At 42.4% G+C, this 72,089-nt stretch overlaps 1 long non-coding RNA gene across 2 annotated transcripts; it reads right to left on the bottom strand.

Moving 5' to 3' along the window:
* Nucleotides 1-39,876: 39,876 nt before the first annotated feature.
* Nucleotides 39,877-59,610, bottom strand: LOC107968046 (uncharacterized). 2 transcript variants are annotated; one of them, XR_001708922.4, is made up of 3 exons: nt 59,555-59,610; nt 57,455-58,344; nt 39,877-40,038 (listed from the first exon to the last, which is right to left on the bottom strand). It is a non-coding gene; the product is annotated as an uncharacterized LOC107968046 (long non-coding RNA). The 2 variants fall into 2 exon arrangements; XR_002939094.3 differs by lacking the exon at nt 39,877-40,038 and adding an exon at nt 43,866-44,025.
* Nucleotides 59,611-72,089: the final 12,479 nt, after the last annotated feature.

Below are 72,089 nucleotides of genomic sequence, written 5' to 3'. Positions count from 1 at the left end.
GAATGAAGGAGCTGCCGCAGGCTGCACAGCATGGAATGGAGTGGAGACAAAACAGAGGTGGATGGGGCCGGGCGCAGTGGCTCATGCCTGTAATCCCAGCACTTTGGGAGGCCGAGGCGGGCAGATCACGAGGTCAGAAGATCGAGACCATCCTGGCTAACACGGTGAAACCCTGTCTCTACTAAAAATACAAAAATTAGCTGGGCATGGCAGCCGGCGCCTGTAGTCCCAGCTACTCGGGAGGCTGAGGCAGGAGAACGGAGTGAACCCGGGAGGCGGAGCTTACAGTGAGTCAAGATTGCCGCCACTGCAGTCCAGCCTGGGCGACAGAGCGACACTCTGTCTCAAAAAAAAAAAAAAAAAAAAAAAAAAAAAAAAGATAGAGGTGGTTGGGGAGCCCGGGGCACTTGGAGAGTTCTCGCGTGGACGTGAAGTCACGGGATCTCAGACAGGGCCAAGGTAGGGAGGGAAATGGAATCCATGGAAAGGTTGTGAGTCACCATTCATGCAGCCCTCACCCTCTGCCCAGCCTTGGATGGGACCAACTCGGCCGGAACCGTTGTCTTTTATTGTCACAGTCCCCTAGCTTGTCATGGCTCTGGACAAGTGGACAGCTTTGTGTAAGGACACTTGCAAGTGTGTCATTCTAGTCCTTGCTCCTCTCTCTAGCAGAAGCAGCTAGCTAGCTACCTACAGTTCACAGAAAACAGAGCTGTTTATTCCTCCAAGTTCCCTGATTTCAACCAGTGTATTATATTACTAGCACAAATATAAAACAGGAGAAAAGTTATGAAAATCCTCCAGGCCAATGATCTGCATAGAACCTCATGGTCATTGTCCCCATTCAGTTTACCTTTTTATAAATCTTAGAAATGGCCCTTTCAGGGTAAAGCTCTAGGGATTTCTAACCAATATCGAAGATTACCTTAGCAATTATATGTTTATAGGAGAATATTTTCTATACAGATGGCTTTCTGAAATATACTTAAAATTATAAGAAAGTGGCCGTGTTAGAACACGACTTCTTTTTTTTTTCTTTCTTTCTTTTTTTTTTTTTTTTTTTGAGATGGAGTCTCACTCTGTCACCCAGGCTGGTGTACAGTGGCGCGATCTCGGCTCACTGCAAGCTCCGCCTCCCAGGTTCATGCCATTCTCCTGCCTCAGCCTCCCGAGTAGCTGGGACTACAGGCGCCCGCCACCACGCCCGGATAATTTTTTGTATTTTTAGTAGAGACGGGGTTTCACCATGTTAGCCAGTATGGTCTTGATCTCCTGACCTCGTGATCCACCCGCCTCGACCTCCCAGAGTGCTGGGATTACAGGCGTGAGCCACCGCGCCCGGCCAAATACGACTTTTTAAGTGCACTTATACCCAAAGCCACATGTTTTCTTTTCCTATCTATAAACTGATAAATCTACTGGCCTCCCTTTCATGACTGGATGTCCAAAGATGGGGCATGGAAAGGAAAAGAAAGAAACAGATTTGTATGTAGAAGAATTGGCCATTGCTAAGAAATCCTGAGTCAGAACTCCCTAAAGAACCAAAGAGGTAGGAAAGTCCTCTGTGAGCCACATCAGGTACAGTCAGAGACTCAGATGGTCTTTCCCTCCAGCCCTACCCCATCCTGGCCTAAGAGACCAAATGGAGGACTTCCTCTACCACCCCACTTTGGTCTTTTATTTATTTTTTATTATAGAGACAGAGTCTTCCTATTTTGCCCAGGCTGGAGGAGGGCAGTGGCTATACACAGATCCCTCTACTGATCTGCTGACCAGTGTGGGAGTTCTGACCTGTTCCCTTCCTGACCTGGGCTGGCTCACCCCTCCTTAGGCAATCTAGTGGTCTCCTGATTCCAGAAGGTCACTATCTTGATGTGGAACTTATCACAGACACCCCATCCATTGGCATAGCACCCTACAGCCCAGAACCACTGAGCCCAAGAAATCCTCCTGCCTCAGCCCCCTGAGTAGCTGGGACTACAGGCACACACCACCACACCTGGCTAATTTTTTATTTTTATTGTTTGTAGAGACAGGATCTCATTGTGTTACCTAGGCTTGTCTTGAACTCCTGGGCTCAAGCAATCCTCCTGCCTCAGCCTCCCAAAGCGTTGGGATTACAGACATGAGCCACCCTGCCCAGCCTGATTCTGTTTCTTGTTATAAAGATTGACCTCAGAATAAAATCTCCATCTCTGTCTTCTAAGTGAGTGTCTTGATTCATATCCCAATCGCCCCTTCAGTTTGTTAGTGTCTCTTGGCATTCTTAACCAGGACTTGACCCTGACTCCAATTAACCCAGTAATGGCAGTTCCAGCTCCTAATGCCAGCAGCATATCTCCTTGACACTACTGGAACAGTCTTCTCTCATGAAAAAAAGCACAGTGGAAAAAGAATCTAGAAGTAGTTGGGGGAAAGTATCTCTCCCTCCCCTCTGGGGAAACATGAGTTCTCCCACACAGCAGCGGAGAAGTCCATCTAGTGAGTAATGAGCGCCACCCTGTAAGGGGAATTGCGGGAGGCACCTGGGAAGGAAACTGCTCTGCATCCCAGGCAGGACTTCTCATGGACAAGGCAGATCTAAGCAAGATGGGCAAAACACAGCCACGTGAACAACAGGTCATTTAGCAACAAGATGGGAAGCTCTCTGTCAGCCACTTGACTCAAATATTTTGTAAAGAAACAATAGAACTTATTAGCAGTGGGACTGATATGGTTTGGCTTTGTCCCCACCCAAATCTCAACTTCAATTGTATCTTGCAGAATTCCCACGTGTTTTGGGAGGCACCTGGGGGGAGGTAATCGAATCATAAGGGCCGGTCTTTCCCACGCTATTCCAGTGATAGTGAATAAGTCTCACAAGATCTGATAAGTTTACCAGGGGTTTCTGCTTTTGCTTCTTCCTCACTTATGTCTTGCAGCTGCCATTAAGAAGTGCTTTTCACCCCACGCCATGATTCTCAGGCCTCCCCAGCCATGTGGAACTGTAAGTCCAATTAAATATCTTTTTCTTGGCCGGGCTTGGTAGCTCACACCTGTAATCCCAGCACTTTGGGAGGCCAAGGCGGGTGGATCACTAGGTCAGGAGATCGAGACCATCCTGGCTAACACGGTGAAACCCCGTCTCTACTAAAAAATAGAAAAAAATTAGCCGGGCATGGTGGTGGGTGCCTGTATTCCCAACTACTCAGGAGGCTGAGGCAGGAGAATGGCGTGAACCCAGGAGGCGGAGCTTGCAGTGAGCAGAGATGCGCCACTGCACTCCAGCCTGGGCCACAGAGCGAGCCTCCGTCTCAAAAAAAAAAAAAAAAAAAAAAAAAAATCTCTTTTTCTTCCCAGTCTCGGGTATGTCTTTATCAGCAGCGTGAAAATAGACTAATATAGGGACCCACCAAGGGAAGATTCTAGGTTCTACTAAAGAGAAATGGAAAGTAGAGCACCGTTTAACCAATCCTAGTCTTAGGGGATGCTAAATAGTTTTGCAAATGCAGCTACACAATGAGAAAGTTGATGATCAACTCATACTTCAATTCAGAAACCAGAGTCACCATGAAGAGATAAAACAAACCCAAATTCATTTTCCTGAAACCAATCAGCCATGAGACAGATTGGATATTCTCATTTAAAATTTAGAGTGCGTCTCTAGTTGCTTTTTTGGGCCAATGGGAAGAAAGTAATAGGTGGTTTTGTTAATTATTATGATCATTTTTATTCTTTCTAGAAAATATAGAAGTACCGGCCGGGCACAGTGGCTCACGCCTGTAATCCTAGAACTTTGGGAGGCCAAGGCAGGCGGATCACGAGGTCAGGAGATCAAGACCATCCTGGCCAACATGGTGAAACCCCATCTCTACTAAAAATAGAAAAATTAGCTGGGTGTGGTGGCATGAGCCTGTAGTCCCAGCTACTCGGGAGGCTGAAGCAGGAGAATCACTTGAACCCCGGTGGTGGAGGTTTCAGTGAGCTGAGATTGCACCACTGCAATCCAGCCTGGCAACAGAGCAAGACTCTGTCAAAAAAAAAAAAAAACCAGGAAAAGAAAATATAGAAGGACCAACAAGTTAAAATAACTCTCATTTTGAATCACAATAAAAATTCATTAAGTCAGACTCCACTGGTACAAAGTTATAATCATTAAAAAAAAAGTTATTCTTCTACTAATAAAGTAAGATTGCAGCGGAATGTTAACGCACCTCAGAGGGAGAAGGTAAAACATTCTTAAGTACTACCCCTGATAGGTAAGTACCAAGTTATTGATTATATACCTAATAAGCTGATCACTGATTTTTTGTCATTCAACAAACCATTCATCTTGAGATGGATTGGGCCAGGATTGTGGTGAGCATTCAACTGTCCCCCTATTTTTATTTCCTTTTAAAAAAGATCATGCAGCCATTATTTAAGGCACAGGATATCCCCCAGCAGGCAAGCACACATGGTGCCTGCCCTCAGGGGACTTGATTAATTGATAGATGATAGATAGATAGATAGGATATGCTAGATTGATTGATAGATGATGATAGATATGATTGATGATAGATAGGATAGATATGATAGACATATTTGACTATGAAAACAGTGTTTTTTAAATTCTATGATTTATAAAGATTAGGTATTATCAGTCTGGTTTTCAATACTCTGGCATCCAGGATTTTCCCTAATTTGGGCATAACCCTGTATTCAATTAATCTTATCTAACTCTGATAGTATTGTATATCTGATAGAAGAGACTTGAGACTCTGGGATGAAATTCTATGACTTTAAAGCTATGGTAGCTACATTCCAGGAAAATGAAACAACTTGTCCAAGGTCAAATAGCAAGTTGGTGGCAAAGCTGGAACAGAAACTCAGATCTCCTAATGAGGTGAAAAGTCTTCTTTCTGCATACTCTGCTTTGTCTGTCCTCTATTAGAAAATTACACTGTGAGAAAATACATAAGAATACAAATTGCAAAGAAAAATTGAGTATCCAGAATATATAAATATCTCCCATGAGCAAATAAGAAAAAGTCAAAAGAGAAAATGAACACAGGAAAAGGACATCAGCAGGAAATGCACAGAAGAGAAAATCTAAAATTCCCAAAAAATATATATAAAAAGAGGATCCACCCAACTGGTAATCAGGAAAGTAAAAAATAAGTTGAAATGCAATTTCTTAAGTCTAGAAATACCAAATGAGGGCCAGAACATGGAGTGGTAAGAACTCCACACTCTGTTTATAGGTTCATGGGAGAATTGATTGGTACCATCACATCCGGGAGCCATTTGGCAAGATAGATCTAATAAAGCTAAAGACACCATTGCCCAAGACCCAATAACTCTACCTCTAGTTATATACCCTAAAGAAGTTCCAAACACAGGTGCACATGGAGATATGGGTAAGAAAGTTCTTTGTAACACTTTAATAGGGAAAATGTTGGAAACAAATATACCTTGATATATTTGAAAATCAATTGGGAATAGATACATTCTGGCATATTTATACAGTGGCATAATAAAGAGCATTTAAAATGGATTGACGACATCTATGTATATTTACATGGCTAGGTCTCCAAAACATGATGAGAGAAAGTGATAGTGTGAAAACATAGAAACTGTACAGTAGCATACTGTGTTTGCAATTTTTTAAATACCCAAACCAATACTATATGTTATTTTAATTTTATACATAACTCTATAGTAGAGATGAAAGAAGAATGTGGTATTAGTTTTGTAGTGAAGGTATTAGAACACTGATGTAAATACTACATACCTACTTCAATATAAGGATTGCCTCTCGGTGGGAAGGATGAGAAACTAAATGGCTCAGTGTGGGATGGAGGACTGTGGCAAGACTTCAACTGTCCCTCTAATTTTATTTTCTTTAAAAGATATATGGCAAAACATTATATTTCTGCCTGTATGCTTCTACGTGCTTTAAAGATTTTATAATCAAATTTAATTGAAAAAACTATTCTTATTGTTTTGATTAATATAATTTATCTTATATTCATTAAAAACCTAGTATGCCACCCAGAATGTGAATCTAAGCAATATGAGGATGATTGTGGATGAAAAAATATTAGTTTTTTTTAAAGTTTGTAAGCATTTTTACAGAGTAACTTGTAAGATTCGAACTGCTTTGCTTCTTAGTGATTTTCAAGAGAGGATTTTTCTAGATTCATATTAGGTGTACCTAAAATCTCCCAAATTGTTATTTGATTCCTGTTAGATAGATAGATTAGATAAATAGATATTATAGATAGATAGATGGTAGATAGATAGAATAGATATGATAGATAGATGATAGATAGATATAGATAGATGATAGGATAGATTGATAGATGATGATAGATATGATTGATTAATTGATAGATTATAGATAGGATAGATTGATAGATTGTGATAGATATGATTGATAGATGATAGATGATTGATTGATAGATAGATAGATAGATAGATAGACAGAATAAACTATTCCATAAAGTTCTCTCTGACGTGGGGCTTTCTCTCCTAAAAACTTATAAGATTTTGGATTTCAGGGGTAAAGCGTGGGATATGAAAGAGATTGGAGGGAAAAGGAGAAAGCCAGGAATTTTCCCTAAGACTTTCTGTCTGATCAAGTTTTCCCTAAGTCTGCCTTTGTTCACAATTTCCTTTCAACGTCACCCTCAACATGCTGAATTATAATACCATAATCAAGTGGAGAGGGGGCCAGAATGACTTTTGAGGTTTTCTTTTCAAACCCTGAGACTTCAAATCTACACACTCAGCCATCCTTCTCAAACTCGGGATAGTCTGATTCAAAGGGGCTGCCAATGCAGGAATAATCACCATTACACAGAATACAGATGGAATCTTCTGCGGCTTGACTGGAATTGTCTTTGGCGGCTATTCATCAACAACTGATTAAACCTCCTGAATAAAGCTCATTTGTTCACAGGCATATACTGGACACTGCTGCTCCCAGGAGCTGACCCTCTAACAGGAGAGAGAACCAATGAGTGAACAGACCCAGGCCAAGCCCCGTGTCCCAGCTTGTATGCCTTGTTCTGGGCTCTCTCCCTTGTCCTCTCTCTGCCCCAGAAGTCTGACCTCTCTCACTTAGACAGCCACATTCGGCTCTCTCCAGCCCCAGAGTGCCCAAACCGCCACTGCTCTCTGGCCTGCTCTCACCTGAAGGCTGCTTTGGTCACAGACAATCAACCATCTCACCTTCAGAAAGCTGGCCCTGGATCCCCCGTGACCGTCTCTTTCCGTACCCTGCCTCTGTCCCCATATTCCTGCATTCAGCGTCCACCTTTCCTAACAGTCATGCCTCTGTTTTGCTCAGCTCTCCAACCCCAGGGCCCAACCTGCCAAGTCCTGTGCCCAGCACACGGCAAATGTTCCATTCACATCTCCTGAATGAAGTCTCTTACACTATCTCAAGGCAGGCTGTCCCAACTACAAACAAGTTGTCCAAATCAGCAAAGGAGATGGAAAGGCAAGATGGGTTCAGCTGAGAGGCCGTGGAAAAGGATTCATTAAGCTGTTTGTGATTGGACAGAGTTAAAACAGCTCTGAAGGTGGCTTGCTTGGAGAGAGAGACTCAGAGTCTTCTTCACTGGGAGAATACGTACAGCGACAAGAGCTCTGACATTTAGGACATGATGGCAGGACTCCTTCTTGGAAAATTCGATAGGCAAACAAGGTCAAGTCCTCTCCACCATTTTTCTCCCCTTCAGGGCGTAAAGGTCCTCTAAACTACGAGGTCAAAAAAGTTAGTCACAGTCTAATAGACCATGCGAGAAAGGCTGCCAAATAAACAAAAGATGTGATCACTTTCCAGGAACCACTCTTTTGGCTGCCTCCTGCTGTTGCTTATTGGAACCCGTATAAAGGCCCAGGTTTGAGTTAGGCTTTGAAAAGTAGTCTGAGTAGTGAAAAGAGCGCCTTCCGAATGATTTTCTTTTTTCATACAATTCAACAACACTGTCTACTCTGGAAAAAAAAATAGACAAGGTTAACCTTCAGAACCCAACTTACCCATCTACAAACATATTAAAACTCAAACTTTTTGAGGTTAATAAAAGATGATCATCCTGAAGCATCCTTTTCAGCACAGGGTGTAGGACGTATCATCATGGAACATGAAAGCAGCTGTTGGTGCCCCTCTAACCTCATCTTTTCCCCTGTTGCCAGACCAGTCCCAAGTGATTCTTAACATAGATGGAGATAATAATTTTGACTAGAAATTTTTCCTGAGTTTTTAAACCCCATCTATCAAATCCTATTTTGGTTAAAAAGGGGCTGTAATATTAACCAACGAATGTTCTAGCTTTCATCGTAGTGAGGAAGGACATTACTTGTTGCTTAAACAGCCACATACCAAGTGGGTGAATTCACCTCGACTCTTAGAGGCAACACTTGGAGAAATTTCCATCACTGAACACAGATCACACGTGGAATATTATTCCTGCCAGGCTCTAACAACACAGCATGGTCACCACCCGGGCACCAGAAGGACAACTGGATTAGCTTCCTCTGACAATTAGGGTGCTTGAAAAGTTCTGTGAACTTAGGATATCATCTGTGCACTAACAGAAATTGACTACAAAGTAACAAACTATCCTCGTAAGTACTTACCGCTAAGTGTCAAAATTTGCACAAAGTTGGGTCCTTTACTTAAATTCTTATTTTATTTACTTGTGTTATTTTACTTATTTTATTGTTACTTATTTTGTTACTATTTGTTCTTGTGCTACTTATTTTGTTGTTACTGCAAGGGACCTCATGTGGACTCATCTCCAATCATCTGGACTCAGCTCCATCACAAACAAGCTCTGATGAGTTTTGTGCTGCCACGTGGTACCTCGGGATTCAAAGCCAGGCATCCTGATGCTCTTCACGCTTTGACCAATGTCAGTGCTCATGTAATAAAGGACTTTGTTTTAATTAAAAAGAGGATTGGTCTTTTTAGTCGTTTAATTTATGCGTCCTCAGTTCCCATTCCAGTCATCAGCCTTGGAGAAGAGAGCAAGGCCATCTTTAGGAGATTTTGCAAATCTGATAAACTGTAAGTTGATCCAACTCAAGCACTTTCCAATCCTGGACAATGTTGCTCGACATCAGGTGGAGAAATGATGGTCACTGTGGATCTTGTTTAAATGATCGTTATCTCTCCAGCTTTAGTTTCCTTGCCTGTAAAATCAAGACAATAAGCCTTCTTAAAGAACTCCTTTAAGTGTTCTACAAAAGGACATCTTGAAAAGCACAATATCCTGACACACAGAAGATACTCAATACTTTACCCCTCACTCCCTTACCCCCTAGCTTCTCAAAAGAACTCTTGCCTAGGAGTCATGAAGAGTCCAGGAAATTCCCAACAAACCTCACAACCTAAATGCAAGTCAAATGAGTGTTTTTATACATAAAGCCACATTTGTCCTGACTCAACTATTGCCAAGTGCTGTGATCATTTCATCAAAGACCTTCCTTCGAGAAGAATTGCTTCACGAACAAGGCAAATTACAATGCCAAGAATATCAAATGCAGAATATTTTAAAATCCTGGCAATGTTTCCCACTCAAGACCTTTACACAGTTCAAAAGTTCTGCTCACATGTGCTGATTGTAAATCTCTCTTATCAATCCATTAGTACAGGTGATGATGAGTGAGCAATGTTAACAGGGAAGTCATATTATTTGAAGACTAGTAAAAGTTCATTTCCTCAATAAATTCTGTATTTGAGATTTGTAATAACTTGGTCTTATTTTCTCTAAATTATTCCAAATAAAAGTTTATATTAGATAGCTCAGGCTTCAAGTGAACCAAGAGACCAAAAGTCACTCTCTCACCTTAGAACAACAGCACTCCTGGTATCCTGTCTCTCACCAGATGTGGGCTAATGCTAACACGTCCCTCCATGCTCCACCTGAATGCAAATTTGTGTGTCACCTTCCCCAATCCTTGACCTACTTGTGCAACCTGATTATTGCCTTAAATTGTTTATTCGTGATGTGTTTTGCCATGCATTTTTCTCTTAGGCAAAACCCTCTGTGATTTATGGGAAGCTGAAATCATGTGTTTTTGGTTAGTTTATACTTTAAAGCACCAAAATGTTACTTTGTAGAGCTAATTCTATGTCCAAAGAGTTTTTCAAAGACTTTTTTCTTAGGACTAGAGTTCAACATTTTGCCCAGGGAAATCAATCCCCAGACCCAAAGGACTAAGTTTGGCTTAAGATCGTAAATATCTGAGTTTGCAGGAGGCATTCAATTCACAAACTCAATGTCACTTCCACCAGAAGAATCCCAGCAATCTGGTCAGTGTGCCTTGTGGGGAAGTCTGCCATGACCTTTGGGGTGGGCCACAAAAAACTTAAGTTCATTCCTTTGGGAAGTCTGGGTTTTAGAAGTCATTTTGCTCACAAGACCAATAATCCCAAGTTCATTTTTCCATTAAAATGCAGCATCTTTTGAGCATTTCCAGGCAATGTATGAAAAGATGCACTTGAAGAGATGCCTGCTCTGCTTTGAAATTTTAAACTGACTACAAAATGTTCTCACTTAAGAGTGTTCTTGGGAGATGTTGGTAAAAGGGTACAAAGTTTCAGTTGTGTAGGATGGATAAATTATTTTTTAAAAAAGAATGTTCTGAGATCCCTAACTCAAAATTGGAGTATCTTGAATCCAGGGACAATTTTTAGGCAAGATTTCCTCCTCAGAGCTGTCCAACAGTGTCTGCATGCCTGCATGGCCCTTGCTCTCTATGGCCTCCCTGTCTTGTTGAACTCTGGTTGTCACTCACTCCCCACCCTGACCCCACCTCCATCAACACAACCAACTCTCACTGAGTCTGACAAAGGTCATCACCAGGCACAGGGGACCACCCTGCACCAGGGAACCTAATTATTGGCGAACGTGGGCACTTCCTCCTTAATCCACACTGTGAATATTGTTTATACCTCCCACATAAACTAATAGCCTGTCACACATTTGGACGTGACTGATTTCTAAACACAGAGAGATTCATTTCACATACAGGCATACCTCAGAGATATTGTAAGTTCAGTTCCAGAGTACTGCAATACAGTGAATATCTCAACGAAGTCAGTCACATGCAGTTTTTGGTTTCCCAGTGCATATAAAAGTTACATTTACACTATACTATAGTAAACTAAGTATGTATACAATAGCATTACGTCTTTAAAAAACCAATGTACATACCTTAATTTAAAAATACTTTATTACTAAAAAAATGCTAACAGTTCTCTGAGCCTTCAGTGAGTCATAATCTTTTTGCTGGTAGAGGGCCTTGACTCAATGTTGACGGCTGCTGGCTGATCAGTGTGGTAGTAGCTAAAGGTTTGGGTGACTGTGGCGATTTGTTAAAATAAGACAGTGACATTTGATGCTTCATTTGACTCTTCCTTTCATCAAAGATTTCTCTGTAGCATGTGATGCTGTTTGACAGCATTTCACCCACAGTCGAACTTCTTTCAAAATTGGAGTCAATCCTCTCAAACCTTGTCACTGCTTTGTCACCTAAGTCCATGGAATATTCTAAATACTTTGTTGTCATTTCAACAATGTTCATTCAAAGTCTCTTCACCAGGAGTAGGTTCCATCTCAAGAAACCACTTTCTTTGCTCATCCATAGGAAGCATCTCCTCATTCAGTCAAGTTTGATCATGAGATTGCAGCAATCCAGTCACATCTTCAGGCTCCACGTCTAATTCTACTTCTCTTGCTTTCATCACCTCTGCAGTTATTCTTTCCACTAAAGTCTTGAACCCTTCAAAGTCATCCATGAGAGAATCAACTTCTTGCAAAGGCCTGTTAATGTTAGAATTTTGACCTCCTCTCATGAATCACAAGAGTTCTTAATGACATCTAGAATGGTAAATCCTTTCCAGAAAGTTTTTGATGTACTTTTCCCAGATCCATCAGAAGAATCACTATCTGTAGCAGCCATAGCCTTATGAAATATATTTCTTAAATAATAAGATGTGAAAGTCAAAATTACTCCTTAATTCATAGGTTTCCAGATGAATATTGTGTCAGCAGGCATAAACACAACATTAACCTCCTTGTACATCTTCATCAGAGCCCTTCGGAGACCAGGTGCATTGTCAATGAACCATAATATTTTTAAAGGAATATTCTTTTTTTCTGAGACATAGGTCTCAACACTGGGCTTAAAACCTTCAGTAAACCATGTTGTAAACAGATGTGCTGTCATCCAGGCTTTGTTGTTCCATTTCTAGAACACACAAAGTTGATTTAGCATAATTCTTCAGGGCCCTAGGATTTTCAAGGTCAGTGAACACTGGCTTCAACTTCATGTCACCAGTTTCATTAGCACTTAACAAGATAGTCAGCCTGTCCTTTGAAGTGAGCATTGACTTCTCCTCTCTAGCTATGAAAATCCTAGATGCATCTTCCTCCAAGAGAAGGCTGTTTCATCTACACTGAACATCCACTGTTTAGTGAAGCCACCTTCATCCATGATTTTAGCTAGATCTTCTAGAGAACTTGCTGTAGCTTCTATATCAGCACTCGCTACTTCACTTTGCACTTAGTTTATGGAGACAGCTTCTTTCCTTAAACCTCATAAATTCACCTCTGCTAGCTTCAGACTTTTCTTCTGCAGCTTCCTCACTGCTCTCAGCCTTCAAAGAATCGAAGAGAGAGAGCCTTGCTCTGGATTGGGTTTTGGCTTAAGGCTATGTTATTGGCTGGTTCAATCTTCTATCCAGGCCACTGAAACATTTTACATGTCAGCAATAAGCCTGTTTCACTTTCTTATCATTCACATGTTCACTGGAGTAGCACTTTTAATTTTCTTCAAGAACTCTTCATTTGCATCTGCAACTTGGCTGCCTGTTTGGCACAAGAGACCAAGCTTTGGACCTCTCTTGGCTTTCAACATGCCTTTGTCACTAAGCTTAATCATTCCTAGCTTTTCATTTATTTAAACGGAGAGATGTGTGACCCTTTCACTTGAACACTTAGGCCCATCGTAGGGTAATTAATTGGCCTCATTTCAATATTGTTGTGTCTCAGGTAATACGGAGGCCTGAGAAGAAAGAGAGAGATTGGGTAACAGCCTGCCAGTGGAGCAGTCAGAACACACATGTTGGTCAGTTAAATTCACTGTTGTATATGGGGTACAGTTTGTGGCACCCCAAAACAATTACAATAGTAACATCAAAGATCACTGATCACAGATCACCGTAACAGATGTAATAATGAAAAATTTCCAATATTGTAAGAATTACCAAAATGTGACACAGAGACACAAAATGAGCCCATGATGTTAGAAAAATGGCCCCGATATACCTGGGAGGCTGAGGCAGGAGAATGGCGTGAACTGGGGAGGCAGAGCTTGCAGTGAGCCGAGATAGCGCCACTGCACTCCAGCCTGGGTGACAGAGCAAGACTCCGTCTCAAAAAAAAAAAGAAAGAAAACGAAAAATGGCCCCAATAGGCCAGGCGCGGTGGCTCACGCCTGTAATCCCAGCACTTTGGGAGGCCAAGGGGGGCGGATCATGAGGTCAGGAGATCGAGACCATCCTGGCTAACATGGTGAAACCCCATCTCTACTAAACACAGACAAAAAAATTAGCCGGGTGTGGTGGCGGGCACCTGCAGTCCCAGTTACTCGGGAGGCTGAGGCAGGAGAATGGTGTTAAAAAAAAAAAAAAAAAAAAGAAGAGAAATGGCCCCGATAGACTTGCTCAACACAGAACTGCCACAAACCTTCCATTTGTAAAAAACAAAACAAAACAAAACAAAACAAACAAAAAAAAACTCAGTACCTATTAGGCGCAATATAAAGTGCAATGAAACAAGGTGTTCATGTACATAATTTGTGGCATATTATGAGATGCATCTTAGCATATTACATAAGAACTGAGTTGATTATCTCTTTTTCTTTCTTTTCTTTTCTTTTTTTATTTTTCTTTTTGAGACAGAGTCTCACTATGTCACCCAGGCTGGAGTGCAGTGGTGTGATCTTGGCTCACTGCAACCTCTGCCTCCCAGGTTCAAGCAATTCTCCTGCCTCAGCCTCCCAAGTAGCTGGGATTACAGGTGCGCACCATCACACCTGGCCAATTTTTTGTGTTTTTAGCAGAGACAGGGTTTCACCATGTTGGCCAGGATGGTCTCGAGCTTTTGACCTCAAGTGATCCACCTGCCTCGGCCTCCCAAAGTGCTGGGATTACAGATGTGACCCACTGCACCCCACCTGATTATCTCTTTTTCAAAAACAATTATCCAAAACAAAACTACTACTATTACTACATTACCTATTGATGGCAATTTTTATAAAGTCATTTGGGTTTTTTTTTTACAAACATATCAGAATTCATGGAGTAACCTTCAGAGAAGCAATAGGTAACACCAAAGGCAGCCCTAAAAAAGCAAAGACACAGGAAAGTTGCCTTGAATGAGGCAGGAGACTAAAGAGGAAACAAGGAACAGCCCCATCCAAGTATGTTCCACCAGCCCAGCAGTTAAAGGGCAGAGCCAGAGTTGGTTATGTGAAGAATCTAACAGGGTGTCAGCTTACCATTCAATAACACTTTTAGAACTGCACCAGGATACCGAGTTCAGCCAGCATTATCATCCAGATAGTTCAACTTATTTATACTCTGTCTTTTCATAACAGCAGCCATATCTAATTTTATATGGTAATAATTTCAGTGGAGAGAGTTGATGAAGGTCACCACGGTGACCACGCATTTTGGTCTCCATGGTGACACAGCTGATAAAGACCCTTAAATTTCATTTTCTTGGAAGTTCCAAAAGGTTTCTTCTCCTCAGACTAATTCATATTATGGGACTAAAACAATTTTAACTTGCTATTACTTTTTATTCTTATGAAAGCAAAAGAAAAAGATAGGAAAGATGAAAAGAAATAGGTAAAAAATCTTCAGAGCGGATACAATGTGGATTAGTTTTTTCTTGAGTGACAAACAAATAGTCCTTGATCATTAATAATAATGGTGTCCAATAATTATAAATATGAAACACCCACTCTTTTATATTTGTTGTCTTATGTAATCTGCATAATAGACATTATTTTTCATGTTTTATGATAAGAAAACTGAGACACTGAGTGATTAATTAGTTTGAGGCCACATAGCTAGTAAAGGGTGGAGCTGGGCTTCAGAGACAAGCCTATCTAACGCCACAACTCCTACCAGGCTTAGGAAGATATTTCGCTTATTAAATGGTATCAGCCAAGTCAATGCTCATCCAGCTTCATAAAAATTGGAAGGGTTTCAGGACGAAGTGAAGTAAGACCTGAATTTGTATTAGTCTTTTCTCCTCCCATTCCCTGGACAGGAACTCACAAAGGCCCCATCAGCCACACAATTACCAGGGAAATGTAAGCAAATGAGAGAAGGTTTAGAGAAAAAAAAAAGTGATTAAGAAAGTTGAAACCTCAAAAGTATGCACAGAAGGCCAAAAAGATAACTAGAAGGTGACATGACAGTAAAGTGTAAGCAGTAAAAGCCGAAAATTCTTAGCCTGTGCTGAAAGTCTCTCTCACCTTATAGACTAGTATATACCAGAGAAGCTGAAGACAAGTTTCTTAAAGTAAAATCCTATTTTTTCATTAACTTTTTTCAAACTTACGACTATTTTACAGCAAATTCCCTTCAATGTTCAGTGGAAAGGCTGATGACACTCAGTGTTCCCACATGGAAAGGGGGTTGACTCACCTGCGGGAGGAAACCCATGCAGGTTCTGCCTTCACCTGTCACAGAGCAGAGGGCCAGAGCCTAGGAGCAGGCTCCCTCCAGGAAATCCCTTTTCAATCCACAAAGCTCCGTGGGGCCCTCACTTGCATCATCACCTCTTAACCCAAGGCGACCCTTACAGTTCCAGTTGTTTTGTTCCCCTCTAATCCTCTCTCTGGTTGTGCGAGGAAGTCCCTTGGCCGGGCAGGGTGGCTCAGAGCTGTAATCCCAGCTCTTTGGGAGGCCGAGGCAGGCGGATCACGAGGTCAAGAGATTGAGACCATCCTGGCCAACATGGTGAAACCCCGTCTCTACTAAAAATACAAAAATTAGCTGGGCGTGGTGGCGCACGCCTGTAGTCCCAGCTACTCGGGAGGCTGAGGCAGGAGAATCGCTTGAACCTGGGAGGCAGAGGTTGCAGCCAGCCGAGGTTGTGCCGCTGCACTCCGGCCTGGCGACAGAATGAGATTCCATCCAAAAAAAAAAAAAAAAAGGGAAGTCCCTCATGGCGGTGAGCTACACCACAGCCCTTACTAATGGGAATAGTCACCTGTCATGACATATTCCACTCAAGAATTCCACTCTGGTAAACTAGAATATGTGTATTTGTGGAATTCTTATAAATTCCGCAAGGTCCATGTTTTACTACAATATATCCACTGCAAGGGAAGGACACCTGGAGAACATCTTCAAACCGTCACTCTGAAAAACCATTGAGTTATAAACAACCTTCAGACGAAAAGTAGATGCAACAAGAAAACAGCAATGGTTCTCACAATTCCCCTTGCTCCTCCCCTGAATTGTAAGCTCATTTCTGGTCTCCAAAACAGGGCCAAGAAAAAGTGAGCAATGGGTAAAAAGACAGTGCCATGGGTGTGCGGGCCCTCAAAGCATAACTGCCGAGGCAGGAGTGCGCAAGGCGTGGCTGGGTATACAGAGAAGCTGCCTGCAGAAGGAGTTCCCTGGTCAGCTTGGCCAGTGAACACACTGGTGATTAAGAGTCTTTAAAATTATCCTTCAATTATCTGTATAACCAAAACAAACGAAGAGCACGTTCCTGCTACATGATCGGTGTGGCTGTGTGTGTAGGCATTTGAAATATGATGTATCAGTTAGAGTTTGCGAGAGCAACAGAACAAATGGCAGATAGATTGATTGATTGATAGGTAAATAGATACATAGAGATTCAGTTTAAGGAATCGGTTCATGTGGTTATGCAATTGTGGGAGCTGGCAAGTCTGAAAACCATGGGGGAAACCAGCAGGCTGGAAACTCAGGCTGGAGTTGATGTTCCAGTCTTGAGGCAGAATTCATTCTCCTTCAGGAAACCTCAGTTTTTGCCCTCAAGACCTTCAACTGGGCTGGGCATAGTGGTTTACACCTGTAATCCCAACACTTTGGGAGGTTGAAGTGGGAGGATCACTTGAGACCAGGAGGATCACTGTCGAGACCAGCCTGGACAACACAGTAAGACCCCCATCTCTACTAAATAAACAAATAAAATTTTAAAACATTAGCCAGGTGTGGTGGTGCATGCCTGTAGTCCTAGCTACTCAGGAGGCTAAGGCCGGAGGACCACTTGACCCCAGCAGCTCAAGGCTGCCTCAAGCCATGATTACACTGCTACACTCCAGGCAACAGAGCAAGACCCTGTCTCTATAAAATAAAATAAATTAAAGACCAACTGACTGGATGAAGCCCACCTCCATTATTGAGGATAATCTTTACTTACCGTCAATGGTTGTAGATGTGAATCACATCTATGAAATACCTTCACAGCAACTTCTAGACTAGTCTCTGACCAAACAACTGGGTGCCATAGCCTAGCCAAGTGGGCACACAAAATTTAACCATCACATAAGGGAAGAACCATTTTGTTTAAAAAGGATGTGGCCTGAGGAAGTGGGATAGGGAGATCCCAAGGTGGGAGTGTGCCTGAGGTCAGCTTTTGCTGGAGAAGAGAGGAAAGGAAAAGAGACTTTCCAGCAAGTGCATGTGCTTCTTTAATAAAGAACACAAAGGTAGGAAGTCAATGGTGTAGAGCTATTCCTCAGTATCTAGATCAACAGCCATGTTTGGGGCATTTAATGGATATTTCTTTCCAATGGCCATGCAAAGCATTGTCAGCCTGAAGCATTGATTCATCTGCCATACCCCATTGCCTGTTTCACTTTAAGTCAAAAAGAAGATGACCTTCAAACCAAGCAACTATATCATAACCTTTGTACTTCCCATGGCAATGTTTGTTAAGAGGGACCTCTAGTTTCTCAGTCCCTTTAGTTTGTAATACGGGGAACACAACAGAGCACACTTGAGGAGCTGTTTTGTGTGACAGACGCCCAGGCTGAGATGCTTGGAAAGTGAGTGGGTGGTGGGCAGAATGGTGGGGAGATATGCAAATACATATATGCTTTAAAAAATATTGTGCTAGAAATTTCATTCAGTTTTGGCAAACTTAAATAGAAGCTACTGAAATATATATATATTCCTAAAAAGAATAGCTGCATTATAGCAAGAATGCCTTTATTATCCCAAATTAGTTGCAAAAATCCCTTTCAAGACTTGACAGGAAGTACAAAAGAGATTTCTCACAGCATCACAGAGAAGAAAACCCCAGGATAAGAATATTCACACAATACAATTTTGTTTCATAACCATTCATACAGGCTTTTAATCTAGCAATTACAGCAAAGAATAAGAAGAAAAAATGCTGCAGGAAACAAGAATGGAAGACTGGAGAGAATTCATACAAACATTGCAAAAAAAAAAAAAAAAGAAGAAGAATTCTAGTTAAAGTCCCTTAGGAATCCTAGGCAATCATGAGGTGGTGTCAATAGGGTGAAATTAACTTTAAGGGATACCCCATCCTACATGGTTCACTCATATTTTAGAGCACATTTTTGTCCTTGGCTTTCCAGGCAACACTAAAATAACCCAAACTGGATGTGTGAAGCAAGGTGTAGCTGCGGAGTGGGCCACTAAGATGAACAACGGAGACTCCTGGCCTTCAAATATCTTAGAATCTAGTAAACATTCATTTATATTTTTAATCTGAGCAGTCTTGTAGCTTTTATGGAATCTTCTTTCTTGCCCAGAAAACTAAGTGCTTAAGAAAAGAAAAAAGAAAAAAAAATAGGAAGAAATGTCTTTACTAGACCATTACTAATCCTGTTGCATTATAAAGACCAACCCCAAGACCAGGTGCGGTGGCTCATGCCTGTAATCTCAGCACTTTGGAAGGCCAAGGTGGGCAGATAACTTGAGGCCAAAAGTTTGAGACCAGCCAACAGGGTGAAACCCTGTCTCTACTAAAAATGCAAAAATTAACCAGGCGTGGTGGCACGTGCCGGTAGTCCCAGCTACTTTGGAGGCTGAGGCAGGAGAATCGCTTGAACACAGGAGGTGGAGTTTGCAGTGAGCTGAGATCGTGCCACTGCACTTCAGCCTGGGCAACAGAGTGACACTCCACCTCAAAATAAAAAAAAAAGAGAGAAACCAAACCCATCACTAAAGATTGTCCATTCCTACCTTAATGTGAGCCTATTCAATCCACCTCAAAGTCACAGTGTCAGACGTGTAGAAGACACTGTATCAGCCCATGAGGGTTAAATAAAAAGAAAGTTGAACACATGTTGACCTCAGAGAGCTTACATTCTAGTGGAGGAAACAGACATGCACATAAACAATGTAAATAGCAAAGCAAAAGAAAGTGGGAAAGAAACTCAAAAGAGAGCAATTCACGCAAAGTTGGGAGCTAGAGAAGCTCTTCTGGAAAATAAAAAATTTAAAAAATACCAGCAAACTAACCCTGACTGAGATCCTACTAGGTATGCAGACATCATGCTGCCTGGCATTGATGTCAGGACTTAAAAGATAAATTGAATTTCTTTCTTTTTTTTTTTTTTTTTGAGACGGAGTCTGGCTCTGTTGCCCAGGCTGGAGTGCAGTGGTGTGATCTCGGCTCACTGCAAGCTCCGCCTCCCGGGTTCACGCCATTCTCCTGCCTCAGCCTCCTGAGTAGCTGGGACTACAGGCGCCTGCCACCACGCCCAGCTAATTTTTTGTGCTTTTGGTAGAGACAGGGTTTCACCTTGTTAGCCAGGATGGTCTCGATCTCCTGACCTCGTGATCCGCCCGCCTCAGCCTCCCACAGTGCTGGGATTACAGGCGTGAGCTACCGCGCCCAGCCAAGAAATTGAATTTCAAAACAGAAGGTGTTCCAGGCAAAAAACCGAATCCATCAAAGATTGCACAGAGACAGAGAGCGAGGCAGGCAAGATGGTATGAGGCGATTCCAGGCTCTCAAGTCAAACAGACTCCAATGCAGCCCATGCTGTGAAGGGTTCTTCTATACCCTCTCAGAACCTTTGTTTCCTCAATTGTAAAATGCAGATTATACCTGACAAATGGTGATGATTCAATGAGGTGTTTGCAGATTGCTTTACACTTAGTGTTATATAAATGTTTGCTTATAAAGTTAATAAAAATGAATAAGCCATGCTACTATCTAACGAAATTTTTCTAACTAGGCAAATTAAACTCCTCTAACTTCATTTCATTTCTCCTGTTCATTATTCAATGGACCTATTTATTCTCCATTTGCAGTATTCAGACAACATGCTCATCGAAATGATTACAGTTCACAATTTTCCAAATTTCACAGCAATTTCCCTCAGCCTCACTGTAAGTCTAGTGTACTAATGTGCCAACGTATGCACTAAATGCTCAAAAATATTTGCTAAATATCCCTAGTTTGTGCTGGGCAATTAGAAAAAGAACATAATCAGAAGCTGCTAGCCACTTTGCTTTTTGTGGAAGTAAAAATCTCTCCACAAAAATTACTGAAATGCCATAGACAGAAATTTATGTGGGTGTTAATAAAGTCTCTAAAATATTAGAGATGTCTCCTAGGCTAATGCCCAAACTTACACTAGAAAGACTGTCCTGTAAGAAGAAGGCACTATGGTTAAGCAGGTGTACATCACCAACTTCATGGCTGCAGGAAGAAGTAACAAGTGCTGTTAGCAGGTGTGGCCAGTGCAACTCATTCCCTCATTGACACCTGGCTTCTGCAGGATTTGCACCAAACCTGCATGAAAAGACATGCACTTTACTGAACTGTCTGTTTACATGCTTGAAGACATTTCTATCTCAATTAGCCCATAAATATGTTTTAAGATAATAAAAAGACATGGGACCTGATAACATGGAGGATATCCACTAGCCCAAAGCTCTTTTGTACATTTTTAAATTGTTTAAAAATTGTTTAAGTGCTAATTAAAAATAACAGCAACAACAACTACCCTTCCAACAATGGATGTTGATACCACAGGTGGCTACATTTATCTTCTCTCTGAAACTCCATTAACAGGCTCTGCCCATTTGACCCATTTCCCTGCTTATATCTAGCAGAAATGGGAAGCTTAATACTATGGTTTTCCTACATAAATTTACACCGGTTTGTCTCCAACTATACAGAGTGAGAGGTGTGATGGGAATGAAATTATATTTTCATGAAAGCAGTTGATACCTATTGTGCAATACCATGTTTGCCATTTTCAGATGCCATAGGCAGCTTAAAGAATGATGAACTTCTTCATAAACATAGTAGATGGCATCCACCTTCGAGACCTCATTTAAATGACAGCAAAGAAATGAAGGCATTATAAAGCAGCACTGATATAGAAAAGGAGATGGAGGAGAGATTTCAGTGAATGATAGGACAGAAGATGAAATGGATGGGGCAGGAGAGAGATAGTCAATTGCACATACTTCAATATCCAAAGAGGAAAATTCCACAGGGGAAAGAAAAAAAACCAGAACTTTATCCTAAGACATCTCACCACTGTAGAAGGAAGAACTACACATTCCAGTAGGAAGAAGTCCCCCAGTAAAAATGCTCTATCACCACCTATAATCCTGAAGTAAATCCCATGACTTCACAAACTCCATTCACATTCACAGAGCTTACTGTCAAGTTTTAGTGCTTCGCCTTCAAATTAAAGGGAAGGCTAAAGATCACCAGCATTTAAGTTTCCATCCTGAAGGCAAAGACCAAAGTAAATAAATGAATGAATAAATAAATAAAGCTAAAGCATATTCATAAACAACTCTATGGCTCCTATTTATAGACTCATTAGAAAGATTATTGTATCCATAATGCCAGAACAGAATGTTATAAATGTTAAATTAGAGAAGGCAAAAAAATTAAACTTTATGAGATCAAAAAACATAATAAATTAATAGAAGATTGGAAAATAAATTGGGAAAACTACCTAAAACCTCAAAATGAGAACTATAAAAGAGACAGTTTCAATAAAACATAGGGACACCACTGCACTCCAGCCTAAACTACAAAGCAAGACTTTGTCAAAAAGAAAACAAAAGAATCATAGCAAATCAGTCCAAGAGGTCAAGATCCAATTGATAGGAGTTTATAAAAGAGATAGGAGGAAACAGAGAGAAGGAAATTATCAAACAATGCATTCAAAAGAATTTTTCAGAAATAAAAGAAATCTCCAGATTTAAAGTGCTTCTAGATGACTACAATGAAAAAGGACCCATACCTGTGCCTTACCTGTGTACAACATTGTGAAATTTTGAATACCAAGAATGAAGAGGAAACTCTAAAAATCAAGGGCAGTATAAAATAAAAAAAACATCAGGGTGACCTTCTCATCAATAATAGTGGATGCCAGAGACAGTGAGTAATACCTTCAAAACTCTGACCAAAAATTACTTTCAACCTAAAATTCTATTTCTACCTATCAATCAAGGGTGAAAGTGAAATACAAACATCTTCAGAAATTGAAAGACTTTGAAAGTTTCTTCCCACACTCACTGTATTAAGAAGTTATTTGGGGAGGTGCTAGAGCATACAAAGAATCAACCAAGAGGAAGAAAGACTCAGAATCAAGGAAGCGGTGAGACCAGACCAGGAAAGTAATAAAGAAAAGCTCCAGGAAAACAGGCATGCAGCACATCTACAGAGAAATAGATCCAGATCGAAAAAGGAGAGGGAAGGACTCTTCATTTGTATTGGGAAGTATCTCTGGAGAAAATTAGATTAAAAAGATGATTTGATAGATTGGGAAAAGTTGGTAAAAACTGAAAATGTGATAAATACAAAAAGTCAAGACAAAAAGAAAAGCAATTATAAACTCCAGGAAAAACAAAAAGATGTACCAGGAAAGAAATACAGAATTTTATTTGTTTCTACAATTAATATTTACATAGCAACAATAACAAAATGATACATTAATATTCATCTTGGATACCCAACCTATAGAGGATGTATGGATGCAATATTTAGGGTTATAGAACAAAATAAAAATGTTATTCATCTTATTATAAATAAAAGTGATGATAGAAATTAGGAGGTAGAAGGGAAGAAAGAGAGCTGAAGGGTAAGATAGGGTACAAACAGGTCCAGTTTTGGGGTGTGCAATGAGTGTATTCACACAGGGCCCCATGCTTACTTAGAAGGTCCCCATGCTTAGCTTAATTGTTTTTGTCTCCATCTTGAAATTCATAATAATTTTTGAACAAGGGATCCTACATTTTCATTTTCCACTGAGCACTAAAAATTCTGTAGCTGGTTCTGGGGCTGGGTGCAAAGTTAGAAGCTGACATACTCTCAGTAGTTAATGTAACAAGAAATAAAAGTCTACTTATACTTCTTAAAGTTACAAAGCAATCCAACAATAAAGGTACGTGGAATGTGGTATGACAATATTGAAATATTGAAAGAAACAGTGATGAGGATGTGTAGACTAATTAAATCCTCATTTATCCAATCAGAATAAAGAAATAACAGTATAAACACAATATTTAGAGGTTGACAATAACCAACAGAAGAAACGGTTAAAAGAGATCAAAGTAGTTGTCCCTGAGGAACGAGACTTGAAATGGGGAAGGATGAACCCAGGGACCACTGCTTCTTATCATACATCCTAATACACTTTGTTTTATTATTTTAACCTTGTACATATATTACCTTCCTTTTAAAAATTAACTTTAAAAGGATAACAAAAAAATCATAACATAGCAAAGATATACCATAAACATATTCTATAAAATAATTCTACAAAGCGACAAATCATATACATAAATGTTCAAATTTACTTAATACAAATGTTATATGATTGATATCTTAAAACAGAAAGTGACAAGCACAGAACATGTATGACATAATTTCTGCCCTCTAGACATTTACTCATTTTATAAATCATGTTGTCTCTGCCAAGGTCAAGGCTAAATGGAGAAAGAAGAAATTATCAAAGCTGAGACGCTTAACAGTGGTCATGTTTGCTTGAAAGGGTTGTTTGTCTCATTTTTGAACAAAACATTGTTTTCAAATGCTAGACATTTGCAGATACCAGTACACTTTTCAGCAACTGGTCCTTAGTCTGGTAAAGGACAAAAGAAGTAGAGCTCTTATCTCCTGAAAAATGAGGACTACTTACATACCAGTCATTCTAAGTAACAAGGGATCAGTAGGAGGTTTAAGGAAATCAACTGGGACTCTGACCAATCCGCTGCCTTCCATGGATTTTTTCCACTGCCTAATGCAGACACAAGAGTAACTCATTTTCGGCAAGACTGAGGAATGATCGTCAGCAAGTAGGTTACAACCGTCAGCTTGCTGATGTAGGCACGGTGCATGAAAGCAACGTGTTTGGAAGATGAGCTCTGGTAATGCTACCAATATCTCATGTCATGAACAGAAGTGGTAGTGAGTACTGCACAATCATTTAGTCTTAGACACTTTTGCCTTACAGGAAAGAGTAACTGAGGCAATACCTATACCCCTGCTAAATAAAATAATTACACAATTTAACCAAGTCTTAAAAAGCTGTACAGTTTCCATCAAATCCTCCTCCCCAGCTAAAGTTTTAAGAAAGAACAAAGAAATCATAGCATGACAACCATAGCCCTTTAGGTGCATAAATCGAAACTTCTCTTTTTCCAGATCTGACTTAGTGGCAATATTTTAATAAACTGTCTTAATGCCAACACACTCAAATTCCCTTGATGTGAAAGAATTATCATTACCAATCACATGATAATCTTTCAGTGTTATTTTAATCTACCTGATCTCATATCCAAATAATGATAGAGTGATAGAACATTGTGCAGGTCTACAATTGAGACATTCTTCATGAACAGGGGATATAAAAAAGTGAAAATTCTAAAGCAAATGCTTGGCCAGACTTTTATGGCCTTTGAAATTTTGAAGTCCTGCCACGTTCTTCAGTGTAAAGGGTATTTTTTTTTTTTTTTTGAGGACATAGGTTTGAGGAAAGCCCATGGTGAGAGATTGTCTATTGATCCCTGAAGAAGTCCATCCCATCCCACCTAAATGACAGTGTTTCCTGGGGAAAAATAAAGGGCCTGTCTTCTCAGGCAGCATCTCAAGAGGAGATGGACCCTAACCTAAGAGATCGACCACCTAAGTGGCACCACACAGCCTGACAACAGATGCCCACAGCACTGGGAGGAAGAAAACAAGCCGTGTAGTAGGAAACAATATGGCACAAAGCAAGTTGGAAGAGATGCAGGCACTGATTCTCTCCCCTGGAGCTGAAAGAAGGGGGAGTTGTTGGCCAGGCAGTAGGAAGGCGCCACCAAAATAAAGGAAGAACCAAAATACAGGAAGACGTGGCAGGACGTAGCAGGAGAGTACATGGCTGGTCAGCAAAGGTAGCAGTGCATGATGACTGCCTGGAGAAGGGAGTCTGGGAGCCCTGCCTCAGGAGCATTGAGGCAAACACGATCATTACAGACACGTAAATAGTTTCAGCCAGCCGACTCTAGAAGGAAAGCACGGGACATGGAAGAATAGAAGAAATGAATTCGATGGAAATATGACTTCCTTGCTTACCTCAACCCCCATCTTTGCAACTTCTTTTACCAACTGTGACAATATTAATAACTTCTTTTTCTTTTAACTTTTCGTTATTGAATACAGCCATCACCGCATAACAATGTTTTGGTCAACCCCAGACCACGTATGTAACTGATCCCGTAAGATTATAGTGCCGTATTTTTACTGTACCTTTCCTATATTTAAATACACCAATACTGACCATCATGTTACAATTGCCTACAGGATTCAGTACAGCAATGTGCTATATCAGCTTATAGCCTAGGAGCAGTAGGCTAGACCACACAGCAGAAGGGTACAGCAGGCTGTACCATCTAGATTTGTGTAAGTATACTCTGTGATGTTTGCACAACTACAATATTGCCGAATGATGAATTTCTCAGAACAGATCTCTGTCATTAAGTGACATATGGCTATAATTTCTTAGGAGTTGCAATAATAGTACAAAGAACTCATATATTCTTTATTCAGATTCTCAATTTTAACACTTTGCCACATTTGTTTTCATATTCCTCGTCTATATATAACACATTTTATATATTCTACATATTTTATGTTACATTTTATGTAATATATAATTCTATTTTTTCTAAACTCTTTGAGAATTAGCTGATCATCTCCTGCCTCTTCACCAGAAAATCCTTCAGCATGCATTTTCCAAAGACAAGAACATTCTCTTCCATTATCATAACATTAAAAATTCAGAAAAGTTAACTTCGATTAAATAGGATTATCTAATGTACAGCCTCTATTCAGATTCCACAATTTGTTCCAATAATGTCTTGTATTCCTGTTTTCCCTGTGAGTCAGAATTCCATCTAGGATATGCATTGTAGTTAGTTGTCATGTCTCTTTAGTTTTCTTTATTCTGGAACGATTGCTCCAATTTTCCTCATTTTTCATGACACTGATACTTTTGAATATTTCAGGCCAGTTATCTCTCAATTTGAATTAGATTCAGGCTATGCATTTCAGGCAGACATGCTGCAAAAGAGATGCTTTAAGTTCATCACAAACGGGTTACATGATGTTAGTTTGCAGCATCCTAACTGGTGATGCAAACCTTGATTGCTTGGCTAATATGTGTTCCCACAGGTTCTTCATCATAAAGTTACCATTTTTACCTTTGTAATTACTAAGGAATCTGTGGGGAAGACTTTGAGACACTGTAAATATTCTGTTTCTCTCCAAACTTTGATCCAATAGTTTAAGCACTCACTGATGCTCGCCTGAATCCTTCTTGACTCTGATGGTTGCAAAATGGGACATTTTTTACTGTACTATTCTTTTAGAGATTCTATTAGCTGCTTTTTTTTTATCATATGGTATTTAACTTTAGAGCTCTTTCCCTTCCTCTCTGTGTATTTGTTTATCATCACTGTGGACTCAGGTGTTCCTACACAGTCCCGCGAGTTGCAATCCGTTACGGAATTTCTTCATTTGAATCCTCAGATTGTCCCTCATGGCCTGTGGGAGCTCCCTCAAGCCTTTCCTTTTGTCCTTGGTGGTGTCCCCACCATTCTGTGAGCACTTTCTTACTTTCTGACATAACAAGATGTCCCAGACTCATCTTGCACTTTCTGAATCAGCCACTTCTCCAAGAAGTGTTGGTTCGTTTTAATGGAGCATAATATCTGGATATCAAGATCTAAGCACAGAGTGTGCTACAGGCAATTTCCTACCAGGAAGCATTCAAGGTCAGTCTAGAACTTTTTTATTTTATTTTTATTTTTTGGAGCCTTGCAGAAAGAGTTTCTATTCAGTCGTATGGTATTTAGAAAATCCAGAGAAAATGTTATCCATGTTGTCCCTATTTTTATTTTCAAATAAACCTTGTTGTGATCGTTGTGGTTGAGGTTACAGTGGTTGCTGTCCTAACATCCTGGCGCTGTCTGCAGAATAATGCTGCAACTCTCTAGCTGCAGTTGGCCACTTCTCTGACCAGTCATAAGTGTCTACATTTGTCAATAGGTAGAAACTAAGCCAAATTAGCTCCTCCTGTACTTCTACCTTTTAGCAAGAATATCATCAGTAAACAAAGGCAGCTACACCTGTCCTCTAGCAAGTATTCATGTAATCATAGAATCCACCAGCAGCCGGGTAACTCAGGAGGCCAAAAAGCACTTCCTCAGCACATCAACAAGCCTGCTATTTGAACCAATGGTCTAATTCATGTCCTCTAAAAACTGATTTCAAACTATTCACAGATGCTTTTCAATCTTTTTGATGTCAACCTTCAAATACAGCTGAATTCCACTTCATGCTTTCACTGGCTGGACTGCGCCACACAAACCTAAATGTTCAGTGAGATGTTATTTTAACATACTACAGCAAAAATAATTCGGGGAAAATAAAATAAGCAAAACCTCCTGAGAGGAGCTACCACTGTTTCAGGCCAGATTCAAAGTTGGAAGTGTTAGGATTAATCTACATTTCAACAGCTAGGGAGCATGGATTTAAAAAAATATTTATTCTAACAATAATTTTGCCAAGCATTGTAAAAATTATGCTTATTTATCTCCTTTCACTTTAATTTTTAATCTCCTAATTTAAGGCAGTAAATGGAGCTTCAGAGAGGATTCAATGGGAAATGGTTTCAATAAGATCCCTTCTCAGATATCCTAATTAAGTAGAAATTAATTAAATAGAAACTAAAACAAATATTTTCAACTTCATATAAGACATTATCTTTATTATATACATAAAAATATTTTCTGGCCGGGCGCAGTGGCTCATGCCTGTAATCCCAGCACTTTGGGAGGCCGAGGCGGGCGGATCACGAGGTCAGGAGGTGAAACCCCGTCTCTACTAAAAATACAAAAAAATTAGCCGGGGCCGGGCGCAGTGGCTCACGCCTGTAATCCTAGCACTTTGGGAGGCCGAGGCAGGTGGATCACGAGGTCAGGAGATCGAGACCATCCCGGCTAACATAGCGAAACCCCGTCTCTATTAAAATACAAAAAAATTAGCCAGGCGTGGTGGCGGGCGCCTGTAGTCCCAGCTACTCGGGAGGCTGAGGCAGGAGAATGGCGTGAACCCGGGAGACGGAGCTTGCAGTGAGCAAGATCGCGCCACTGCACTCCAGCCTGGGTGACAGAGCGAGACTCCGTCTCAAAAAAAAAATAAAAATAAAAATTAGCAGGGTGTAGTGGTGGGCGCCTGTAGTCCCAGCTACTTGGGAGGCTGAGGCGGGAGAATGGCGTGAACCCGGGAGTCGGAGCTTGCAGTGAGCCGAGATAGTGCCACTGCACTCCAGCCTGGGCGAAAGAACAAGACCCTGTCTCAAAAAAAAAAAAATTCTACCAGTATGTTAGTAGTTTTTATTCACTGAAGGATGAGATTATTTTCATGATCTCATAATCATGACCTTGTAATAAAGATACACTAAGCATTTGAGAAGTGAGGCAATTAATAGGAGTTGACTTTAATCATAATTGTACTAAACTAATCAGATACCCTCTACTAGATTCAGTAATAAACACAATTCCTCCACTCAGATGGAATGGTTGCATGCTGTACATGCACGTCAGCAAATATTTATGGAGTGCCTGCTATCTGTAGCCTTATAAACCCTGTACAAGGTGGTAGGTTCATTGGCATGTTAATGTTGAACAACACTTTTATACAGCACTCATTGCTAGTGGCCAGGGGACATGCCACCTTCTCCAATTACCACGGCAAGTAATGACTTCCCCCTTGGGACACCCCACACTTTCACCCAACACGTATGTGGCACTGACCTTTTCCTGCTTTGCATGACAATGAAGAGTGGTCTGCCTCTTCTCTCCTTGCTAGATTATGAGCATCTGGTACCTTTCTTTTTTTTTCATACAGAGTCTAGAACTTCACCTTAATAAAAATTTGGTTAACTAATGAACTAATTAATTGATTTTTGAGGTAATCATTTGGAAAGCTAGGCCAAGTAATTCAAAATAGCAAGTGCTAATATCTCCATTAATCATCCCACTATCTCTTGAGGTCAAACTACCTCACTTTCTCTACCCTCCTAAACACACGATATACACACACTCCCAACCTTACCACTGACACCAATAACATTTTTAAAATGCGTATCAGAGCAAAGTGACTGCGACTGGGTGATCGTTTTGGCAGCGACTGTCATAGTGGTAGATGTGCTCCATGCATTTAGTAAAGGCCCAGGCAACGCTGAGAACACAAAGCCTATTCTTAGTATCAATTGGCTTCTGCCTTCACTGCTCCCCTCCACACCTGCCAAGTGACCTGGCCTAAGTTACTCATCATTTCATTTTAGATTGACAGATGAAGAAATTATGCCCCAGTTTAACCTGAGATATTCGGGATAACCTGAGCTCCTACAGATAAAGCACCTGGCCATGGTGAACACATCATTAAGTGATGACTCTTGTTACATTTTCAGTCTCAACTTTTGTGACCTACTCCCACATATCCCATAATCAGAACCCAGATGAAGCTTCCATCTACTTAAAGTCCTTAAACGTAACTCCGACCAAGCCCTTTTGCCAGAGTGCCCGTCAACTCGATGTATTAAAATATATTCATCAGATCAACAAACACTTACTGAGCACTTACTGTGTGGTAGGCATTGTGCTAGGCGCTGAGCAAACAATGCTAATGAGATCCACACAGTGCCTGCTGTGGCTCTGCCCAAGCCTCAGAGCCCAGGAACCTAAGAGCCTCTGGAGCTCCTAGGCTAGAAAAGGTTACAGACTGTCAACCTTAAAAAAGACACTAGAGAAAATTATCTGTAGGTATGTTGAATTTACTCAGGAATGGAAGTAAGGATTATAATCCGGAATGCATGGAATGGCAAGCTACCAGTGCATTCAGTGAGGAAAGGGTGAGGGGGGCTTTTATCAGCAAACCGAGATTGACATGAACTTCTTAGAAACAGAGTTTGTTGATTCCAGAGGTTCAAAGTCAGAGTTGCTTTCAGTTCATTGGTGGAGATGCCATCAGTGGGCAAGTGTTCTTCCAAGAACATCTTATCTGAATTACTGTAGTCCTAAACAATATCTCGTGATAAACCTTATCAGAACAGGGGATGCATAAAGGACATGAAAGGATTTTAGAAAGTCCTCGGAAGCAGTTCTCATCTCAGACATGTCAGCCCGAGCCTCCTCTCCTATGGGCTTTTCTGGCCCTCTTCTGTCCGGGTATGGCATAAGCGATTTCATTTTGGTATCTGCAACTTTCACAGGACAAAAGACCCTGCAGTGTGAAGAGTGCAGTAAGAGGCTGTTGTTGGAGGGCCCAGGAAAGGACCTGGAGGAAGAGCCATAGGTGCCAAAGGATGGGTGGGAATCAGACAGTTACAAAGTGGAAAGTCTACTCCCAGAAGATGGAATAGCATATGCAAAGGCCCAAAGCGTAGGCAGATGACTGTGTGTGGGAATTCATAGACATGTGGAATACATGATGGAAAGTGGCTAGAGAGGGAAGGGAGCAGAAAGCACAGCCATATGGTAAGCAGTCTTGTAAATTTCATGAAGGTGTTTGAGCCTGGGGATACCTACCATTCAGGGTGGTAAAACAGGGGCATGAGGAACACGATCAGATCGGAACCATCCCTCGGGCCACAAGCGGAGAATGGGTGTTTGAGATGAGCAGAGCAGGGCAGGAGGATTAGATGGCTACCGCAATGAGCCAGGCAGGAGCAAAGGGCGGCTCCAAGGCATAGTGGCAGTGGGAGGGAGAGTGGCCATAGATGGAAATGACAGATACTAAGGAGGAAAAATCGTGGGTTTTTGCATATAAGAAGATGTTAAGGATAACTCCCAGATTTCTGACTTGAGAAACTGGATGAATTTTTTTAGATGGAGATAACAAGAAAAAGAGCGAATTTGGTGGAAAAGTTCACAAGTTCTGTTTTGGACCTGGTGATGCAGAGGTGCCGGTAGGGCGCTCGAGTGTACATAAGTGCTAGATCTCTGAGAGGGTCAGTCTAGCACGTGGAAGCCAGGCCTGGGTGAAGGATTACGTTTGGTGTGCTAGCGCATCGCTAGTACCAGGCTCGTGGCATGAAGAAGGGCACAGGGAAGGCACAAGAAGTGAGGAGAGGGCCCCAGCCAGGGTCTGTGGTGTGTTAATGAAAAGATGGTTGGGTTCCATCTTAAGTGTGCACCTGGGACATTATCAAAACAGGAACAAAAAGAAAAGCTTGGGAAAGAATTTCATGTTTGCTATCTCAAAAAATACAAGAAATGATTTTCCCTTGTGGGGAAAGCCTGCACACGGTTAAGCCATCATTATGTTCATTTTAGAACTAAGTTGAATTTTATTTTCTTATGGCCGAGGAAGAAGAAGAGCAGCTAATGCTGTCCACAGTTAAGGCTCCTGGAGGTCCCAGTCCAATCCTGATGTAAATATCACCATGGGCTCAAACCTTCAGATGAGGTGAGCTTGTGGGGGTGCGGTGCTGGGATCTCAGGTCAGAGACAGGCTGTGGTGCAGGGAGGGTTAAGAAGGGCCCCTCACCCAGGCCTTCAGGATCCTGCAGGTGACGTCTATTTGGTGAACTCATTAATTCATGGTATGTGGCCTGTGTGCTAATATGTTAATACATTCCTCTTTTAAGTTGACTTTTCGCATTTTAAAGGAGAGGCCTTGGAGTCCAAACCCAAACTGAAGTGTAGAAATCTCTCCATCTAAAATTCAGATTCAGAGGTAAATCTTTGAGGAGAGAGGCCTATTTCTCGGTCAGGGGGCTGCCTTTCTGGCAACTTCTGAATCACACTACTTAGGTGGCCCAGCTCCTCCGCCTGCTCGTGTGGAAACAGCCCTGGGGTGCTCATCGCTTCTCAGCTCTCTCTACAGCCAAGGCCCGGATGGTGTTCAAACCTCACCCCACCACTGAGTCCCAAAACAACGTCTGGCTCTTGAGATTCCAGCCATTTATAAAACTTCCGAAACCTCAAAGTTGGCCAATTTCCATGTAAATTTAAGATTTGTACTCAAGGAACAGCCCCCTGTTGCTGAAGTCCTGGTGTTGGCAGGAGAATGCCCCCAGGCCCGCCAGCCACCCTCCCATAACCGTGTTCTCACGGGGACCCTTGTAAACACTCTGTCCTCCACACGTGTAAATATTCTCAAGGTGTCTTAAAGAAACTGAACCACTTCCAGTTCAGCACATTATTAATAGCTGTTGATGATTTTCTCCCAAGTTCTCATGTACAAAGAGGGAGGTGCGGTGGAGAATTCTGTTTACTTGCATAGCGAGAGTTACTGCTTAACCAAGCCGTGCTCAGCATGTTTGATAAGAGACCAGAAAGTAAGAAATGGTATTTTTTTTCTTTGGGAGTTAGCAATTAACTTATGAAAAGCATGGAGATGGGCCAGACTGATTCGACAAAGGTTCTAGAAGGTAGTATTCACCTGATACTCACCCCATGTCAGCAGCTTGCTGTGTTTTAAACACAAAGACAGAGGAAAACTTACTGAAATAATTTCAGGATGGGCTGCAGATCGACTCAAGTAAAACCAGTTCAGTTGTTGGAATGAAAGAGCATGTGAAAACCCAGAGTAAACCGGCAATAATTCCCTCACTGTGCTCAGCACACCGAAAGGCAGCCTTCTTTTTCTGCATTAACAACTACTGCTTGACCAAACTTAAGCCAGGCTCCTGAACCCAGACCAGCAAAGTCCATCTGTGCACTTCCTTGCAGAAGGCAGTTTTAGCAAGAACCCTACTAAGGCAGTTTAGCCAAAACCTCTTGCCCTCAATATCTAATCAGGTTCCTCAACCCTCACCATCTCCCAGGTGATGTCTGGTCACCTGGCCTGTCTTCAGCAATAATCCTGTGAGGTCAGTTTAGCCAGAATATCCCTCACTCCTGAAGGTTCCTCTTCGTGATTTTCCATCCACCAAACCCACCCTGCTCCTTAGCTATGAATCCCCACTTGCCCATGCGGTATTCAGAGTGGAGCCCAGTTTTACACAGAGGTCTCTTTTTCTGTATTGCAGCAACGCTGAATAAACTGTGTTTACCCCGTTAACTGCTGTCCGGCTCTGCTCTTGCCTTGGCACTCCCCACTGTTGCACGTGGAGGTCTACAGAGGAATTCACAATAAACCGAGGCACGACCTGCTACCAAAGGAAGATGGGGGGAGGAAGGCCCACTCTGGCTGTTCCAACCTTTATTTGTTCTTCCTTTGAGAAACCGGGGAACTCAGTGCAAGGACATTCTCTTTAAAGTTTCCCTCTGGGGATGTACAAGGAAACAGTTTCCTGGCATTTTTCTTCTAAGCTACTTTGGAGGTTTGAACTTTAGGTACTATGATGTCAGGTGACATAATACCCGAAAGAGCAATAGACAGCGAGATAGATGGTTATAACCACACCTCTCAAAGGTCTACACATCCACTCACTACCAAGTACATCCTGTGGAAAATGCCAAGAATACATTTTAAGAAACAAAGCCAATGGCCAATTGTGCAAAATGTGTTCCCTGGCGCTTGCTGGCACTAAGTTGGCATGCTTTGGTGGGGGGTCTGTCTTCAGGGGGCTATGAACTGTTCTTGGCCTGCAGCATTGCAAGCTGGACTCTGTTTCAAATACTCCTTGTATATTTTTCTTTCCTCCTAGGTTTAAAATTGCTTTTTAAAATCTGTATGTTATCAGAGGGGGTTGTGAACTCTTAAAATGTCACCATCATCTCTCGATCTATTTTCTCTACATTAAGTGCTAGACCTTAATACATAACATATTCATTGAGAAAACCGCTCCATCAACCTGCTTATGGGCCTCTGTTACAGCATTTGTATTCCTCTGTTTATCTAGGTGTGTTTCTTTGTTTCCACGTTTGTAAAAAGAAGGAAGTTTTTAAAGGGAGTTTTAGCAACTTGGTGTGAAGTCTGGGAAAGTCCCCCACTCCAACCTAGAATATTATCAATGTGCTATGGATAAGAATTCATAAATCCATAAAAAGCCAGATGAAGAAAGAATTGTGATGTCAATGTACAACCCAGCTCTGCTGATCTGATTGCTAAGACTGCTAAGCACCTATTACCTAGGTCACTTCCCTATGTGTGTCATCATCCTCTCTCCTCCTTCTCCCACTTCTCCTTCTCTCCAGTGTGATCTGAGTAGAAACTACGATATTTGAGAATATGAAGAAGACATATTTGTGGAATTTATTTTGAAAATTCAACCAGCCAGTCTTCTATATGAAGGACACACACACACTTCAACTTCCAGGCTCAGCAGCCCCCAAGTTTCCCTAAGCTTCTCTGTCCAGGGATATTCACCAGCACACTCAGGCTGGCACTGATTCCTATGGTTTCCAAGGTCCCAATCCACTGTGTCATTCCCAGCTGCACTCACCCTGGCTCAAGACAGTGCCTTCTGCCTTGGGCCACAGGTCTAAGTTGATTTCCAGTGCTAAAGCCTGGCTTGCATTTTTCTATCAAATATATCATTCTTGTCTCTTTTTTTCTGAGTTTTTGGGTTACATAGCCACATCTACAATTTTCGTCAACTTCCTGTCCATCAGTGTCCCTCTGTGGCTTCCTCGATATAAATGGGTACATAAATGCACAATGCACTCATAAATACAAACTGGGCTTCCCAGGCCAGCCTAGCCCAGCCCACAGGCAAGTCTTGGGTCTCTGGATGGTCAGACACAGACATTCTCAACCTTTGCCCACACTCACCATCCCAGGACCCCCAATTTCTCTTCCAATCTGTCCCCTTTCAAAAAGTGTCAATTCCTCCTCATGACCCCACGGTATCTGTCCTTTCCATGAGATCTGCTGAGGGCTGTGGAGCCCACAGAGCAGCCAGTGCCATGGGAGCTAGGAAGACACTGCCCTGCTGGGGCACTGCAAGCATAATAGATTAGCTGCCTGATGCACACAGCAAGTCAGTGTGCCAAGACACCAGGTCGCAGCAAAAAACAGGTTTAATCGTAGGGTCAATGAACAAGGTGATGAGAGGGAACTTCAAATCCATCTCCCTGAGGAATTTGGGGTTAGGGTTTTTATGGGTTTTGAATGGGGCCAAAGTGTGGAGATTCTTGACTGGTGGAAGACTGCAGGGTGAAGTCAGGGGGCAGGGAGAGAGGAAGGCGTTTTATCCTCATGCTGATCCTATTCCTCCGTGGAGGTCCTCAAATTGGTTTCTGGAATTTGAGGTCTGAAAAACCTCTTAAGCGATCCTTAAACAAAAGCCTTATGATTCCAACGTCAGAGCTGCTGTCTGAAGGAACAATGGGAACACAAACGCTCAGACTTGTGGACACAAGGAAGTGGGCCACGGTGCAGCCTGGCTCATGCTGAATTTTAACTCTATTTCCACCCAGACAGAACCCAGCATGCAGTTCCTGTCAACCCTGTAGAGGTGGTTTCAGCACCACAGACCTCACCATGGGGGAGATGGGCCTGCTGTGTGTACAAAAGCTGTCCCTTGTGAGGGCAGTGAAGTCCCCGTCAAGGGGTCACCCTCCAAGGCTACCGAGCTGCTGGGATCCATCATCTCTTATGTCAGGAGAAGCCACTGGACCTGCTGGCAGGGAATAAAGGCACACTCTGCTCCCTGCCCCCCCACCCCAGCCACCTGGTGCACACTAGGAATAACACACCCCTGCATGGATGTGAAGTCAGCTTCCCTTTCACAGCAGCACACATGCTTTCCACATGTCCTCTGGAAAACAGCTCCCAACAGACCCACCACAGCCCCCGCAGGCCAGCCCAGCCACACCTGAGTCCCTGAGTGAACGACGTGCTCCAGCTGTGATCCTTGACACACATGAAATACAGTGCCCTGCATGCCGTGGCTCGGAGGTGGGAGGAAGCTCTGGATCTTCCCATGTTTTTATGTCTGTCTATTGTTGGTGAAGGAAAGTAAACTCTGTAAAATATCTAAAGAGGTTTATTCAGAGCCAATATGAGTGACCATGGCCCAGGGAACAGTCTCAAGAAGTCCTGAGAAAGTGTGCCTGAGGTAGTTGGGTTAGAGTATGGTTTTATACATTTTAGGGAGATAGAGGTTATAAGCAAAGACGTAAATCAATACATGTAAGATATACATTGGTTCAGCCTGAAGAGACAGGACATCTCAAAGTGGGGGCTTGCAGGTGGAGGTGGATTCAAAGATTTTCTGTTTGGCAATTGGTTGAAAGAGTTAAGCTTTGTATAAAGACTTGAAGTCAGTAGAAAGAAATGGTTTAATTAAGATAAGGGAGAGTGGAAGCCAAGATTCTTGTTATGTAGATGAAGCCTCCAGGTAGCAGCCTTCAGAGAGAATAAAGGGAAAAGGTTTCTTTTCAGGCTTTAAAAGACGTCAGACTCAGTTAATCTCTCCTAGATCTGGGAAAGGCCTGGTTTCATTAATAGAGATTCTCTACAGATGCAAATTTCCTCCTCAAAAGACAACTTTGCAGGACCATTTTAAAATACATCAAAGAAATATATTTTGGGAAAAATATTTTTATATCCTTCAGGGTCTGCCATCTGTCATATGACACTACACCAGAGTCAGGTATGAATTTGGTATCTTATTGCCAAAAAGACTCTGTTTTTTCTGTCTTATGATTTCCATTTTAGTGTTAATGCTGGTCAGTTGTGCCTAAACTCCAAAAAGGAGGAGGTATGAGGAGGCACATCCAACCTGCCTTCCCTTATGGCCTGGAATTCAGTTTTTTGGGTTTCTCTGGGATCCCCTTGGTCAAGAGAGGGTCCATTCCATTGGGGTGCTTAGGATTTTATTTTTGGTTTGCACAATGACTACATTTTAAAATATGTTTTTCATCTTTAATGCAACTATTTTTTAAAGGAAAGGGGGCTGGGTTAAAAGGTCAGTGAACTAATGAGGGGAAAGAGGCAGCATTTGGGAAGGAAAGGAATGCTCTCATGCCATTCCTGGACTGTGGTCACTGGGCACCTCTCCTCAGCCACTCTTTTTCTCTGTGGCTGAGAAAAAGGCCTCAAAGGAAGGAGATCAGCTTCTCCTCCCTGGCCTGCCCCTGGAGGTCTGCGCCAGAGCTCTCAGGTCACAAGAGAGCACTGGGGCCGCTGCCGGGCAAGTGGCGGAGAAGCCTGCGTGCTTATTAAACACCACTGAGCACGGGCACCACGCACACCCCAGCTACTTCATCCTCTAAACTACCCTGGGTGTCCACCTTCTCAGTGCATTTTACAGATGAAGACACTGATGCCCAAGAAGGACCATTTGCCCCAAATCACAGAGCAGATGGTGATGGTGACAAGGTCACCCTGATTCCAAACCCCATGCTTTTTTATTTAACTGAAGCTTTCCTCAAGACCAAAATGTATAGACTGGCCCAGGAGAATGGACAAGACCCAGAAAAACCTCAGAGATCATGAAGAATATTAGGTAAATGGTGAATGTAACATTACTGCATCATAGCTTTCCTAAATGAAGACTGTGTGCCTCTTGCTGGAGCTGTAAGGAGCATCCATCACTATTGGGTGCTGGAAAATTCCTCTCCCAAGGGAATTCATCAGTTCTCTACTTCACCCTGGTCACATTGCTACGTCTCCGGACCACCTGGGATCGAGTGACATATGGACGAGCTCTAAAGTCCTCTACAAATTCATACAACGTGAAGAGTGAGCCTCTGACAGTCACAGCAGTGGCATTTCCCAAGCACCCAACCTAAAGGGAAGTCCAAGCTAATTTTTAAAACCCTGCTCTTAAATGGGATCTAAATGAAAATCTCACTGCTCCTGGCCCTTCTTGCTTTGGCGGGTACACATGGGCCAGATGCTTGGGCCAAGTCCTAACCCAGGTGATTAGAATCTGACTCTTTCGCTTCTGGTCCCACATTCAAAAGCCCTAACGAAAGTACATCTAGATTTTGTACTAAAGGGTTGATTTGATTAGTTCCACCCTAAAATTGTGTGCTAGTTCTCCAGTTCTAATGCCCTAACCAAATGGAATAATAATCAGTGGCTTGCACAACTGTAATAAAGAGGAATATCCAAAGTTTAACAATGTGCATAGTTTTTTCTCTATTTTAAGTATTTAATCCACATCATTAACTGACATGTTAATAATTAGTAATTTTAAACAATGTCCCCCTCTGTTTAATATTTTATCACATGTACTGTGTATCTCCACAACTAAATTTCCAGACATTTGCAGGGAAAATTGCATATACTTTTCAGGTTCACTTTACTAAAAAAAAAATCAGAGTTGTTTCACTTAAGTTTTGATACTATGATTCTAGTTCTTAGATGTTAGATGAAAAATATTACAGTTCTCCATGAATATTTCTCGATTTAAAATGAACTCTATGCTCCACATACAAACTTAATTTAGCATTTGTTGTAATCCTCCTTTTCCGATCCTGAACCCTATCTCTGTGAGTTATGCAATCTGTGTAACCTCATTCAGAGCAGGATGCTGCCAGTATCAGATACGACACTTCACAGACTCCTGGTTTTCTCATATTAGTCCAATTTCTAATCCCCACTCAACCAGAGAGAGATGGAAAGAGAGATAGAAGGCACTGAAGAAAGACTCTATTAATTTTATAGCCGTTCAACTAAACGATTATTTCTGCAACTTCTACGTTCTCATTTAGCCATCTGGGAAAGTATGCCAAGACATAAGACTAAGACAAACAAGTACAAAGCTTGTTTGCATTTTGCAAAGAGCTGGAAATCAAATACATGTTTACTGTAAGCTGAACTCCATGAGTGTTCTAATTAAACATTATATAAGTCTACACATATATTCCAGCCCTGATTTGAGAGTAGGAAAGAGCAGAAAATGTTCTTCCTTCCCCTCCCTCCATGACATTAAAATTTTGTTCAATTTAAAGCATTAAAACAGAAATTGTTGAAATCTAACAGCATTTTTGGTTAAGAGCACAGATTCTGAGCCAGATCTCCTAGGTCAGAATCCTGGCCATATAACAAATTGTGTGACCTTATGCAAATTACTTAATGTCTCCACACCTCACTTTCCTCATCTGCAAAATGGAAATATTACAGGATACCTAACATTCATAAAATGTTAATATTTTAAAATATTTGATAAATAAAAAAGAAAACACTAAATCCCACCGCTGGGCAAGAGCCAGCTCCAGCCTTTAAGGAAATCAACAACTAGTTAGGAACATGAAACAAAGGTAAACAGCAGTACAAAGAGACATAAAACAACTATTAAACCATTACTGGCTTTTGATAGTGGCTCTGGGTGTTCAGTGACCAGAATATTTGCCTAAAAACAGACAACAGTTCTGAAGTCCTTTGAATAGATAAGGTAATCCAATATTTACACTGAAAGTCATAAAGCCAAAAGTCACTTTATTTATCACAATGGCTAGGTTTAACGCTATGGTCAAGAAGGAAAATTATCCATCATCTTGGAGCTTGTCATCCTGGGGTCCAAATCTGGGCTATTAGTTTTGCTGCTCCATTTTTTTCACAAGATGGAGTTAAGTGTAAATAAGATGCCCTCAGTGTTTCTGGCCTGAAAGAAACAAATTCCAATGTATGTTACAACATCATTAAAAATGCTAAACAGTGATGAGGATAATACATAAAAATTTTCTCACCTTGAACATTTAAGTAAGTGTCAAATTTGGAGATTCAACATAAAAAAAGTCATTAGCTTCTTTATTTTTCTAACTTAAAAAAAATTTATTTTTGCTTTTTGTGGGCATATAGTAGGTGTATATATTTATGGGGTACATGAGATATTTTGGTACAGGATACAATAATAATCACATCAGGATGAATGGGGTATCCACCACCTCAAGCATTTATCCTTTCTGTTACAACAATCTAATTACACTCTTAGTTACTTTTAAATGTATAACTAAATTGTAATTGATCATCCTATTGTGCTATCAAATAGTAGATCTGATTCATCTCTATTTGTTGTACCCATCGACCACCCTCCCTTCAATATTTTAATAAAAATGGAAGTCTATTTTAAAGTATCCATTCTTCCTGTGTGGCTAAAACATGACCTTATCCCACAATGAATAAAAAAGAGATTGGGGGAAAAAATGCCTGTTCTAGAGGACTTTACCATCTCATTGGAGAGACAAAGCACACTGATGCTTCTGAGACAACCATAAAATCCTATCAGGATCACGCATATGGAAGTGCCCAGGAGGGTGAGCCTTCACTATGGAGACAAGCCTTAAACTGAGTCTTAAAAAGGTGAATTTTCTGGTAGAGGTATGCATAACATGGAGCTACAGACAGCCTTTGAAGAAAATTTAGTGGTAAGTAAGGAATTATAATCCATGCCACAGGGCTGTAGGGCAGGGGTAGCCCTCCGCTGGATGGACCAAGCTGCACTAGAGCATTCCATACTGGCGCACTGCTAGGATAAGCATTAGTGACAGGGAGGCACTCTCACCTTTCTCATGACTTACTTCATGCAGACACTAGTGGATGTTCTGATTTTGGAAAGTGGGAGCATATATTTTTTGATAGACCATGAAAAATAACAGAAAAATAGGAAATCGTGTGCATTTGTTTTGGGCTACATTGGCAGTGGAATAAAATGAACAGGCTGGGAAGCTAGCACCAGTGACACAGAGGAGTCAACATCGGACAAATCTGCAGTGGCTCTTGCAGAAGGATTTGGAATTGGTATCACCTGCTCAAAGGCCTTTGGGGACCAGAAAAGTAAGTAACTGTGTGAAGCTGAGCAGGATAAGGGAGAGGAGAGACAGGGGCAGTTGTGGAGAAGTTGGGGAGCCTGGCCCAAGGCACTAAAACACACTCTCCTGGCCCCAAGAAACCTCTGCAGGCAAGATTTGACGCTCTGGCTGTGTGATGCCGGGCAAGTTACTGAGCCTCTCTGAAGCCCTTTTTTATTTATAAACTGGAGATAACCATGCTTGCCTTGAAGAACTGTGGTGATATGTAGGTTAATAAATAACTTCCATTTTCAGCAAAATTATGGATTTAATAACTGGAAACTTTCCCACTACAGTACAATTAGATACGCCAAATTAAATATGGGATTTATTTCAAATGCATAGCTAGGTGACTGGAAGGAACTCCCCAAAGCCCATAAATAAAGAGGAAACCAAAAACCACAGTGAGGATGGTGGTCGAGTGCAGTGGCTCGCACCTGTAATCCCAACACTTCGGGATTAGATCTCAGAAATTAGAGACCAGCCTGGGCAACACGGTGAGACCCCCCCGACCCCCCGCCCGCCCACCCCAGTCTCTACAAAAAATACAAAAAAACAAAAAATTAGCTGGCACAGCTACTTGGGAGGCTGAGGTGAGAGGATCACTTGAGCCCAGGAGGTCAAGGCTGCAGTAAGCCATGATCGCACCACTGCACACCAGCCTGGGCAACAAGGCAAGATTCTGACTCAAAAAAAAAAAAAAAAAAGTGAAGATGATGTGAGCCCACATTGTGGCAGCATGGAGTTGGTTGAGAGGGTGTGGCAGGGATTTATCTCAGTTACCCAGAGGAGCTCGGAGATGGAACTGAAACTCCAATATACAGAAAAGACTCTTGAAGATAACTCAGGAGAACAGTGAACCCACCAGCACAGGCAGAGAAAGAGAAAGCCTTTCTGTCTCTGACTGGGTGGGCATTTTTAAAGTTCCCTCTGGAAATTCAAAACTTTAGGTTAGATCTCACACACATTTAGATATCAAACTTGCTACCCAAGATGATGCAAAAGTAATACAAAAATGTATCCATGGACTGTGGTAACCTTGAATAGAAAATCAATGCATGACTCTCAAACATGAGTTCACACACAGCACACAAAGAAAGAAACTACCATGAGTGAGAGCCAGCAGACAAAACAAGCAGTAGGACTCAGTAAGAACTTCTGAGAATAGAACTCTTGTATAAGACTAAAATAATACAATTATTAATGATTTAAGAAAAGGATAATCAAATATGTAAGAAACAAGATGAATGATGATAAAAATATAATAATAAGATGAAAAATGAATAGGCAGACTTAAAAATATAGATCTTATAAAAATAACATTAGGGTTAATGTCTTAAAAGCATCTCAGTGCATGCGTTGGACAGATAATTAGACAAAACTGAAGAAAGAATTAGCAAACTGAAGATAAACCTGAGAGTACTACACAGAATCTAGCAAAGAAAGAGAAAGAGATTGAAATAGGTGGAGGATAAAATGGAAGTATCCAGCAAATATCTAACTGGAATTCCAGAAGGAATAAGCAGACTGGTATTAAAAGAGACATTGTCTAGAAATGAGTCATATAAGATGCCTAATAAGTTTGTTTCTATTGGTTATATTCATGTAACTCTGAAGTTCAAACACCATTAACCATGAGAGCTCTGTTATTACCATAGGCCTTCTACATTGTGGTATAGTCATGGCATTTTATGCATGGAAAGAATTTTTAAGGTAACCTAATGATGTAACCTGATGAACAAAGCTGAGTTTTCATCCTAGCTCTATCACTTATTAGGCAAAAACATTGCTTAAACTCTCTAAGCTCTAGTTTCTTCAACCATAAAATGGGAATAAAAACAATTAATCTCTAATAAAGGTTTCTGTGAAAATCAAAAGAAAAATACAGGTAGAACGCTTAATATAGAGTCTGGCACAGAATGAGAGTCAACAAATGGGAACTATCATTACTTCTTTTCATTAACTTTCACTTAGGATGAGAAAATAGAAGCCCAGAGAAGCTAAGTAACTGCTCTGGTGTACTAGCAATAGAACCAGGATTAGATTCCAGCTCTCCCAACTCGCATTCCTGTGTTTTTTCTGCCATGCTTCACTGCCTCCCAAACAGAAATTAGGAGCTTCAGGCTGCCTTTGAACAGCCACATGAAACTTAGTAGCCATGGCCTAAGATGCTTCCCTCTTGGTTTAAGATGACTTAATATATTGTGTGAAGATACAACAAGCCATTATCCACACAAACAAACAGGCCAGGTGTGGTGGCTCATGCCTGTAATCCCAGCACTTTGGGAGGCCCAGGCAGGAGGCTTGCTAGAGGCCAGTAATTTGATATCAGCCTGGGCGGTGAGATCTTGTCTCTACAAAAGAAAAAAAAAAATTTAATTAGCCAGGCATGGTGGCATGTGCTTATAGTCCTAGCTATTCAGGAGGCTGAGGCAGAAGGATAGCTTGAGCCCAGGAGTTCAAGACTGCAGTGAGCTATGATTGTGCCACTGCATTCCAGCCTGGGTGACAGAGCAAGGTCCTGCCTCTAAAAATATATATATATATAAAGACATGAAAAAATGAATATTCTGATTAAATTATAGGCCTGTGGAGAAGGAATTTCAAGCAGAGAAATTAGGAAGCAAATCCAGTACCTCAAGGCATTTCAAGGAAGGGTCAATGGCAACTCTGCCTCTCAGATGTGCAGGTGTGCAGAGGCATCAGTCCCTTGCTGTGACCATCCCAGTGAACAAGGGCGCTCAGGTATTCCAGGGAGATGCCTCCTCCATGGTATTTGGCAAATAGCCTCTGGAGCTCAGCTGGAAAAAATCAGTCAGTATCAACCTCACAGAGATTTATGTGCTTCAGTAGCACACAAAGAAAATTTGTAATCATCTATTTTCAGAGATGGAGTTCATTGCTGCCCCTGAGGGAATCTGCAAATGTGGCATCCTATGTGCTGTCAGGAATCTAGTCACTCCCTTCCCCTACAGCTTTGGAACTAGTCCCTTGTTTATTCAGTAAGTATTCACCAGGAAACTGTGATGTCTTTATGAGCCTAATATTTTAAACATCATAAGAGAGAGATTATACTCTGTTTTCATGTGTTTCCTGGATGGCAGAATTCTAAGTACTTAATGAGGTACTTAAAACCCTCACTGTGAACCTTATGGATTGAGGAAAGTCTTCCTCACTATCTTAAACAGGATCAAGCACCTTGCTGATAGAATGCCATATTACTATGTGTGAGGAGAGTAATTATTTATAATTAATGCTAATGAGACTCCCAATACTGGCTAACGTAGACTAAAAGGGACCAGATTAACCCTCCCACAAGAAACACTAAAAACCAGAAGAAGAAGTAAAAATAAAAAAGAGCTTTCACAAATCAGATTTCAGGCAACACAGGACAGCGATTTCTAAGAGAGATGAACTATGTGAGGTGGGCTTTACAATTGTCCTAGCTTACTGCCGAGAGAGAGTTTCCAGGCCTGGGTGCAACAAAGGGGAATGTAGGTGATGCAGTCCACTCTCTCTCAGCTGAAGAAATGGAGCTGTAAGTCTGCAGAAGCCAAGACAGTTACAGTTTGCAGCACAAAGTACTTGTCGTTAGCTAAGTACTGATAAGGACATGCATGTGAGAAAACTACCCAAAGCTTGGGAAAGACCACATAGAAGGAGCAGAGGAAATAATCCCTGCAGTTTACACAGACTCATAAGTAGTTCATATTCCCATCAGCCAGAGTGGAAAGCCACATAATTCATGGAGTATAAGGAACGGTACTTAACAAGGTACCTTAGCATAGTAACCCAGCAGCAAGGAAAAATTAGACTAAAGGTTGTACTGGTAACACCAAAAAAAAAAAAAAAAAAAAAAAAAAAAACTTAAAAGCAAACCTTAAAATCATCAAAGCATTTCTACATATTCTGCATCTCAGAACAAGCCTCAAGACTATTTATAAGAATACAAATATAGCAATCATCCAAATAAATAAAATATATAATGTCTGATATCTAATCAAAAATTACCAGGTGTGTTGCATACCCACTTCATAGCAGCAGTATTCACAATAGCCAAAAGGCAGAAGCAATATAAGTGTCCATTAATGGACAAATGGAAAAGCAAAATGTGGTACATACATACAATGGAATAGCATTTAGCCTTAAAAGGAAGTAAATCTTGTCATGCTACAATGTGGATGAGCCTTGAGGATATTATGCTAAGTGAAATAAGACAGTCACAAAAAGGCAAATACTATATTAGTTCACTTATCTGAAGTATCTAAAGTAGTCAAATTCATAACAACGGAAAGTAGAATGATAGCTGCCCAGGGTTGCAAGTAAAAAGATATAATGGAGAGATGTTATTAATGGATATAGAGTTTCAATTTTGCAAGATGAAAAGGCTGTGGAGATCTGTTGCACAACAATGTAAATATACTTAACACTACTGAACTGTTATATATATATATATATATATATATATATATAATCAGGCATGCAAAGAATTCATACTGAGGAGAAGAAACAATCAATAGAAACAAACTTGAAAGTGATAGAATTACCAGACAAAGACATCTAAACAGTAACTTAATTGTATTCTATATGTTTAGGAAGCTAGAAGAAAATAAGCATGTTAAATAGCAACATGAGAGCTATTAAAAATAAAAGATCCAAATCAAACTTCTACAGTTGAAAATATAATGTGTGAGATGAAAAACACACTGGACTGGATTAGCAGCAAATTGTACACTGTAAAATAAAAAGATTAATGAACTGGAAGACATGGCAATATAAATTACCTAATATGAAAGAAACACAAAAGGAAAAAAGCCAAAAAATAATTACAGAAAAATATCATGAGTGAGCTGTAGGGCAATTTCACAGGCTTAATATGTGTTTATTTGACTTTCCAAAGAAATAGAGAGAGGAAAGGAGACAGAAAAAAGGATTTGAAGAAATGACAGCCAAAGCCATAGTTCAATGAAAACTATAAACTCACACATTCAAGATGCTCAACAAGTCCCACCCACAAAAAAAAAAAATGAGGAAAACTACACCAAGGCAATCAATTTGAGCAACAAATTTCTCAGAACAAGTGACAAAGAAAAAAATATTTAAAACAGCTTCACACACACACACACACACACACAAAATATATATATGCAGAGGCACAAAGATAAGAATGTCAGTAGCTTTCTCATTGGAAACAATGCAAACCAGAAGACAGTGGAGCAAAATCTTTAGAGAAAAGAAGACTGCCAACTCAGAATTTGTATATCCAACAAAAATGAGAGAAAATAAAGACATTTTCAGACATACAAAATGCTAAATAATTCATCACCAGCGTACTCAAACTAAAAGAAATATTAAAGGAAATTCTTCAAGCAGGAAGAAAATGATACAAGATAGAAATATAAATGTACACAAAGAAAAGAAGAACATTTAAATATAAAAGAAAGTAATAAAGTAAGAATTTTAAAATGTGTATAAATAAATGTAATGTGAGCACAATATGATAAATGCTAAAAGTAATGAGTAAACAAGTGTTCTAGGACACACACACAAGAGAATGACTAATTTTAACCAATAGGAATATTGAGTGAAAATCAGTGAAGATTTAGCCAGGAAATGATATTTGAATGGAGTTTTGAAAGACAGGTAGGGTTTCAACATAGGGAAATGAAGGGAAGGACATACTAGACAGATGGAAGAGCATGAGATAAAAGTACAGAGTGTGTATTGGCAAAGATAAGTGATCTTAGATGAATAGGTCATAAAATGCCAGACTGCACTGGAGCCAGGAGGCTCCTGTGTGTGTGAATAGACAGAGCTGGAAACATAGATAAGACCTTGGTCATCAGAGCCATGATGCTTTGTGCAAGAGCTTGGTCTTTCTATGGGAAGTGGGGAACTGCTGAAGTCTTTTGAGCTGAGATATTTTATGTTTCAATCTGCTTTAGGAAAATAACTTTTATCAAATGTGAAGGATAGATCAAAGAAGAGAAGGAGGGAAGGCCAAAAAATAGATTCAGAAGTTAATAAAGCAATCACAAGGAGTGGTTGAGGAAGCCCAACATAAAAAATAGAAAGGTAGGAATGTATATGAGAATATCTCAGAGGTAGACTCTAAGGACATCTTAATTAATAGAATGTAGGATATGAGAATTAGGGAAGAATCAGGTTTATCATAAAGACACTAACCTGGGTGATTGAAGAAGAAATGGAGGCAACAAAAGAGAAAGAGTAGATTTGAAGAGGAGAAGAACACTGATTTGTTTTTGGAAATACCGAGTTTAAGATAATGTCCAAGTGGAAGGAATTCACAAGTTGTTGAGATACTGAACTAATTATCTGAGGGAAATGTCAGGGTTAAAGATTGAGATTTGGAATTACTTGCATAGGGTAATGACTGAATCCCAAGTGTCTGCAATAGCCCTAGACAGAAGTATGTGGCCATCTCATAGCAAAGGACATCATGAATGTCTGTATTCAAAGTGAGGGCTAGGACCTAGAAAGGGATCAGAAGTTATCAGAAGTCGGAGGGGAGCTGGAAAGTCACCATTTTCCATGAGTCAAGGAAGAAAGTAGGATCCAGGCTCTGAGCATTGTTACCATTCCCTGCCATGTCTGCTAGGTAAGCACCTTTCTCCATTAAGGACCAACTAAAGCATCACCTTCTGTGATGCTCTCCTTGACTGCCTCACATAGACTGAATCCCTGACTCCCTTGGGCTCCTATTACACATTGTACACACCTTTATTGTGGCACTTATAACATTATTATAATGTTTATGTTTATATTATAATGTAATGTGTATGTGTGTCTTTCCCTACTAGACTGTGAGCTCCTCGACTTGCCCAACACATAGGAGGATTCCAATAATATTTGTTGAATCCATGCATGCATTCCAGCTCTGTCAACGTGCACACACAGGAGCCTCCTGGCCCCAGTGCAGTCTGACGTTTTATGACCTATCCATCTAAGATCACTTATCTCTGCCAATACACACTCTGTACTTTTATCTCATGCTCTCCCATCTGTCTAGAATGTCCTTCCCTTCATGCATGCATTGAACAAATATTTAGCATGTGCTACTATATGTGCTAGACACTTTACAGGTCCTAGGGATGCAATGATGAAGAAGACAGACAAGGACACCACTCTTGGAAAGCTTATATTCTAGCATTGAGGATAGGGATAGGAAACAGATAAAAAGCAAACAAATTAGTGACAAAGAAAATTTTATTTTATTTTGTAATAAGTGCTGTGAAGGAAAGAGCACTGGCTGGTGTTATGGAGTGTGCTGGGACAGAGGCTAGGTGCAAATTTAGGTTGTGTGGTCAAGGGAGGACTCAATGAGTAAGTGGTGTCTGAACAAAGGCAAGAATGAGAAGAAGGCAGCCATGCAGAGTGCAGAAGCAGTTGTCCAGGCAAAGGAACAGATAGTGTACATTTTTCTAAAGAGAAGATGCTCAAGAAACAGAAAGAAGGCCAGTGTGGCTGAAGCATATGGACAAGGGCACATATGGAGGAGATGAAGTCAGGGAAGTGAGCAAGAGCCAGATCATGGGATGCTGACATGATCTTGAAGGTAATAGTGAAGAAGGAGTTTAGATTTTCTCTTAAGTGCCTTGCAAAGCTCCTGGATAATTTTAAGCAATGAAATGAACAATTTTAATTTGTATTTTTAAAATACCATATTGAATGCTATGTGGAGAGTTGAAAGAATGAATGGGTGGATGGATGGATGGATGGATGGATGGATGGATGGGATGGATGGATGGGATGAATGGGTGGGTGGATGGGTGGATGGATGGGATGGATGGATGGATTTTTGTGGGAATTTGAGGAGAAAGCATTATGTGGAAATAGAAGTTTTAAGAAGGGTCAGAGAGAAGCATAGTACCAGTTAGGAGAAGGAGACTTTGAAGAGAAAAAGCTCAAAGTTAAAAGAAATTATAGCTAAAACAAAGTGACAGAGGGGACCACAGAAGATGCAATCAAAGGAATGGAAGAGAGGTTGTACTTAGAGAGACGACAAGGAAGAACTAGGAGAGGCAGTGGAAGCCTTCTCAGATGGCCAGCGTCTGTATGAGAAGTGGTTGAGATGGAATGTCAGCACTGCTGCAGTGAGGAGCACATTGGTACCATGAAGCATGAATGAGAGCAATTTGGGAAGCGCAGAGGTTAGGATGGTGAGGCTGGGATGAGTTCAGTCATCACGGTTGTATGATATTTCTTTTTCCTAGTATTGCTCAGAAACCTAAGCACAAGAGCTGAGAGAAAAGAAGTTAACCTCTGAGGCTTACCCAGGGGCCACAACTGAAGACTAAGTGGTGGAGCTGAGAACACTTCTTTCAGAACGATCAACTCAAAACATATCTACTGAGCATCTTTTGTGTGTCCTACAATGTGTCAGGTACTAAGGATACAACACCAAGTAAAACATTTTCCTCGTCCTTGGAGAACACACAGACTGGGGAGAGGTGACAGAGGTAATCATCCCTCCAGTGTGACACAGGCTGCAATGAGGGTAAACAGGGGTTCTGCGGTGCACATAGTTAAGAAACTTTCCCCAACGAAGTGACCTCTAAACTAAGAGACCAAGCAAGAGAGTCGGCCAGTAAACTGGCTGGAGGTGGAGGGCACATGGGGAACAGCTAGTGAGCGGCTGGGGACATAAGGCTGGAGAGGTGAATAGGGCCCATTACAAAGAGCCTCTTGCCATGCAGCAATTTTGGACTTTATGGAAGAGGGTTAAGCAGAGTGGAGTCAGACTCGTGCATAGAGACATCCTTCTGGCTACAGAGTGGACTGCAGCGGAGGAAACGCAGGAGACAAGATGTAAGTTGATAAAAACATTCCTAACTCCATTGAGTTATAGCCTTAAGTTCAAAACAATGTCCCCCTTCCCCCACTGGGTCAACATTAGAATGTTAAAGATAAAGAAGGTAATAAAGATAAGACGGGGTGTGAACCTGAATGCAGGCCTCAGAGCCCAGACAGGTGTGCAAGATACAAGAACGCTTATCTAAGACACTGGCTTAACCCGCTTTCCTTGTACACCCTCTCTTATAAATCAGTAGCATGGATTTCTTTCTTATTTTTTAATTTATCATTTACAGGGACAATTAAGCATATTTTGATATATGAAATCAGTTTACAAAACATTCCATAGTCTTGATGCTGAGGGCAATGGATGTGATGACCTTGGATTTATTCCACTCCCTGAGTCCCATATAAGCATCGGCTGGCTTTTTGTAAGCCCTGCCCAAGAGTCAGAATCTATGAGTGTGGGGTCCAGAAATCTGCATTTTAAACAACCTTCTTCTAGTCATTTCCCAGGACTGCTGTAACAATCACCACTAGCTGAGTGACAACATGACAGAAATTTATTGTCTCTCCGTTCTAGAGTCCAAAGGTCTGAAATCAAGGTGTCAACAGGACCCTGCTCCTCTGGAGGCTCTAGGGGAGCATGTCTTCTTGCCTCTCTCCTACCTTCTGGTGGTGGCCACAGATCCTTGGCATTGCTTGGCTTGTAGACAACTCACTTCAGTCTCTGCCTCTGCCTTCACGGGGTGCTCTCCCTGCAAGTCTCTGTGTCCATATCTCCCTCTTCTTGTAAGGACACCAGGCATTGGATTAGGGCCCGCTATAATCCACTTTGACCTCATCTTGGTTAGATCTGTGAAGACCCTATCTCCAAATAAGGTCACATTCATAGGTGGTGGAGTTAGGAGTTCAACATGTCTTTGGGAAGACACAATTCAACCCACAGCAGTTCCCAAGTGAGTTTCATGGCACTTGAAGTTTACAACGTTGTCACTGCTCTGGGAACTTGGATGAGATCCCATTTATGGCCCACGAAGGCAGGAGTTCACACAGTCACATAGCATCCCAGTAGGCTGGGGTCCCGCCTCCTGTTCTGATCTGGGGGAGAACGGGGTGTGGGCAGGAGGAACACTCTAGGACGCACTCTGCGGGACACAGGCAAGAGCCCTGGACCCCACATCTCAGCTCAGGCCACCCAGCTTTTCAGCGGGATGCACAGCTCGCTTTTCCGGAGGCAGCATCACAATCCACATAACAAACAACAAACATAACATTTTTACCTGAAGCTTGAAACCAGAGGTGGAGATCTTTTTCATCATGATGCAGGCTGCCTGTACTATCAACCTTCCTCTACAGTTCTGCCTGATTTAAGTGGACCCCAGCATAAGCGGTCACGATGACATTTTCAGGGAGTAGCTGTTCTTGCACCTTCTGGGGTCAGGCAGCCTGATTCAAACCCTGGTTCTGCCACGTACTGAGCAATCTTAGACAATGTACATAAGCCTCAGTTTCTTTATCTCTAAAATGGGCCTAATAATTGCAACTACCGGGGAGAGTTAAATGAGATGACACAAGGAGGGCTCTTGCCACATAATCAGCGTTTAATACATGTGAGCCATTCTGTATATAACCCTCACCACTGGCATTGTTGCTGACACACTTACAGCTGATGGAACTTGACTTTTGGGGCTCCTACGTGAAGCCTCATTCCCCCATAGGACTATGTAACTTGCAATCTGATGAACTCATAAACCAAAAGTTTCCTCTGATATTGATGAATCAAGTAAAAACAAACGAGGCGATGCAGTGTGTTTTTTTAGAAAAGACTTCTTCCTAAACCAAAGCACCAGATGTTCCCTTGGGAACTACAGAGAAATGGCCCGGCCTTGGCAGAAATGTCCGTTTTACTCTCAGTAGCCTACTTAACATTGTTATTTATTGAGAAGTTTTATTAAATGCCCCATGAAATGTAATAAGTAACATGATTTACTCACACATATTTTTTAAATAACTGTGTTGCTTTTTAAAAAGAGATGACTCCTAGGGAATTCTCTCTTCTCCCCAAACCCAAAATAATCCAATCAGCACATTCCCAGGTCAAAAAAATAGAAGCCGGGTTGAAACAGAAAATTGCCATTATGATCAAATTGCAACATCAGGTTGCAAAGGCTTGGGGTTTGTTTGTTTGCTTATTTAAAATCACATGGGTCAGACATTTGTGAAATTTATATAGAATGAAAGCAGAAGGGCCCCTCAGCACCATTTCCACATGGGCTGCTGTGGGTGTTATTATTCTGTTGACTCGCTGCATCATCAATCATAAAAATCAAAACTGACACGTCAGACAAAGGGCCAAGGTCTCCCAGAAGGCCTGCATCTCGGTCCTTTTAACATTGCCGTCCACGTCACAGCAACGTGGCCTCTGCTATCAGAACAACACGAGAGGACCTAAATCATCTTTTTGCAAACAGAGGAATCACCTACTCTGTTTTCTACCCACATTTCAATGACCCACTTTCTGTTGGGGGCGAGATGAAAGCCAGGTTACACAACGCCACAGATGTTTATTTCCCTTGTTGATGTAAGCTCAAAATAATGCACCCTTATGGAAACGAGGCTGCCTATAGATGCCAATGCTCTACAACCAGAGATCTCAGCTCTCAGCCAGCACATATGTGAGCCCCTGGAATTGTCAGGGTGTTTGTGAAGTTCTTCTTGTCCATGGTACTGTGCTGGGCACCAGGCAAAGCAAACGGGGTCTATGTGTCCTCTGCACTTTAGGGGCTTATAATAGAATGCTGCATATACTCACGTACACAGTCAGCTGCCAGGCATGTGGCCCTAGGGATAAAATGGGGACATGGGTGTTACGTGCATTCTTTGTCTTTTCATTCTACTATTGTCACGTGTATGCATCCACTGCTCCTTGTGTACGCCCCTGCCCGCCACCCTTGCTTCAATTCAATGATCCCTAAGGAGGGCTGTTGAAGCCAGGTAGCAGTTTGCCATGATTCATGCAAACATGCAAAAGGTGAATAATTCGTTAGAGCAAATCCACTGAAGAGATTTTACTCAAGGCAATAATCAAGTTTTCACTAAAGAAAATTCCCTGGAGGGTGAATGGCAAACCAGAGGAGAGCAAGAACAGAAGTAAAAGGACCCCAGGACGAGCTGTCAGCCTGATCCCAAGGAGACATCACAAAACCCTGGACTGAGGGGCGGCAAGGGTGGGGAGGCGGGCTAAATCCTGGAGACACGCAGATGGGCTTTTGGGGATAGTTTGGATGTGGAGTGTTTTGCTGGTTGAAAGATTACTAGGCAGTATGTAAGCAAGAGATGACCGCATCCACATCACTGCCTGTTCTAAGAAGCTCCTGAGCATGGTGTGTGAGAGGGAGGGAGAAATGGCTTTAAAATTTGAGTGTACAACTCACAGCGCTTCCCACATGGTGCACATATAAATATTGTTCCCTGATGTGCAGCTGCAGCTGCTCCTTCCAGCACCTGGCTCTGTTTGTCACCCTGCCCCAAACTCGCCTTGCAGGCTGGCTCCCAGGGCCACCCTCCACCTCTGCTTGCTTCAGGCCTCTCTAGGGCCACATCACCAACTGGGCTCCAGGTGGTCTGAGGGCTTGTCCTCTCCCTGCCTGGCTTTTCATCCCGCGTTCCAGTCCCAGCCCTGCCCTGCATGGAAGGACTTGTGCCCCAGTCCATAGGATTTCAGATGATGATTCCCTGTGCAGACAGGCTCATGGGGTCCCTGTGCTTTGCTGCGGGGCAGAGCCTCAGCCAGTAGAGCAGTGGGAATGAGTCCTGATGGTCTGCTCTGATTGGTCACCATTTACTGAATGCCCACCACGCTCAACTCCTCACACTGGCACAATACATACAGGACACACTGAAGCACGAGCGTACAAAACAAGGCAGGAGAGAGGCAACGACTAGACAGGGGCGAGAAATGCGAGACCAGCGTGTGGCATAGACACTGGCTCACAACGTGAAGCACACTTCTCATTGCTCACATGCAATTTTCAGTGTTCAAATTTTCAGGAAATTTTGAAGCCCATGGTTAAGCCAGGGGTAGTTTGACATCAGTCATGATGACAGCATTTACACTATGGAAATGAGCAAATCTTACACATCAGCCCTCTCCCATCCCATCATTTCCACCTCCTGGACAGCTGCAGTTGAGACTCAACTGTCCTCACCCCTTCTCCTCCTATTTCTGGGACCCCTTGTGGAGAATATAGGACACCAGCCCACATTATAATGGACTTGGGTAAATGCTGTGCTAAATCTTGGGTTAGATTTGGAGCTTGATGCTGTGAACAGCAGAGGGATTGGAATATGGTGGTCCTAGCTTCCTGCTCGCCTACTCTCAGCCATACAGGTATGGGGGAAGGTCAGCTCTATAGCTACAGATGGTGAATAAGACATGGCTGGGGCTGGGTGCGGTGGCTCATGCCTGTAATCCCAACACTGTAGGCTGAGGTGGGTGGATCACCTGAGGTCAATAGTCTGAGACCAGCCTGGCCAACATGGTGAAACCCCGTCTCTACTAAAAATACAAACATTAGCTGGGCGCGGTGACAGGTGCCTGTAATCCCAGCTACTCAGGAGGCTGAGGCAGGAGAATCACTTGAACCCAGGAGGTGGAGGTTGCAGTGAACCAAGATCGCACCACTGCACTCCAGCCTGGGTGACAAAAGCAAAACTCCGTCTCAAAAAAAAAAATAAAAGACATGGCTGGGACATGACAGCCCAAGAGGAAACTGAGGCAAGGATGGAAGGAGTGCCTGGAGCCCAGGTGTCCACTGGCTTCCAGCACACAGCTACACATCTTGGACATGGAATGGGATAGCTCCATGCTTTGGTTTCCTAGTTTATAAAATGAGGATCCTAATAGCGGCTCACAGATTGTCAGGACTAAGGCTGTAATGCGAGGAACATTATGACAGAGTGGGTTCCTGCCGCAGTCACTGCCCATCCATTTTGTCACTTGACGTTCCCAACATCCTCACAAAAGAAGCAGGAGAAAGGAGCAGGGACTCATCTGAGTCATCTCCTCCTTTTCCTCTTCTCTGAAAATCCCAGTCATTTTTATCCCATGACTAGATTGGGCTTCCAAAACTCTCAGCCAGGAGTTCCCAAACCTGATCAGTCATTGGAATCCTCTGGAAACTCCTCAGAACACAGATTCAGGCTCACCAGATAAGAATACCTTGGCGGGGCCCAGGAATGTGCATTTTTAAAGCTCCCTGGGAAATTGCTGCTGACCTGGAGTGGGGAAGCCCCCGCCCCACAGCGTGCAGGCTCCAGGTGCAAGTCACCAGGACACTCAAGGTGGTCGGTGTCTGGAGATCTCAGATAGGGATAATCCCTTTATTTAGAGGGGGTTTTTAAAATCTTGAAATCAGGAGATCTTTGCAATAAACAATGTGCGTGCCTCCTTGCAAAGTAATGTAAACCAATAACAGGCTCCAATAACGCTATTTTTAAAAGGCTTTAAATAACTTTTCTGATGCAAAACAACCCACTTAACCAGACTTAGTTCATTTTATGGCCAGTTCTAAAGCTGAACCACTAGTGTTCCGAGATCATCACTGAACCAAACGGAGCCATTTCATGTCACCACCACACAGGCAACTTGCTCTGTGACATTAAACCAATAGATTCCACATAGGTGCAGGCCAGAAAGAGTACTATTTGCGGGGCTCCCTTCACTCCCTCAGTGGCGGGCACTGCCCTAATAGAATTCCCAGTGTTCTTGACTGTGCCTGTTTCATGCACCAAAAGGGAAAAAAAAAAGTTCTTCATCTGAGCCTCTGGCTCCTGGCAAACCTGGAGATAAGTTCAGCTGATGTGTTTTTCCCGATAAGTTAGTGTTACAGGCTTCACAATGGTGACCTCAAATCCACATTGCGATGGACAGCAGTTCAGCCAACGCACCGAGCTCGATAGCCCACTGCCTGCCTTTTAATTAAAATTCCAAGTTGGTGTTTTTGTTTTCAAAGGAAGGATGGAGCCCATCAAGGTCACTCAGTGCAGCCAGGCGCTGCTGGGAAGAATGCCTCGCTGCATATTTACACTTCAGCAGCTCCTGGGAGGGCAGCACGCTGCCGCAGGAAGGATTTCTAACAACTTTCAGAATGGTTTCCAGATATAAATAGCCGCTATGGCATGATATATTCTAGCAAGAAAGACTGGAACAAAAGTAGGTTATTGACTGGCAGAAGCCTGCCTGCCAGTGGGCACTGGAGCCTCCGGGACTGGGCTCTTTCCAGCTATATTTAGCATCCACATTAATGTACTGCCTGCCGAACAATGCCCTCTAGAAGAGCCACATAAATCAGAGGAGGAAAGATTACTCAAATTTATGAAGCAATCACGGGAGAAACCCCTGGGCACAATCACTGTGATAAATACCTTGTTAAGCCCCCTGCCCATCCCCACCTTATGCTTCCTGTTAACACGAGGGGTCCATTACTGAGCGCTGCTACTTCCCAAAGGAGAAGCCATCTGCATTGAGGAGCTGTGCAGCAATCTGGGCCCAATCCAACCTGGCAAAGCCATTCTTAGAATTAAAGAGATGGAAGAGCCCGCTAAACAAGCACGCTCCCTCCCTGGATTTTTCAGGGTGATCATTTGTTCTTTTCAATGGCAAAATCTTTTTTTTTTTTTTTTTTTTGGTAATTTTGTTCTTTTCAGTCGCAAAATCATTAAATACAGAAGCAAAGAGGTTTTCATGTTTGTTCCTTGACACGATTTTTTATGTAAAGAATTGTCAGGGAGCAATCCTGGCTGGGCGCGGTGGCTCACACCTATAACCCCAGCACTTTGGGAGGCCGAGGCGGGTGGATCACCTGAGGTCAGGAGTTCAAGACCAGCCTGACCAACATGGCAAAACCCCGTCTGTACTAAAAAATAGAAAAATTAGCTGGGTGTGGTGGTGTGCGCCTGTAGTCCCAGCTACTAGGGAGGCTGAGACAGGAGAATTGCTTGAACCCGGGAGACAGAGGTTGCAGTGAGCTGAGATCGTGCCACTGGAATCCAGCCTGGGCGACAGAACGAGACTCTGTCTCAAAAAAAAAAAAAAGAGTTGTCAGGGAGCAATCATTTGTTGGACTGTGTTCCCTGGTTCTGGGGTCAAAGATGAGGAGCCCTCGCGGCTTTGAACTCCCCATTTTGAAAATGCAAGTGAAAGGACACCTCCCCCACAGAAGAGCAAGCTGGGCCACATGAGAGGCAGTGTTGGGTCTTGCATCAAGACATGGCACCAAGGGCAGCATGCCGCCTGGACAGGAAATTGGATCATTGCCTCATTGATTCTGGCTCCTGGTGGGACAGCTGATTTCACAGTGGGCACACAGTGTCATGGCTAAGAATAAATCTAGTATCAGCTCCATCACTTACTGACTCCATGATCTTGGGCAAAATCCTCCAATTCTCCCAGCCTCTGCTTCCTCATCTGCAAAATAGGCGTAAGAAGAGACCCCACCAGGAGGAGCTACTGCAAAAATAAAATGAGAAAATGCAAGTTGTAAAGCCCTTATTGCAGTACCTGGCACATAGTGAGTGCTCAAGGAATATTAGCCATTATTTTGACAGATGTTGACGATTCCTCAAACTCTGCCTGCATCTCCCCCAAGCCAGACAGGATGCAGGGTAGACAGGTGAGGTCAGGGCTATCCTGCCAGTTTGCCACTGGGAGTGCCATTCATTCATTCAAATATGAATTGAGTCCCTACTGTGCAGTAAGTATTCTATGAGTGGGCATCATGTCTGTGCCTTTGTCTTCCCTTGTATGAAGTAGAATTAGGTATCTATGTTCAAAGATCATAATTCCATAAATCCAGTCCACTAATTGGCTGATTACATTCACACAGATCATTTTCCTTTTTCATGGTGATAATGTGAATATCATTCACGGCACACAATTTTCAGAAATAAACTGAGCCTGAGAAACGTTAATGTAATTGGACAAAGCAAAGACCTTTCATGTATTAAGCAATATAGACAGACTGGAAATAAGTTATTTTTCCCTTAAAACTCCAGTGTCTTTTAACCACTTGGAGCAAGATGTCACTATTGAATGGAACAGTGCTAAAAAGTGGTGAGAAAGGATCTTTTGCTGACGTAAGTATTACTGTAACCTAATGTGCTAAGATCTAAATAATAGAGAACAAAGGGGTGCCTCCACACTCCCCGAAGACAATGGAACTGGCTCCCAACTCTTCAGCTTCATCAGGGTGTGAGTCACTCCGAACAAATCACTTCACCTCTGCAGGCTTTCGTTTCTTCATCTGTAAAAAATGCAAATAATGACACCTAACTCCAAGGGTTTTGCGAAGCTTAACTGAGGGAACCTGGTGCTTAATGATGTGGGACACAGGAAGGAGAGACCCTCCTATCCCTGGGGAATACCCCTCCCCCATCCAGTCACTACCTAGGGCTCTCAACAGGAGAGTGAGAAGTTTCGAGCAAGGCCAGTCACAGGTGGCCCCTACCCTCCTGTATACCCCAATGTCTCTACATAGATGGACTTAGATTGCTAGGAACATTAAAGCAGGGTTTGAATTTTCCTTCTGCCCTCACCACTCTACTGAAACTCGGCAAGACCTTCTAATCTCTGAAGCTAATGACCTTTGGCCAGGATCCATTTTCCTCCCTCTTTTTGCAGCATTTGACACTGGCTGATTTTCATCTTGAAATCCTTTTCTCTTTTGGTTTCTATGATATGACGCTGTTCGAAGTTTCCTTCTATCTCTCTAATATTTTCCTTCAAACTCCTCATTATAAGCTCCACTTGTCGCTCTGATTCATAAATATGCACAACCCCAACATTTCTAGACCTCTTCTTCTCCTTCTAGATTCTTTCCTTCCATCTTTTTTATTCATTTCCATGGCTTCAACTCTCTCTTCAAATCTCTTTTTCTAAAACCAAATCTTTATCTGTGGTCCTGACATCTTTTCCTAATCCTACAACAGGTGGTTGAGCACTCAAATACCTACAGGGGCCAGGCAGGTAATATGGTAATATAAGTAACAAGAACAGCCTGGACCAGAGAGGATTATAGGGAGCAGTGGGGACTGCAGCAAAGTGGAGAGCCTGTAGTTCACTCACAATTCCACCCTTGTAGTTTTGTAGGAATGAGGGCCTAGTAATTCCAAAGCTTAACATTTTTCAAGAGAAATCATAAATGCAGCTATAATAAGCAATTAACTTTCAACAAATTCAGTTTTTAGATGTTGTGCAGATCAACCCCATGCAGGGCAAATTGCACCTAAAAGCCAAATGTGGCCCATGAGCACCTAATTTACCTTATCTTTCTAGTCTCACAAGTTTAACTGCCCATTTTATGCCTTACTGCAAAGTCTTGCTGGAACTTAAAATTTCACATTATTCAAACCCACCATAATCTTCCCTAGGCCAGCTCTTCTTACTCATGCCTATAATTCAGATATTGCCAAACCCATTCCCCCCAGCACACAGGTTTGAAACTTCCACATCACCTTTGACTTATTCACTTCTACTCTCCACTGACCAGCTCTGCTACATCAACTTTGCAATGAGTCTTGAGTCTAAAAGCTCCATTATATGCTCACTGACACCATTAATTCTCCACTGCGATGTTACAGTAGGCTTCCTGGTCTCCCTATTTTCTCTTTCTCCCCTTCTTAATCCATCTACGTACTACTGACCACCTTCCTAAAATACTCCCTTTCATGTAACTCCTCTGCTCAGGAGCTTTACAGCTTCCTATCAACCCATCATCATGAAGTTTAGTGTAGATCCTTGTCAACCTGGCATTCAAGATCCTGCAAACTCAGATACTACCAGTTGTTCTTTAATGTACATTCTCTCCTTCTGTGGTAATAGAACTCCCAGTGATCTGCCGGGAACATAGACACGTAAAACACAGTCTGTTTCCCAGCCTCTCTTGCAGCTAGGCATGGCTGTGTGACCATATTCTAGTCAATGGAATGGACATAAAGTTTTATATGGCTGTTTCTGTAAACCTTCTGTAATAGATAAGACATACATGCCACTTCCTCTCCTTCTTCTTTGTCCCTTTCTCCATTCTGATGTCTAAAATATGATTATATTAGTCAGGGTCCTTCAGAGAAGCAGAACCAGTTAAATATAGATATATATAAAAGGGTATTTATTATAGGAATTGGCTCACGCCATTCTGGAGGCTAAGAAGTCCCAAAATCTGCTGTCTGCAAGCTGTAGAGACCGAGGAAAGCTGGTTGTGTAATTCAGCCCAAGTCCAAAGGCCTGAGAACGAAGGAGCCAATGGTGTGAGTCCCAATCCAAGGCAGAGGGGCTGAGAAGGAGGGTACAGGCCTTGGTGTAAGTCTTAGGGTCCAATGGCCCAAGAACCAGGAGCTCGATTGCCCAATGGTGGGAAAAGAGGGATGTCTCAACTCCATCTTTCTGTTCTATTTGGGCCTTAACAGAACAGACCATGCCCAACCACATTGGTGAAGCAGATCTTCTCTCTTCAGTCCATGATTCAAATGCTAGTGTCTTCCAGAGACACACCCAGAGATGATGCTTTACCAGCTATCTGGGCATTCCTTAGCTCAGTCAAGTTGATGCCTAAAATTAACCATCACAATCTTGGACTGTCAATTAAAGACCCACACTGTAGAGCAACAAGGTAGAAGAAACCTAGGTCCCTGACACAAGGAGCACCATTCCGGCCTGGACCTGCTGGGCTTCACATATTTATATCTTAAGTCATGGGTGCTTTTGGTTTTCTGCCACTCTTAGCCAAACCTTATTCTCACTAATATAGATTCCCCCTAACCTACCTCTTCCCACTCCCCTAACCTTATCGTATCCATTATTCAAACTGTTCCCCAATATGCACCTCTTTTTCTGCCTCTCTGTCTTTTCTCATACTACATCTGGATTGCTTGTCTCTCATTGAAATTCTATCCCTCTCTCAATATCCATCTCAAATCTCATTTTTCACTTTCATAAAAACTTTTTTTTCCCTCTAATAGCACATGATCTCTCTCATTAACTCTCTCTCTCTTTCTCTTTCTCAATCCCTCTCCCTCTCCCTGAGAGGCATTTTGTCTGCTTCTCTTTCTTCTCCTTGCACATATGTATCCTAACACATGCTCGTACACACACAGCCAGCATGATGCCCCAACATTGCCGGCCTGTGTATGTTGAACAGAATGGGTCCATGATACAATCTGTAGAACTGAATAGAGAAAAATCACCCACAAGGGAACAGCAAGCAGCTGAGGAATGGGTACAGAGGAAGTCCCTGCAGGTCTTAGAATGTCTGGGGACAAGGGCAGGTTGTGAATAGGCTTTCTGTACATCTGTGAGCTGGAGCTGTTGGATGCACCCGCTGACAAAGCCATGTCTACATCCCTTCTTAGAGCAACAGCATGGAATCCCACCTTGCCGCTGCTCTGCCTCGGCCTTGCTCCTTCCCAATAAACCCGGGGCAAGGATAGCCTTGGCATTAACCACTTGATCATCAGACCATTTTGATTTTGTATTTGATCAGGCACACATTTTACAACTATTCACTTGGGCAAATCTCCGCTGCGCCCTAAGATCCACACACCCTTCCAGATTTTTCTTTTGGAAACTGCTCTGAATGACAATAAGAATAGCTTGGCTTGGCAGAGGGTCCAGGTTAGGATTACATGACATATGGCCCTGTTGGATGCAAGCCACACTTCTTAGATTATCCAGGGGACTGGTCTTGGTGCCCATGAGCTACTTACCTAAGAACCCCTTTTACCTCTTCTCACCAGAGAACTTTGACAAAAGATGACATTTGAATATAAATACCAAAGAATGGAGTGGGAAAGAAGACAGAAATATCCTTTCCAGGCTCCAGGTTACTCTGGGGCTGAGCCTGCCAGGCAGTCAGATGATCGCCCCAATATCTCTCCTGGGTGACATATGTTCTCTCAGGAACTGTGGGCTCTTCAGCAGTCTGGGCAGGAGGCTCGCACCATCTCTGAAAACATAGCTGCTTGCTCCTGCCTCTGTCCTCCCAAATGCACGTCTTTAGATTTCTAAACCTAGGTTAGTGCTGAGGGTGACCACAGATAGGAAGAAAGGAGACAGCATCCGTGTCACAGGCTGGGTGCATGGTGAGGACAGGAAGAACACGGCAGAAGAGGAAGGAGATGGGAAGGGGAGAATGGGGAGGAGCTGGCCTCCCCGTAAGACACTGAGTGTGGCCTGCCGAAGGCTTCTTCTCACTTCTTGAAGCCTTTGTTCCGAGCCATCGATCCCACCATCATCACAGACGCAGACGGCATTTACCCAGGCACATTCAAAGGGATTAATTTAGACAAAGACCTTGGGTTGGACCTTAAGTTTATTGTTGTTTTTTTTTGTTTATCGTTTGCTTTTACTATTTTTTCTATCCTTCTTTTCATGCACTACTTTTAACTTATTCTCTGTTTTCATTAACTTAACATTTCATCATTTACCTATATATTTTTAAAGTGTCCAGCGCCATCGTATGGTGCCTCTAAGATGTCTTAGATCTGGGGTCAGCAAATTTTTTCTGGAGAGAGCCACATAGTAAATATGTTTAGGCTTTGCAGGGTTTATGGTGTCTGTCGCAGTTACTCTACTGTTGCTGTACGAAAGCAGCTATAGACAAGACGTAAACAAATAAGCGTGCCTGTGTTCCCATAAAACTTTATTTACAAAAACAGGCAGCAAGCAGGTTTGGCCTGGAGGCTGTAATTCGTCAACCCCTGCCTTAGATCCAGAACCAGAGAAGATACGAAGAACCCAAGAAAAACAGCTTCAGAAAGAGCCAAGTGAGTGAACAAATCTCACTGTCCTTTCAACCAGGCACCCACTCCTATTCCCAAGCTTCCAGTTCCTGGTGCTAGGATCATGGGGCCTCTTTGCTCACGTCTGAGTCTCTTAGTAACCGTATTTTTTGGTCTTCAGTAATCACCCAGAAGCCCTGCTAGTCAGACTGTGGACTGAACCTTTCTCATTCTCACTCATTACTGGCACTGATCCTATATATAGTCTAGTTTTCATCTCCACCTAACATCAGATTATGAGACTTCTTTCCAGACAAAATGCTAAAGAGAGCATAAGGCATCCAAAATGTATCCATGAGTCAGGTGAGGTGGCTCATGCCTGTAATCCCAGCATTTCGGGAGGATCACTTGAGCCCCGGAGTTCAACACCATCCCGGGTGATATAGCAAGGCCCCGTCTCTGCAAAAAAAATTTAAAATTAGCCAGGCATATTGGTGCACACCTGAGTCCCAGCTACTCGGGAGGCTTAGGCAGGAGGATCCCTTGAGCACAGGAGTTTGAGGTTATAGTAAGCTAATTGCACCACTGCACTCCAGCCTGAGTGACACAGAGAGACTGCAAAAGAGGGGGAAAAAATGTATCCACGGTCTTATGAAAGGCACCACAGAGAAGGCAGCATATGAGCTGAGTCTTTGCTGGGCAGAGAAGAAAAAAGTACATTTCAAGTAGAGACGAAAAAATGACTAAATAGAAAACTGACATGATCAGATTTTAATTTTAGGAAGGTAAATGGCTTCAGTATGCAAGGAAAGAGTTGGGCAGGACCAGAGGCAAGGAGACAAAACAATAGGCTGTTACGAGAGCCCAGGCAAGCGAGGATAAAGATCCAATGAAGGCAGTGGTAACGCAGCTGGGATGTCATCTCACACATGAACAGTTTCTACTATAATACTGACAGAATTAAGTGATCTGCTGAATACAGGCAGTAGGAGAGAGGAGAGCGGGGTTAGGTAGTATTTGGGTTAGGATTAGAGAAGGGTTTGGGCTAGAATTAAGGTTAACACTGGTTTACTCCCCATTTGAAAACATGATTCAAAAGATTCTCATAACCCATCATAATCGCCCCTTCAAAAACACATTCTTTTTCCCATTTTAATATCTCTAATTATAAGAGGTATGTTCGAACATTCTTTGTGTCTTAGTTTAATTGACAGTATATTTTATCTCCTAGTGATAGCAGCACAATTAACCATTGTGGATCTTCAAATCGATGGCATCTTGGATTTTATGAAATGTAGTGAATGTGTTCAAAACACAATAGAAAAATCAAATGATTCACATTAGGCCAGAGGGAGCAGAGCCATCACTGATGTGTATTGTTTGCTAATCATATTTTAAATCTTGTGTTTTAAACAGCAGATATTTTAAATCTTGTATTTTAAAGCTTGCAGAGACTATGAAGTGCTTCCTTGAAGAAAAGATAATCAAACTCACTTATGGGTTCAGGAGAGACTACAGAGGGTCAGGTAGTTACCTTGGTGGTGTTCAGGCAACGACATGTAAGAACACATAAAAATTAAACAATAAAAACTGACGTGGATTCTAAAAAAATAAATAATAATAAATTAAAAAACGAAAATGGAGTTCTTAAAAAGAGAAGGTAAGAAATGCAACAGAAAGTATAGGAGTAAATTACGGCACAAGAGTTATTATGGGAATTTAGTTCAGGAATATATCAAGCAAGTGAATTTGGTAAACAAATAGCTATTTTTAAAATAACTTGTGACTCATTATCAACCTAATGTATGATTTGAGTTCATTCAAATGAGTCTTTTGTTGTTATTCAAACTGGACCGCATGAGTATCTAATAAACAAAGTGTCATGTGAGCATGTTAATTGCCTAAATCCGGAATAGGGCTAGAAATCCTAAAAGGTGCCTAAGGATAAGAAACTAAAGTCTCCCTGAAAAAGAATTCTGTTTTCCTGCTTCTTGGCCGCACATGTAGATGAATATAACCACCTCCCGTTTGGAATCCCTGACTCTGGTCTTATCTGATCCAATCTATGCCTCATGCCTCTACCACCCTAATTCTTCTTAGATACCATTTTCACATCGCTGTTGTACTCCGAAACCCTTAACAGCTTTCTAGTGCCTCACAATTACCATCTAAACATTTCTGCCTGACTTGTAAGGCCCCTGATCTGGTCTACGTAGCTGACCCAAATTCCCACTCTTTCTTTCCTTGTGGCCTCCACTACCAACAGCTAATCTCAGTCTATCATCTGTACCTTTTCTAAGATGTTTTTCTCCCAAACTGATATACCCCCTTTAAAACTCCTGCCCATCAAGGTCCACTCTTTCAGAATCTTCCCCCAACGCAGTCAACAGGTCAGTCAGGATGGTCGCAGTACCCAGAGCTCCCTGTGACACACACTTTTATAACCCAGCCCTGGAGCCACAGCAGTTCCAAGGGGCTCCTTCTGCATAGGTGATCATGCTCCATATGACCGAGATCCTTTGGTCAGAGCTGATTGAATAAGGGTAGGCTCCTAACCTAGGTCGATAGTCAAGAGGCTGGCCAGGGTCCCATGAGTTTGCCAGATGTGAAAGTTCTGCTTAGAAAAGAACGATGAAGTTGCCCAGACCGATGGGATCCCCTCTCTTGGAAACCTCTGCAGAAGACACAGAGAGCAGGAGTCCTTCCAGGAGCAGGAGTGGAAACACCAGCGAGCAGTCAACACTCACAGTAGAGCCTGAGAGGTGAGTCGGGACCTGCTGCGCCAGGCCACAAGACTGCCTTGTTACTAGAATGCTTTTGCATCTGGTACAGCCCCCCAAGTCCAGTTTCCATGGGGCCAGGTATAACACTGTTTTCATTTTCCCTAAGAACCCTGTCTGAAGGACCTTTTCTGGGATCTTGTGAAGCCTGATGACTGAGGTTCCTGTTTCCCATGCATATCCATACAATACCTAAGGGAAACAGAATGTATTAATTCCATAAAACAAACAAACCTGATGCACACACTGACCTTCACTGGTCCCTGTTCTCTGAATGTCTACAGCATTTCCAGCCTGAGCCCATGCAATCTGGCACTTGTTTGTAACATCTTCTAAAAGTCTCTGACATTGCATATGCTTTAATTTCGCTTCCCAACAGATTATATACTTCCTTAGGGTAGGGTTCACAGTTTGTGTTTCTTTATTTCTCATCGCATAATGACCTTAAATAAGGTATTTAACCTCTCCAAGCATCAGTTTTCTCATTTTCAAAATCAGAATAACAATAGTACCTAGTACTTAACAGGCTAATCTTGAAGAACAAATGAGAACACATCTATAAAGCAATTGACTTACTGCATGGCATACAGTAGGTGCTCAATAAGTGCTGCTGGTGATAGTGATGGTAGTGGTAGTACTGGTAGTGGTAGTGGTTGTGATGATGGTGGTGGTGGTAGTGATGGTGCTAGTGATGGTGGTGGTGATGGTGGTGATGGTGGTGGTGATGGTGGTGGTGGTGGTGGTGATAGTGGTGGTGGTGGTGGTGATGGTGGTGGTGATGGTGATGGTGCTGATGGTGGTGATGGTGGTGGTGGTGGTTATGGTGATGGTGGTGGTGATGGTGGTGGTGAGGATGGTGATGGTGGTGGTGGTGGTGGTGACGGTGGTGGTGATGGTGGTGGTGGTGGTGGTGACGGTGGTGGTGATGGTGGTGGTAGTGGTGAGGTGGTGGTGGTGGTGGTGATGGTGGTGGTGATGGTGATGGTGGTGGTGGTGATGGTGGTGGTGATGGTGATGGTGGTGGTGGTGATGGTGGTGGTGATGATGGTGATGGTGGTAGTGATGGTGGTGGTGGTGGTGATGATGGTGCTGGTGCTGGTGGTGGTGATGGTGGTGGTGGTGGTGATGGTGGTGGTGGTGGTGGTGATGGTGGTGGTGGTGGTGGTGATGGTGGTGGTGATGGTGGTGGTGGTTATGGTGATGGTGGTGATGGTGGTTCTGGTGATGGTGGTGATGGTGGTGGTGGTGATAGTGGTAGTGGTGGTGGTGGTGGTTACGGTGATGGTGGTGATAGTGATGGTGGTGGTGGTGATGGTGATGGTGATGGTGGTGGTGGTTATGGTGATGGTGATTGTGGTTCTGGTGATGGTGGTGATGGTGGTGATGGTGGTTATGGTGATGGTGGTGGTGGTGATGGTGGTTATGGTGATGTTGGTGGTGGTGGTGATGGTGATGGTGATGATGGTGGTGGTGGTGGTGATGGTGGTGGTTATGGTGATGGTGGTGGTGGTGATGGTTATAGTGATGGTGGTGGTGGTGCTGGTGGTGGTGGTGGTGATGGTGGTGGTGATGCTGGTGGTGATGGTGGTGGTGATGGTGGTGATGGTGGTGGTGGTGGTGGTGGTGATGGTGGTGATGGTGGTGATGGTGGTGGTGATGGTGATAGTGGTGATGGTGGTGGTGTTGGTGATGGTGGTGGTGATGATGGTGATGGTGATGGTGGTGGTGGTGGTGGTGGTAGTGGTTGTGGTGGTGATGTTGTTAGTATATGCATCATATACTTCTGAATCCATAGTAGATAATTTGGGAATATTTCTTGATATGTGGGTTGTCTGGCAAACTATACGCTACATGAGTTATAAAGGAGATAAGAAGTAGAGATAACTAGAAATGAAAACCAAATTTGTGAACCAACTGCTTGAATATCAAGCTCTGTGCAGGATATATTATCTCATCTATACCTCACGAAAACTGATTGGCAGAAATTCAAATTTAAAGATGAGAGAAGTTAGAATAAAATAAATGTAATTACGGGCCAAATTTTACAATACTAAGAAATAACAATGGCTGTGTTTGAGATCTGATGACTCTGGTAACAGCACCTTTCCCACTACCCCATGCTATTGCACAAATAAGCCTCTGGGTAATTAATGGCCAGGAAGAAGAGAAGTCCAGCAATGTTTTTTCAAGACCATGATGGTTTCAAAGTATAAACTTCATAGTTTTTCTCTGAAGGGGCCACCTTTATGCATACTAACTGTATCATTTGTATCCTGATCTCCCCGTCAAACTGCATTTTCCATCGACAACTGATCAAGGTTTATATAAGTGTTAGCGGTAATAAAATTGAATACTCAATTTCAACTTTGATGTAAAAAGAAGAGGAAACACGACAGTGAGGTGTCAAGAAGCGCTGAGGCTGCGGGCTGGGAAGCCGCCATCAGGACGCACGTCGAGTGAAGCTCCATTGAGAAACCTCCTCAGATACATCATCAGCGAACTCTGTTCCTCAGAATTCAAATGATGGAAAGAGCTGCTCTGTCGGGGTCTGTCTCACTGAGCAAGTGAGAGAAGTCAGAATAAAATTAATGTAATGACTCGCCCAATTTTACAATACTGAGAATTTGGGTGACTCTTGAAGCTACTTTCTGGACAATTGGCGTTGAGGGAGGCAGGAGAGTGCTAATATTTACGGAGCATCTAGGAAAAATTGAACCTCCACTCGCTTATTTAAGGAGCTCAGTGGTCCTCTGAGAGATCTACATTTTCTCAGGATGAAGGAATGAGGCCCAGACAGTGCTTGCTGGGGTTCCTCGGTGAGCAGACGCCGAAGCTGAACCTCACTGCCGCGTCCGTCATGGCCGCCTGCCTCTCACGTCCCCTCTGGAGAAGGGGGGAGGCTGTGGAGTCCAGCCGGCTTAGATTCCAACCCAGCCGAGCCACCTTCAGCTGAGTGACATCTGGACACTTACCTAAATGTCCCTGAGCCTCAGTTTCCTCAGTCGGCTAGATAGAATCCTTAGGAGTGTTAAATAGGGGAATCCATAAATAAGCCTCAGCACATAGCCTAGCAAGTAGGCAGCACTGGACACAAGCGGTGACTATTACCGTAATTAATTATACAGCTAGACCTGCTCCCTGGGTCTCTGTTCTCGATTTTTTCTTCCTCAGATTCTCGCTGCTGATCCCTAACAGCTAAAAGCTAGCAAAACCACTGTAGAAGCACCAAAGCCAGCACTACGCATCAAGCAGCCGCTCTGGCTGTGTGGAAGAGCTGCCAGGGTGATGGAGAAAAGAAAATGAGATATGAGTTAGTCAAGCCGATACAGCAGCAGAAGGGCTAATGCAGTTGTGGGCTTTGTTCCCAACGGTTTCATCAGCGGAGAACAGGGGTGAGAGGCCTTTCTAATAGCCTTTCTCCAACCCCACCTGGAAAATTACATTAAATTCCGGGCACTTCAATACCATAAAGATGTAGAAAAGCTGAAGGGAGTTCAGAGAAGAGTAATAAAAATGATGGGGAGGTTGGGAGACTTGATTTACTAGGAAAGATTAAAATAACTAACTATGTACAGCACGTCTGGGTGGTGATGCTTGGGAGCAGCGGGGGGAAAGCTCGCAGCCTATAAATAATGGGGCCATGTAAACACCGGGGCAGAACTATCTACACGGTGCAAGGAGGCACAGCCCCCGGGGAGGAGGAGACGATGGGAAAGGACAACGTATGAAGAACGCTGGGAAAGTTGTGTCACTGGGTTTTGGGTTTTGATGTTTTGTTTGGTTTTGTTTTGTTTTAAGACAGCAAGAAAGGCAGAGAAATTAAAGACACCAAGGAGTAATGTTCCAACTCAGCAGAAGAAAAAAAACCCTTTTTTTTTTTTTTTTTTTTTTTTTTTTTTTGTAGATGGAGTTTCCCTCTTGTCGCCCAGGCTGGAGTGCAATGATGCGGTCTCGGCTCACTGCAACCTCCGCCTCCTGGGTTCAAGCGATTCTCCTGCCTCAGCTTCCCGAGTAGCTGGGATTACAGGCACCTGCCACCACACATGGCTAATTTTTTTGGTATTTTTAATAGACAGGAGATTCCACCATGTTTGTCAGGCTGGTCTTGAACTCCTGACCTCAGGTGATCCACCTGCCTTGGCCTCCCAAAGTGCTGGGATTACAGGCATGAGCCACCATGCCCGGCCGAAAATCCTATTTTTCTATATCATACTGGTTTCCGGTCTCTGCAAATCTACTACCCCAACTTATATAACACTCTATTGCCATTCCTTCCCAATAGATTGTCAACCCGGCAACAGGGGAAATGCATCCGTTTTGCTCACCGTTGACTCCATAGCCCCTAATGCAGTACTCAGCTCATAGCCATTATTTCATAAATATTGGCTGAAAGGAAAACTGAATGAACAGTTTTCAAAGAAACAGAATGAAATGATTACCAAAAATGATATGTAGTATTGATCATTTTAAAGCACCAAAGATCTCGCAAGATCGTTGCTATGGATTGTAAGATATAAAATTTGGGAGTGAGAGGGGCCATTAAAAGTCATATTTCAGTGATTCTCAACTTTTTTTCCAAAACCATTACATGTACATATCTATATTAATGCACAGTTTTCAGGACATTAACACATTTCTGTTTCTTTCTTTCCACCTCTGGAAATGTGTATCAGTCAATGGATGAATGGATAAAGAAAATGTGGTATATACATACAATGGAGTACTATTCAGCCTTTAAAAAAAGAAGGGGATCCTGTCCTTCATGACAACTTGGATGAAGCTAGACGACATGATGCTAAGTGAAATAAGCCAGACACAGAAAGACAAACACCGCATGATCCACGTATGTGTGGAATCTAAAATAGTCAAACTCATAGAAGCAGAGAGTAGAATCTGTGGTTAACAGAGGTTGTGGGGAGAGGAAAATGAGGAGACGTTGGTCAAAGGGTGCAAAGTTTGAGCTTGCGAGGAGCCTCAGTTCTGCAGCTCTGCTGTTGTACGGTGCCTGTAGCTAACAACATTGGATCGTTTGCTTGAAATTTGCTGAGAGTGTAGATCTTAAGTGTTCTCACCACAAAAAAGAAGAACAAAATGGTAACTATGTGAGGTTATGGATATGTTAATTACCTTGATTGAGGGGATCATTTCACAGGGTATCATATATCAAAACAGCAAGTTGTAAGCCTTAAATAGATACAAGTTTTATTTGTCAATGATAGCCCAATAAAGTTGTTAAAACAATTTTTCTACAATGTGAAATAAAAGGAAAACGAAAAAAAAACACTTATCAGAACACAGCCAAATGAGAGTGGCATTATTACATGAATAACCTTGACGGCACTCTTATCTGTTAAAAACAAATAAGTAAATAATTCATGGGCTGTTCGTATTAGTCCTCCTTGACTGCCCCTGAGCATTGCTTACTTACAATCTGTGTCCCCTCCTGGGCTTTAACATCCCTGCAGACAAGGGCTGCCTGGTTCTCTGCATGTCCTCAGCCCTGAAGCAGGGTCCAGCACATTCCTAGGTCCCTGAGAATATTTTTTAGTTTTGTTTTGAGTTTTGAATAACAACAGTATTTGTTCCATTAGTCGTGTGACTGTGACTTGTGTTTTGGGGTAAACAGAGGGCTGGAGACCACCATTCTAGCTCAACATCTTCCTTTTCAGATTAGGTGGCATGGCTCCCCAGACAACCCAATTCACAGCACATTCAAAACTATAGTGATCCCTCAGACAGACTGAGTTTACCAGCATGGTTCTTAGTATGCTGTTGTTATTTACAAATGAGGAGACTGAGGTTTAACAAGTTCAAGAGTTGCCTAGAGCGAGTGGTGAAGGCTGGCTTGAGCACCTGCGGAGCCCACCTGCCCAATGCCCTGCCGTGCTTCCTTACAGAGCCTCACCCACTCCGCAGATTCCTCTGTACCAGGTCATCAAACAAAGCTACCAAGCGCAGGCTCATTGAGATTGCTGGTGAACAATTTTCTTTGTCAGTCTGTCCAAACAGTTACAAAATTTGGAGGCAAAGCCCAGGCATCCCTTGATGCAAACATTTGTTTCTGCAAAAGCTCACCTTAAAGCCTAAAGTCCATCTATGGAACTCCAGCTTCCCCATTAACACCCACAAGAAAATGGCAAATATATCCCAGGCAGAAAGCTAGGAGAGAGAGCCCTTTCTTCAGTTTGCTCAGTACCCCTGCCTAGCGCCCCTCCAGCCTTTGGCCCTTTGAAGGCACTGGGAAGACAAAGGTAAAGGAGACTGAGCCTTTGCCTCCACCAACCTGGGGACAAAAACAAACCGCGCTGTACCACTGTGCTGCCAGGCGAGTGAGGGGAAAGCTGTGATCTTGTGGGAGCCCAGCAAGGGAGCAGGAGAGGTCCTAGGGAAAGGGGCTGCATGAGCAAAGGTGAGCAAAAGCATAAAGTCAAGAATCGCTGGGGTGTGCAGGGGGGATGCAAGCATTTCAGGGACGCTGGGACAGAGAGAAAGAG

The sequence above is a fragment of the Pan troglodytes genome, chromosome 14 (assembly GCF_028858775.2).
Source record: "Pan troglodytes isolate AG18354 chromosome 14, NHGRI_mPanTro3-v2.0_pri, whole genome shotgun sequence".
NCBI lineage: Eukaryota > Metazoa > Chordata > Mammalia > Primates > Hominidae > Pan > Pan troglodytes.
The sequence above is the reverse complement of the archived record's forward strand: the minus strand, read 5'-3'. Positions and strand labels throughout refer to the sequence as shown.